Source organism: Bidens hawaiensis, unplaced genomic scaffold (genome assembly GCF_021521415.1).
Source record: "Bidens hawaiensis isolate Kalapana, Puna unplaced genomic scaffold, B.hawaiensis_p1.1 tig00056069_1, whole genome shotgun sequence".
Taxonomy (NCBI): Eukaryota; Viridiplantae; Streptophyta; class Magnoliopsida; order Asterales; family Asteraceae; genus Bidens; species Bidens hawaiensis.
The window spans coordinates 1-72,089 of NW_027500114.1; the positions used below are offsets into that span (position 1 = coordinate 1).

A 72,089-nucleotide genomic window follows, 5' to 3' on the forward strand; every position below is an offset into this window, starting at 1 on the left:
TTTTTCATGTGCGTCCGTACTAACGGGTTCATTTAACGACCCCGTCTTATAATTTGTCAGAATGTGAACAAAACCTTTTGATGTGCAATCGTTTCTTGTTCTAAACATCCTAGACCGAGTCAAGTCAACAAAATATTTTTGGTGTTTTTTTTAATAGCAAATAGTTTTTCTAAAACTGATTTAAATGCTTCAACTTTTTTATGTTGCCTACGACTATGATAGAATATTGTTGTTGTGGTTTCCGCCTAAGGGCGATTTTTGAGTCGGACCTGAAGCGTTAAATAATTGGAGACTGTTAAATCCCATCACTGGTAGACTCGGGATAAAAAACATTATTAAAAAATAAATTTCTTCAAAAGGTAACCATGAAGTGAGCATTAATATTCATCAAAAATGTTTTTTTAAGTTCAACCTACAAATCAACATAAACAACTCCATCAAATCAACTTAGAACACCATTAAACTCCTTCAAACACACTCTTAAACTACAACTTAGAACACCAAATAACATAAAAATAATCAAAACAAAACTTAAACTAAAAGAGTGTTAACTTGTTCGATTGAGCCCGTTACGCCACATGGGGTATCTCTACTTGTTCGTCAGTGATGATGCTACCATTTTCATCAGAAACTTTGACTTTGACTTTTTCATCGATACCAAATTTGACTTTACTGGCTTCAACTTTCACTCGATCATTTAAAATTGAAGCAATATATTTATTCTTACGGAAAGCTACAAGAAACGGGTTTGTAGCAGTATAAACTTTCCCTTGAAGCCTTGAGTCCAAATGTTTATTATCGTCGTCTTTCTTCATGGTCAACGTTACTTGACCTCTACCAATTCTCAAGACCCGAACTTTGACTTCTTGACCGACTACAAGCGATGACCCGTCACCCATTATACTTCCAAGCCCTTCATCGGCTTCTTCAGAAGCCGGTAAAAACCCTTCTTCACCTTCCGGAAGGTTTATAAACGCACCCAAACGTGTAAGATTTTTAACAGTCCCTTCAAGTTCTTGACCCGTAATAAATTTAGTACCTTTTCTCCCCTCGTCTCGGTCCCGCATCGGGTTTGACTTTTGACCTGGGTTTTTAACGGGCTCGTTTTCCCGCATGGTCAACGAGATCCGGCCCGTTTCGGTATTTACATCAACTAACTTCACCTTGACTTCTTGACCAACCGAAACAACATTTGAAACATCCTTAACGTAACCGTCACTTAACTGTAAGACGTGAACTAGCCCGCCTGTAAACGCACCAAAGTCAACAAACGCTCCAAAAGATTGGATTGACTTTACTTTACCCGTGAAAGTTGCACCGGGAACCAAGTCTTCATCTTTCAAGGGTGGCAATTTCACTCTTTCTAACGGGTCGTAATTTTTGTTTGAATTTGTCAACTGGTGATGTTGGTTTTGAAGTTTGACCAGAATCTTGACCCGACACAGCGGAGTCCAATTGGTCAACTTGGTCGACGGGTGCATCCACAACAACTTTCACCCCAGTGGCAAATGCTGCTCCAAATCTTGGTTTACTGTGGGACCCGAATGTCATAATATGCGGAAATAATCTAAGGGACGTTGATAGAGATATCAGTCTTTCGGTTGATCCTTTTGGACTAAAACATTTTATCAAACCGGTTTTGGTTTTTGCTGTACTAAAAGTGCACCCGCGGATAAGGGAGATACTGCTTGTTGACGATGGAATAACAGGTGTCATCTTGTTATTCGATTACGAACCAAACACACAGTGAACAGTTGGTGAACCATTTGGCTAAAAGTTCATTTACTTAAAAATAAAAAAAAAACAACGAAACATCCATGTTATAATAAATACTTTCTATAATATTAAACAACGTTTCCATCAAAGAAATACATTTTTTTGAACGACTAATATTTGACACCACATGAAGTCACAAATACCGTTAAACGATAATTTTTCTTCAATCTTTTTTTATTTTTATCCATCCATTTGTAAATAATAATTAAAAATAAAAAATTTGGATCCTAATTAACACTGGTTAGCACTAGCAGCAAATACTTTATAATAATAATATTATAATTTTCTTATGCTATGGACCTGGTTTGATCTAATACCATTAACAATAACAATTTCGTTTGATTTTGATTGAAAATTGAAACCCTAATTTTACCATTACTACGCATCATAATATTGGACAAAACTAATATTAATAAATTAATAATGAATTAACCCGAGAAGAGAAACTTACCCGTACCCGAACCCGAACCCGAACCCGAAACCCTCTGTCGCCGCTGGCAGTGTCTCCATGAATCAAAACCCTAAATTCGTTCGTTTCGTTTCGTTTCGTTTCGTTTATGGTCTGATGATGATTCTTTGGGAAAATAAAATAGGTAAAGAAACAAAAAGCCTATTTCGGTCATTTCACACTGCCTAAATAGAAAATACTAACGAAACTAAATGGAGCTTAATGTTATTTGTTAACAGGTATAAACAGGGTTTAATGTTATTTACAATGTTATAAAAACCGATATTTTACTCGTACCGGATTTGGTTTAAAAAATTGTATAACTAGTTGAACCGGGATGTACTGGAAGGTTCAACCGGTTAAATAGTTTACATTATAATTTTCTATAAATTCAACTTAAACTCCAAATATAACCCAAAAACAAATGATCTCATAACAAAAAATCATCCAAAAAGTTAATCTATATAAAAAAAGTAATACAGAAGCACTCAATTTAAAAAAAAATAGTCATAAAATTTACACATTTGATTGTTAATTGCAGGGTTAAAAGCAATTTTGGAAAAATATAGGCTACAAATATAAAAAATTTCCCGTACTTAAAACCGGTTTACCGGTAAAACCCGGTATTTTAGAAAAAAAAACCGTCGGTACGATTTTCTAGCAAATCAACCAAAAATTCCGGCATGCTGTGCGAAATCCGGTTTTTAAACACTGGTTTTTTTATTGAGTTTTGATATAAAAGAACATCGTTCTTGGAACCTATGGTTCAGTTTTATCGATCTTTGATTAACAAAAGTGTCATGAGCCATTTGAATGTTTTATGTTACTGCATCATTTGGTATTGGAGCTTTTAGTTCTCAAATGGCTCAACATGACGATGAATGCTTGCTTGATCGTAGATTCGCCGCCATAGGCAACGACAAGAGTATTTTCTATTCGCGTGCTCGTGGAGAAGATCGACGGATGATTCGCAGATTCGCCGCCCAAGGTAGCGATGGAGTCTATCCTGACCCACAGGATCTTGAAGAGAACAAACGACTCCAACAACGAGTCCGCGATCTTGAAGAGATCGAACGACTTCGACAACGAGTCCGGGATCTTAAAAAGATCGAACAACTACGAAAACGAATTCGCGATTTCGAGTTACTACGGGAGATGCGCAAGGCGGAAACCGAGTCGAACACTAACGTCGGGGACGAAGGTGGCGACGAAGAGCAGCAACCGTTTAGTTGTCAACCACCTTAGTTCGACGAACCAATCTATCACGAGTGTGTATTGGTTAACAAAAAACTCCAAAAACTAAATAGCAAAGTTTACAACGAAACTAAAAGCTGGGATTGCCACCTCTTATACCGGTTATTGTTAGTTAAAATTATTAATGGTCAATAGTTAATAGTTAGATTATTAGAATCCAATTTTTCTAAATCAAATCTTAAAAAGCACTCTTCCAAACATCATATTTGAGTATCATTTGAACCCGACAACCAATTTATTGTTACCAATAGTTTTTTTCTTCTTTTCATGTGCACGTCAATTTAACGACACCCATCTGATAATATATCATATTTAAGAATGTGAACAAAACCTTTTAAATCCAATTGTTTCTGATTCTAACAATGACAAAGCCACGTATCAAATAAATATATAAATATTACGTGGGACCTTTAGCAGTTAAACTGTCATATGAGAGGATTGAAATGATGCAATCATTGGTTGCACTATGTGCATTAGATATTGTAAATGAAAATGAACACTATCCTATCCTATGTGAGACAACACTCACAGCAGAAAGTTATTATACATAAATAATAATAATAATAATAATAATAATAATAATAATATGGGCCAAGGTGTTATGGGCCTAATATTCATGGGCTTTGGGTATATAAATACATTAAACCTCTCTAAAACCCTAACATTGTATTCTTGAGTTTTTTTATTTGAAGGATTAGAAAAAAAAAGATAAGAAAATTTTCCTTTTTTCATTCTTGAGTTTTTTCATTAAAAAGAAAAGAAAGAGAATGGAAGAAAAAATGAAGCTTTTTTTCCTTCAAAACATTCATGCCAAATATGGCCGGATTGTGAAGGAAAGTTTATATTCTATTACCAATTTACACTATCTTAATTCTCTTTTCCATATTGCTTTGAGGATATAATTGTAAAGTTATAAATTTTTTTCCTATCTTTTCCTTCCAATCTAACTCAAGAATGTAATAAACACTTTTTTTTCTTTTCTTTTATTTTAACTCGAGAATGTTTTTCAAGTATATAATTTCTTTTCCTTTCTTCCTTCATCCAATCTTATCATTTCTTTTCCTTGTATTTTAAACCCGAGAATGCAGTGTAAATCTCATACATTCCATTTTGGCAAACACATTCAAAAACACACATTTAAAAACACACAAACATACTGGTAAAAATTTTGATAAAGAATCCTACTCGTTTATGTTGTAAAACATCCAATGAAGAAGAAAACGTTCTAAATGTAGTTTGGTTCAAGGTACGTTTTAAGATATAATGACTCGTTCATTTACGTTCAGCTCGTTAAGGCTTTTTTAGATCTAGCTAAAACCGAGATAAAAGATTTAAACTTTAAACTAACCAAGTATAGATCTATGGTTTATAATAATAATCATAACATAAAAATAATTTCTTTAATGGGATAGTTAAGATTGTGTTTATGTTTAGTCTAATCTTTGTTCTTGTTTCTTGATTTTCAGGAGTAATATTATTAGACGCACACCACCCTGAGTTTCGTATCAACCAGTTAAAGAAATATAAGGTAGTATACTATTCTCCTCACAACAGTTTTTAATATGTATTTTAAAACTTATTATATATACTTTTAAAAATTATACATTTTTGTTAAAATAACCAAATGGAACGTGTATTAACGGAAAAATCGAACCGAAACAAAAACCGACGGTTCGGTCTTATGTTTTCATAAAAATCGAAATTATGGTTCGGTTTTCGTTTTGCACGTAAACGAAACCAAAAAACCGAACAGTCGGGTATCAGGCTTACCCGCGGGTATCGGGTACACCCGTTAGTCTGTTAAAAACTTCATGTTAGGATTCTCAAGATATTGTTTTAACATAATAATTATCATATGTATTTTTTATTTATATATGAATTATTATAAATTATATTATGACACATTATATACACATAAACGTTTTCAAAAATAAAAAATATCACTATAATTTTTATGTATAAACTTGATAACATATAAATATCAATAACATTTCTTAAATAAACGTGTTAAATAAATATAATATTTTTTTTATATAATGAACCTAAAAAAATGAAGTGCTATTAGGCAAAGGTTAAGGAAAAATAAATCTAATAATTAAAATTTTTCGGGTTATACTTCGGGTATATAGTTCGGGATGTGGTTTCGGGTAATCGGGTCGGGTATCACCAAATCCCATACCCGACCCGTACCTGTGAAAAAATTCAAAACTAATCCCATACCAGGCCGAATACCCATCGGGCTTCGGGTATACCCGCTGGTAGGGGTGTGCATAGTGCGGTTTTTGGTTGAACCGAACCGAACCGAAAACCAAAATTTCAGTTTTTGGAGTATTTGAAACCATTCGGTACGATTTTTGGTTGAAACCGAACCGAAAACCAAAATTTCGGTTTTTGGAGTATTTGAAACCATTCGGTACGGTTTTGGTTGAAACCGAACCGAAAACCAAAATTTTGGTTTTTGGAATATTTGAAACCGTTCGGTTTTGGTTTTTTTCGGTTTTTGCCATTTGATCTTGAAAATTTTAGGTCAACAAAAAGGTTTTCAAAAAATAATTAATTTAGGTATAAATAACTTTGTTAATTGTAAAATAATAGACTATTAAACACTTACCAAAAATATTTGAGTTAATATAAACTATAAAAATTTAGGATTTCGGTTTTTTCGGTTTTTATTATATGCAAAACCAAAACGGACCATTAGTTCGGTTTTTACAAACACAAAAAACCAAACCATCGGTTTTTGTTTCGGTTCGGTTTTTCCGGTTTGGATTTTTCGGTTCCGGATTGATTTTTTCGGTTTCTTGCACACCCCTATCCGATGGGCTCGGGTTATTTTGCCATCCCTACTCTTATCATCACATTACTTGTCTTCTTCTATTTTGTTTGATTTTGTAAACTGTTTAATTGATAGGTAATGCCATTTACTTATCAATTAATTCTATTTCAGGAAGGGAACAATGAGACCTCCATTGCCTAGACACAAAATTCTTAAAGAGATGGCCCGCATTCGTAAGGAACTTGCCTGATCGTCAAATGCCTCCCATGCGATGGTCATGGCACAAAACAAAGAACTTCTCGACACTGTTTCAAGGATGGAAACTAGCTTAAAGTTCCTAGAAGCGAAGGCTGATGACGAAGCAGTCCAAATTGCTCACCGAAATGCAGCAACAAACCATTGGGCGAGATTCGAAGACCATTCGGTAGCGGTTTGTAACACCCCGTAACCGCAGCGGAAACGTAAACGGGATGCAACAGACACCTCTGATATCAACCACATTGTTTATAAAGAAAACTGAATGCATTAATATACTTCAAAATTACATTATCTCGTATTTCATTACCGTCTAGGTGATACACACATCATACAATACGATACACAATTCTATTTGTTATAATGCATCCTAACATCCTGCACGCAAATCTTACACACATCAAGCACTTAGCACGTAAGCAATCGCTTCATCTTAATTGTACCTGAAAAGCATGTGAGAAAACGGGTCAACTACGAATAGTTGGTGAGTTTCACAATTTGAGTAAACCTTGATAAATCAATATCAGAATATAATATTATATAGGGACACTGTTAACCCAGTACTGTATCCATTCCGGGGGCAACGTTAACCCAGAAACACTTCTAGGGACATCTGGGGACACGGTTAACCCAGTACTGTACTCATTCCGGGGGCAAAGTTAACCCAGAAACACTGCTAGGGACATCTGGGGACACGGTTAACCCAGTACTGTACTCATTCCAGGGGCAAAGTTAACCCAGAAACACTGCTAGGGACATCTGGGGCCACTGTTAACCCAGTACTGTACCCATTCCATACGATTCCCGTACAATCAAATATATATAAATCCACGCAAATCCATGTGTTCAGTATGTACTTAAACATTTCAATAGTAACATGCTTCCGCCCCGGGAAAATATTTGAAAACAATTCAGAAAAAGGGGCTCGTGAAAACTCACCTTAGCACATGCAAGCAGGTAACAACTATCATTATCAGTTAACACGTCCAATCTGTAATATGATCCCTACGATCGTTACTATACACTCATTATTAATATAACTTTAACTAAGTTAACCGGTACATCTGGGGACACTGTTAACCCAGCACTGTACCCGTTCTGGGGGCAAGGTTAACCCAGAAACACTTCTCCGGACTCAGATTGTGATGTCGTTTAGAGTTCAACAGTCAAATTTTCTAATAGCTTGTTTTCCCCGTTTTGCGTGCCTAGCACGGTTACCCGTTTTTATGTTTCAAAAATGAGTTTGGTCACACACGACACGAAAATAGTCGTTGACTGATAGTTTAAGTAAAGTTGTGAAATTTGAGCTCGGTTTAGACGCCCCGATTGGCGGCGGGACCCGTTTCCGTCTTTAGCGTACCGGAAACTGTTAAATCAGACAAAAATTACTCAAATCATCCGAATTATTTTCGGATGATTTATTTTCACTTGTTTAACTCATTTATATGAAAATAGTTCATTTTTAAGGTTTTTATACACCAGTCAGCTCGCTTAAGCGAACTTCACCGGTTTACGCGTTTTAACTTTAAAAGTTTGCTAATTAGCACAAATAATTATCCGTTTAATCTCGGATCTTGAAATTTTGCACAAATCACTTTTTGACAGTGGGGAATTTTATAAAAATATTTCCAGAATTAATTTCTATATTTAAAATTTATTTATCTATTTTTAAACACCATTTAAACACTAAATATGTCGTAAATACCAAACGATCTTAGATAAATCCCAAATTTTTCCTGGATGTCCCCTGCCATCCACATAGTCCCCTGTAATTTTTTCAGAACCAAAATCCCCTTTTACATGCCATTTTCACTAAAACCGAGCTAGAAATCCCTAGAACTCGTTTAACCGAAAAGCCTACTTAGACTTCTCCAACGGACCTCAAATTTTTTTTGTGACTTATACATGATATAAAAAGCTTATCTAAAATTTTCCAGAATTTTTCATGATATTTAACTATTTTTCACCATTTTTGGCCAAAACCGAGCATTAAATTCACCAAATATTCATCCTTTATCCAAAAATTACCAAAAATTCACAGAACTCTTATTTTCATGTTTTTAACACCTCTGTAAAATTTCATGACCTAACTCCAAACGATCAACAATCTGTCCAAAAACTCCAAAACCGAACATAACCGAATATACCTTTCGTTTTCCGCCACTACAAGCTACAAACTCGTCTTTCCGCCTTATCTACCACTAAACACAGAACCTACAACCAACATACCACAATACCAAGCAAGTTACACTCACGATCAAGCCTCTTACACTATAGTTTCGGTTATGATTCAAAAACAAAAATTTAAACCGTAAAAATTCGTTTTTGGTCCGTTTAACTCCTTTCTTGGACCAAGATCCCTTGTATAACCCGTATACATCACTTGATCATGCAAGAATCGGTTTTCATCTTTGAAACCTCATTTTCTTGCAAATAAACTCAAAAAACGGAGATGGAAACGTGATTAACTCGATTCTTTACCTTGTTTTCTTGCTCTAAAATCTCGGTTTTGGATTATATGTGAAGGGGAGATGAAGGTTTGTTGATATGTTTGTTGTAAAAAAAGAAAATGAAGTGAGTTTGTGGGGGTGGTGGTCCGATCGGCTTCTTGGAGGGGTGGGGTGGGACCCACTTCTCCATTCCTAGCCACACAATTGGATTCCCTTAATCCGGATAATGTTTTGGATAATCTGGTTCAGTTCGTTTTTCGGTTAAATGTTTAATTCGGCTTAAAACGAGGCTAAAACGGTCGTTTTCCGGCTTAAAAATGAAATTTATATAAAACCGATTTAAAATATTTAAAAACTTAAACCATGACATTTATTAACTTAAAACATCATATCATTAATTATCGCGCATCTTTTTCGGCTTGATCGATCATCTCTTGCTCGGTTTGGTATTAAAGGTTTCGTTTAATGTACCGACGTACCATTAAATCGAAATTCTTTTTCTGTGCTTTAATTCACTTATCCCGAAGCTTTAATACTTCGTAAACATCACTAAATATCATATATCTCGTCTATAATTAAACCCTCGATTCGTTCGGGTTTCAATAACTATCGATCGATTAATCGCATATTCAATACGATGAATTATATATTCACGTACAATCAATACAGTGAACCATGTATTCACGTATAATTACTATGGTAACTCATGTACCCGACATTAAATATGACGTAACTATTGTCTACCGGTTAGGGTATACCGGGTTTCGTCGGAATCGTTACACGGTTGCAGCTCACTCTATGGCCCATGTCACACACATGCAAAACCAAGAAGCAACTTCAAATTCCATCTTGAACGAACTAAGATCTGGAGAGAAACGACACTCGAATGTTAACTCAAAAGATAACAATGATCTTGGGAGGTTGTGCAGCAGCGTTTTTAGGCATCATGGGGCAATGGGTGGCGACCCGATATGCACGTGGCGGGTCACAAGACTGCTATGTTTGGGTCGCGGCTGGGATGTTATTACTCACGTATTTGGTTATGGTGCGCATGGTCACATATTACCACATGGCAACAGGAGACCCATCGCGCTTGCCCTGGGTAAGGTGCGTGACAAACGCATGCTTTACCATGGCATCATGGTGTTAGTGTTGCTGTTTGTTCTTCTTTTAGCAGTGAGTGACATTGATGTTTAGTAGCGGATGTTTAGACTAATGATTCCGCATATATAATAATAGAAATGGTATCCGAATTTGTTAGGTTTTATAGGAAATGAATATTATATGTTAGTTTCTAGCAGACTGGAAATGTTATGACCAATTTATGGTGTTAAATTACAATGATTTTTGATCATTCGATTTTATTATTTAAAATTATTGCATTGATTATCAAAATATTCAACAATGATAGTTTTTAATGTTCTTAATGTAATAGATCATATATTGTATATAAAGTAAATATCATTTGTTAAAAAAAATCAATTTCATCCTATAAATTTTAAAATATCAAATCTATCTTAAAATGTTAAAAATCAATTGTAACTTAGCCGGTGAGTTTTAGCTAGAAGCTGGTAGTTGTAACCGGTAGCAGTTAGAAGTTTGGCAGAGTAGCTGGAGTTTTTAATAAAACTAGTTGGGCGCTCACGTAGTGCGGAGGAGTGGGCGCGCAACTTAACATCAACCGCATAATCAGTGTTGGTACATGATTCCCCTGATGACAGTGCACACATAACCCGAATGTAGACGTGTAATTCGTGCAAAGGTATTAAGCGTGAACTGATGGCGAAAATCAAGAAACAAAGCTGAAATATGCATTGATTTTAAATAGATAATTTTTGAAACCAACTTGTTTTGATCTGAATCCCTTTCCGACCCGACATTGTTTTAATCTGAAACATGTTTTGACGTGACCCCTTTCCACTTAAAATCGTACCGACACGAACCAAACTAATTTAACCCTAATTTGGTCTTACACAATCTCACATGACCCAAGCTGGCCTGCCTCAACTTGTTACCGATCTTAACCGATAATCACGTAGTATGTTAATTTTTTAAAGTTAAAGAAGTATAGCAATATCATACTTAAATTAAAGAGAATAAAAATGCTCGTTTTTATGATGTAATATTTAAAAAATATATATTAACGTGTGAAAAAGTTATGGCCTTTTAAAAAGTCGTGGGGGTAGTCAGTTTTGAATACGTGCTAAATATGTAACTAATATAAAAATTAGCAAAAGTTGATAGAAGTTCAAGCACCAAACTTGTAAATTCGAATGTAAAAATTTGTAGCTTTTTATCAAACGCTAGTAGTAGTAGTAGCGTTCAAATTTTGAGTTTTTTCTAATAACCTAAAAGTTTCAAGCTCATTCAACCAAACAAAGATTTTTATTGATTATGAGTTTTTTCTTAAAAGCTTGAAACTTCTAAAAACTTCTTGCCAAACATACCCCAAATCTTAAAAAACACTCTTTCACAAATTAGATTTAAAAAGTGTCATTTGCCCTCGACAACCAATTTACCGTAACGGGTTCATTTAACGACCCCGTCTTATAATTTGTCATGTTCAAGAATGTGAACAAACCTTTTGATGTGCAATCATTTCTTGTTCTAAACATCTTTGACCGAGCCAAGTCAACAAAATATTTTTGGTGTTTTTTTAATAGCTAATAATTTTTCTAAAACTGATTTACCTTTTTTATGTTGCCTACTACTACGATAAAATATTGTTGTTGTGGTTTCCGCCCAAGGGCAATTTTTGAGTCAAACCAGAAGCGTTCAATAATTGGGGACTGTTAAAATCCCATCACTAATAGGCTCAGAAAAAAAACGTTATTAAAAGATAAATTTTCTTCTCACAAACTATTTACAAAGGTCTTTTTAACATAAACAACTCCATTAAATCAACTTAGAACACCATTAAACTCCTTCAAACACACTCTTAAACTACAACTTAGTAAACTGAATACCATAAAAATAATTTCAACTAAAAGAGTGTTAACTTGTTCGATTGAGCCCGTTATGCCACATGGTGGGTATCTCTACTTGTTCTTCACTAATATTGCTATCATTTTCATCAGAAACAACTTTGACTTTGACTTTTTCATCGATAGCAAGTTTGACTTTATCGGCTTCAACTTTCACCTGATCATTTAAAATCGAAGCAATATATTTATTCTTACGAAAAGCTACAAGAAACGGCTTCAACTTTCCCTTGAAGCCTCGAGTCCAAATTTTTATTATCATCGTCTTTCTTCATGGTCAACGTTACTTGACCTCTACCAATTCTCAAGACCCGAACTTTGACTTCTTGACCGACTACAAGCGATGACCCATCACCCATTATACTTCCAAACCCTTCATCGGCTTCTTCAGAAGCCGGTAAAAACCCTTCATCACCTTCCGGAAGGTTTATAAACGCACCCGAACGTGTAAGATTTTTAACAGTCCCTTCAAGTTCTTGACCCGTAATAAATTTAGTACCTTTTCTCCCCTCGTCTCGGTCCCTCCTCACTCTTGACTTTTGACCCGGGTTTTTGACTTGGCCCGCCTCAGTAACGTGCTCGTTTTCCCGCATGGTCAACGAGATCCGGCCCGTTTCGGTATTTGCCTCCACTAACTTCACCTTGACTTCTTGGCCAACCGAAACAACATTTGAAACATCCTTAACGTAACCGTCACTTAACTGTGAGACGTGAACCAGCCCGTCTGTAAACGCACCAAAGTCAACAAACGCTCCAAACGATTGGATCATTTCCTTGTTGCTTGTCACGATTGGGTACGTTTGCTTTTCGTATATAGACATATATACTAGGAGTGTGCATGAAACTGAAATAACTGATCTATAAATGAAATAACCAACATAACCAAACTGACGGTTTGGTTTTATGTTTTTTTTCAAAAACTGAATTTCTGTTTCGGTTTTGCATGTACTGAAAATTGAACTGACTTATATAAAAATCAAAAAAGCCAACTTTTGTTATTGAGTTTTTGGATTATAAATTTATTTTTTTAAGATTTTGTAATTTATAAAAAAAATAAAATGGTGTAGCCCAAATAGTTTAAGCCCGAATGTGTAATACTCAGTTAACCATTAAATAACAAGGGATAAAAATTAGGCCCAAGTGCAATATTTTGGGCCATTTTTTCAGTCCAAAGTCTTCAAGCCCAAATGGCAACACCGAGAAAACCGAACGAATTTTAAAATCTAGAAGCCAAATTCTCGGTTTTTTGTCAGTTTAACTTTTAAGCCCAAAACCGACCCATGCACACCCCAAATGGCAAAGCTGATAACATCGTACGGTTTTCAAGACCGTTGATGATTTTTTTTGTAGGCAATGAAGTTAACAAGAGATCACATGGGAAATTGCATTCGATCTCTTTGCAACTCGAATCTCGCTACCGGGTTCAAAATAGGCAAAGACACAACTCTTCCCGCCACATACATCCGTAGCGCAGATAACCCGGTTCAAGATCTCGGTGGAAACCCGCCTTCAAAAAGACACATTTTTGCATTTTTTGCAGGCGGTATGCACGGGAACTTGAGACCGGTTTTACTTCAACATTGGCAAAATAAAGAGCCCGATATTAAAATACTCGGGCCAATGGCCCGTGACATTGAAAGTAAAGCTAAATACCGAATGTATATGAAGAGTAGTAAATATTGTATTTGTCCACGTGGGCATGAAGTATACAGCCCGAGAGTTGTGGAGTCGATATACTACGAATGTGATCCAGTTATAATTTCGGATAACTATGTCCCGCCTTTTTTTGAAGTTTTGAACTGGGAGGCGTTTTCGTTATGGAGAAAGATGTGGTGAATTTGGGGCGGATTCTTAGAGCGATACCGGACGAGAAGTATTTGGAAATGCGAAAGAGAGTGAAGATGGTGCAGAAGCATTTTGTTTGGAATAAAAAACCTGTGAAATTTGATTTGTTTCATATGATTCTTCATTCTGTTTGGAACAATAGAATTTTTATAAATTTTTAATTAAATATTTTTATAAGCCAAAAGTGACCAACATGTGATAAGATTCTCTGCACAAGCATTCTTTTTAGTTTAGTTTATTAACAGGTTCATATAATAATAATAATAATAATAATAATAATAATAATAATAATAATAATAATAATAATAATAATAATAATGCACATGTAATGTGAGATCAGATTAATATCAGTCAACTCAAGTAAGCTTACAGTTCCTGTTTGATCCATTTCTTTCGCGTCTCGTAATACAGTTGTTATATTAACTTCAGTAGTTATTAATTTGACAGTTTCTGATATCATGCTGAAAATATTATGTAGACTGCAAAGCTTGAAGCTTTTGGTGTTAATCATAAGTCTTGTAGTTGGTGTTCTCATATTTATATCTCAGTTAATAACTTTGAGCATACCACTTGTCACCAAGGGTATTTTGGTCAACGAAACGGTTATTTATGATAACAACAGTAACGGGCCCAGTCCGGTTCTGAAAGCATTGTCGGAAAATGTGTCAAAAGGAGAAGAAGGGTGTAAAGGGTATGATTGTAGTAATCGATCTTTAATGCCACAAATTGTAGTGAAACAAAATGATTCGGGTCAAACCGCAGCACGGCTTTCTTACATGGTTTCGGTTCTTGAGTCAACGGTTGCTGCTCGTTTCAGTGTAGGGATTTTATCATTGTTGTATTTTCTATTTTAGGGAATATTGGTTTTGAATTTGAACTTCTTTTTTTTTTGCATATGTTAGAAAAATAAGTTGTTATCTGCTCGAGAGCGGGAGCTTGAACATGCGCGGATGAAGATTGAAAACGGGCCAGTGTTAGGGAACACTGAAGGACTTCATGATTCTCTTTATCACAATCTTTCTCGGTTTTTAAGGTGAAAATTTTGTTTATGGGGCGCTTGCTTGTTTAACCCGTTAATAACCAGGTTGTGTTCGTTTAGTTAAACAGGCTGGCCCGTCAACCTGTTTGGTTAAACATGTCATTACACTAACTCGTTTATGGCCCGTTTTGTCCATTTTTTTACAACCCTCCAACCCGAATAACAAGTTTACGACATGATTATTAGTTTATTACCTGCCAACCCGTTTGATACATTTAGATAAAATGGGTTGAACAAGTCGTGTTCGGGTTGACCCGTTGTTCGACCCGCCAACCTGTTTAGCTAAGCATATCGATCCACTAACCCGTTTATAACCCTTATTTTTACATCCTGCCAACTCGATTAACAAGTTTACAACTTGGTTATTACAAACCAACCCGTTTGACACATTTAGATAAACGGGCTAAATGAGTTGTGTTCGGGTTACACAACTTTAAGTGTGTACAAATTAAAGTTGATGTCTTGACACAAAAAAATAATAATAATACAAGTTGCGTTCGTGTTAAACAATTCAACCCGTCAACCAGACACGACTGACACCCTGTGATATATTTTTCTTAACAGAAGTTACGAATTAATGGAAAAAACTTTAAAAGTTTACATCTACAAAGAAGGCGAAAGCCCGGTTTTTCATGATCCAAAACTAAGAGGAATATATGCTTCAGAAGGATGGTTCATGAAACTAATGGAGAAAAACATAAACTTTGTTGTAAAGGATCCTAGAAAGGCGCATTTGTTCTATCTACTGTTTAGTTCGGTAAAGCTAAGAATAACGTCTCAGGAGCGAACTCTCAAGTCGCGCAAAGATCTAGAAGTGCGTTTAAAGAATTACAAGAGTTTGATTGCTGCAAAATATCCTTTTTGAAACAGGACTAATGGGACTGATCATTTTCTTGTCGCTTGTCATGATTGGGTACGTTTGCTTTCATAAGTCTGTTACGTACATATAGGGTGTGCATGAAATCGAAATAACTGAATCCGAAAACTGTTATTGAATATATAGATTATAATTTTTTGTTTTGAGTGTTAAGTAATAATACAAGTTTAATGAATGGCAGCCCAAAAGTTTTAGCCTTTAGGCCAAAATGTGCAATAGTTAGTAAATCATTAAGAAAAATAAATTAGGCCCGAATTCAATATTTGCGCCATTTTCTCGGTCTAAAAATTTCAAGCCCAAATGACAAAACCGGAAAAACCAAACCGACTTTTATAACCGAAGCGCCGTAAAAACCGGAACCGACTTTTGTATTGAGTTAATGGATTATAATATGCTTTTTTGAATGTTAAAGTGATTAATATAAAATTAATAAATGGTGTGGCCTAAAAATTTTAACCCCAAATGTAGGGGTGTGCAAGAAACCAAAAAAAACGATACGAAACCGAAAAATCCAAACCGAATAAACCGAACCGAAACAAAAACCGATGTTTTGGTTTTATGTTTTAGTAAAAACCGAACTAACAGTTCGGTTTTGGTTTTGCATATAATAAAAACTGAAAAACCTGGACCGAACCTAATACCTAAAATTTTGTTTTTTTTATATTTTATATTAAGTAATTTATAAGAACTTAATAAATATGTAACTCAAATATTTTTGGTCATATATATAATAGTCTATTATTTTACAATTAACAAAATATTTATAGCAAAATTCATTATTTTTTGCCAACTTTTTTTTCGGCCTAAAATTTTCAAGCTCAAATTGCAAAAACCGAAAAAACCGAAACCGAACCGAAACCAAAACGAAAACCGAAAAACCGGAACCGAAAAAACCGAAACCGAACGGTTTCAAAAACTCCAAAAACTGAAGTTTTGGTTTTCGGTTTGGTTTTAGCTGAAAACCGCACCACGCGCACCCCTACCCAAATGTGTGATAATCAGTTAATCAGTAATTAGCATTAAAAAGGCCCGCTTTTTTGGCCCAAAAATTTCAAGCTTAAATAGCAACACCGAACGTTTTCAAAAAAACCCAAAAACTGAACTTTTGGTTTTTGGTTCGGTTTGATCTTAAAACCAGCCTATGCACACCCCTAATGTATACGCTATCTGATCATTCAAGATTGTTGATGAATCTTTTTGTTCTAGGCGATGAAGCTAACAAAAGATCATATGGGAAATTGCATTCGATCTCTTTGCAACTCGAACCTTGCTAAGGGGTTCAAAATAGGCAAAGACACCCCTCTTCCCCGCTACAAACATTCATAACGCAGATAACCCGGTTCAAGATCTCGGTGGAAACCTGCCTTCAAAAAGACACATTTTTGCATTTTTTGCAGGCGGGTTGCATGGAAAGTTGAGACCGATTTTACTACAAACGTGGCTAGATAAAGAGCCCGATATTAAAATACTCGGGCCAATGGCCCGTGATACTGAAAATGTAGCTAAATATAGAGATGTTCAACGAAACCGGTTCCTGGAACCGAACCGGTGGACCCGAACCGGTTCCTACCCGTTTTTTGTAGGAACCGGACCCTATCTGATTCAACCCGATGATCCGTGACCGGTTCTTGCATTTCTGAGTGGGGGCGGGTAGGAACCGGAACCGGTTCTGGAACCGAACCATCCGGAACCGGTTCCTAACCGGTTCTAGCCGTTGGATCGAATATAGCCGTTGGAAATCGTTTTTTTGGCCGTTTTTTGACCGTTGGGGTCAAAAATAGCCGTTTTTTGGCTCCCCCAAGCACCCCACTACTAGTATAAATAGGTATTTGGTGTCATGGGTTCATCACAACACTCAAAACGCAAACCCGAACGCAAAAAAATACAAAAAAAACGCTATTACAACGTTTTGAGTTCTCTAATCTCTTGTTTTCTCTTCTTCTATATTCATATTTGTTGTTATGGCTGCCTCACAATCATCGGTTGGTCAAGGTTCCAACGCCGAACCAAGTTTCGTTCGTATTGTACCTCATAATCGTAATCAAGAGATTTGGTGCAATTGGGATTTGGTTGAATTGAGTGACCATTCATTGAAGGCTCGGTGCAAGTTTTGTGGGATTTATTTAAACCCACTTTTCAAAATTGAAGAAACACATCGAAAAACAGTATTGCAAGGCGTTGAAAAAGAACGTCGATTCGCAACAAACGCAAATGGATAGTGAAGGCAGAATATTTACATACCAAATTGATCGAGTTCAAGATCGTATGGCGAAGTTTGTGATTCAAGAAGCTTTGCCGTTTAGCCACTTCGACAACTCTCGCTTAACCGCCACGATTCGAGATACGCTTCAACCACAATACACTCACGTAAGTCGTCATACTCTTAAACGTTATTGTTTAAAATTGTGGAAGAAGGCCAAAGAGGTACTAATTGCATATTTTGAAAATATAAATACGGGAATAAACTTAACTAGTGATGTTTGGTCGGCTTCACATGGTCTACCCGAATCTTATCTTTGTGTCACCGCTCATTGGGTAGACCCGTCATCGTGGGAAATGATGAAACGCACCATTGCTTTCGAACTCTTTGAGTATCCACATACGGGAGATAATTTGTTTGAAATTTTAGATTATGTTATAAAAACTTATAAACTAGAAAATAAAATATTTTCAATGGCATTTGATAACGCGTCGAATAATACATCGGCGGTTGATAAATTAAAATTAAAATATACGCCGATTTGCAATTGTGTATTTTTTCACTCAAGGTGTGTTGCACATATCATTAATTTAATCGTGCAAGACGGACTTGCTTCGGATGAGGTTACATCGGTTATAAACGATTTTAGACTAATGATACATGAAGTTTTTAAGAAAAGTAAAAAAAGACAAATGGAATATAGAAAATTTTGTAAAGATACGGGAAGAAAAGCTTTGGGAGCTAATTGGGATGTACCTCATCGATGGAATTCCACTTGCATAATGTTTCAAAGTGCTTTGAAACAAAGAGAAACTTTACAAATGTTTCATTCTAGTCTTGCCGAGAATGATTTGGCAATCCCCTTTTCAAATGAGAAATGGGAAATTATCAATGACTTATCGACTTTTCTTGAAGTTTTTAAAACATCAACTACAAAACTATCGGGAACGTATTATCCGACAAGTCCCTTGGTTCTTTCGGAGTTATTTTTAATCGTTAACAATCTTAAAGAATTTGAAAATAAAAGTCCAATGTTTTCAAACATCATATTACCAATGAAGTTTAAATTAAAAAAATATTTTCTTGAATTGCCACCGGTTTTTACTTGCGCCGCCGCTTTAAACCCAATGTTAAATGTTACGGGGGTTGAATGTGTGATAGACGAAATTTTTTCAGCCTTAGATATGCATGAAGTTGACCCAAACTTTTCAACAGAGGCAAAAAATGATTTTAACTTGAATTTTAAATTCATGTATGACTTTTATTTAAATAAATATGGGTCAAACATACACATGTCTATGCCGGGGGGGTCTTCATCAAGTTCAAGTGCTACTAGAGTACGAGATCCCATGATTAGCCTTATGAACACCGTTCGCAACGTAACGGCTAAAAAACAAAGGGGTAACACCCCTTCAAGCGAACTAGGAAGGTATAGTGCAAATGATTACTCTACCGGCTTATCCGAAGAGGAATATGGCACTTTTGATGTTTTGGCTTGGTGGAAGGTAAAGGAAGCCGAGTTTCTGATTCTTGCCACCATGGCCCGTGATTTACTAACCGTCCAAGCTTCTACGGTAGCTTCGGAATCCGCTTTTTCTCTTAGTGGCAGGGTAATATCGGTGAGAAGAACAAAACTAAATTCGGAGTCGGTGGAGATGTGCATTTGCTTAAAGGATCACTTGGACTCAATCGATCGTATTCAACACGTAACCACTCTCGAAGATGAAACACCACTTGATGTTCGAGTGCACGACGAACAAGAAGACATTTCTACAAGTAATTCCGAGGAAGAAGTCGCAACTGATGAATGTTTCCACTGATGAGTATTCCTCATCAGTGGCAACCTTCAGTAGTTGTCATCAGTGGCAGCTTTCCCACTGATTCAACTGATGACTGTTCCCACTGATGAGTATTCCTCATCAGTGGCAGCTTTCCCACTGATGAGTATTCCTCATCAGTGGCAGTCTTCAGTAGTTGTGATCAGTGGCAACCTTCAGTAGTTGTCATCAGTGGCAACCTTCAGTAGTTATCATCAGTGGCAACCTTCAGTAGTTGTCAACTTGTCATCAGTGGCAACCTTCAGTAGTTGTCTTCAGTGGCAACCTTCAGTAGTTGTCTTCAGTGGCAAACATCTTCAGTAGTTGTCTTCAGTGGCAACCTTCAGTAGTTGTCTTCAGTGGCAAACATCTTCAGTAGTTGTCTTTTCTTCATCAGTTAATTGTTTATTTTTATGTTAATTGTTTTTTTTATTTTTCATGTTATACAAATACGAATCGTAGTTTAGAATCCAAATCGCAAACGAAAAACGAAAAAAAAAAAATGTTTTAGTAAAAACCGAACTAACAGTTCGGTTTTGGTTTTGCATATAATAAAAACTGAAAAACCTGGACCGAACCTAATACCTAAAATTTTGTTTTTTTTATATTTTATATTAAGTAATTTATAAGAACTTAATAAATATGTAACTCAAATATTTTTGGTCATATATATAATAGTCTATTATTTTACAATTAACAAAATATTTATAGCAAAATTCATTATTTTTTGCCAACTTTTTTTTCGGCCTAAAATTTTCAAGCTCAAATTGCAAAAACCGAAAAAACCGAAACCGAACCGAAACCAAAACGAAAACCGAAAAACCGGAACCGAAAAAACCGAAACCGAACGGTTTCAAAAACTCCAAAAACTGAAGTTTTGGTTTTCGGTTTGGTTTTAGCTGAAAACCGCACCACGCGCACCCCTACCCAAATGTGTGATAATCAGTTAATCAGTAATTAGCATTAAAAAGGCCCGCTTTTTTGGCCCAAAAATTTCAAGCTTAAATAGCAACACCGAACGTTTTCAAAAAAACCCAAAAACTGAACTTTTGGTTTTTGGTTCGGTTTGATCTTAAAACCAGCCTATGCACACCCCTAATGTATACGCTATCTGATCATTCAAGATTGTTGATGAATCTTTTTGTTCTAGGCGATGAAGCTAACAAAAGATCATATGGGAAATTGCATTCGATCTCTTTGCAACTCGAACCTTGCTAAGGGGTTCAAAATAGGCAAAGACACCCCTCTTCCCCGCTACAAACATTCATAACGCAGATAACCCGGTTCAAGATCTCGGTGGAAACCTGCCTTCAAAAAGACACATTTTTGCATTTTTTGCAGGCGGGTTGCATGGAAAGTTGAGACCGATTTTACTACAAACGTGGCTAGATAAAGAGCCCGATATTAAAATACTCGGGCCAATGGCCCGTGATACTGAAAATGTAGCTAAATATAGAGATGTTCAACGAAACCGGTTCCTGGAACCGAACCGGTGGACCCGAACCGGTTCCTACCCGTTTTTTGTAGGAACCGGACCCTATCTGATTCAACCCGATGATCCGTGACCGGTTCTTGCATTTCTGAGTGGGGGCGGGTAGGAACCGGAACCGGTTCTGGAACCGAACCATCCGGAACCGGTTCCTAACCGGTTCTAGCCGTTGGATCGAATATAGCCGTTGGAAATCGTTTTTTTGGCCGTTTTTTGACCGTTGGGGTCAAAAATAGCCGTTTTTTGGCTCCCCCAAGCACCCCACTACTAGTATAAATAGGTATTTGGTGTCATGGGTTCATCACAACACTCAAAACGCAAACCCGAACGCAAAAAAATACAAAAAAAACGCTATTACAACGTTTTGAGTTCTCTAATCTCTTGTTTTCTCTTCTTCTATATTCATATTTGTTGTTATGGCTGCCTCACAATCATCGGTTGGTCAAGGTTCCAACGCCGAACCAAGTTTCGTTCGTATTGTACCTCATAATCGTAATCAAGAGATTTGGTGCAATTGGGATTTGGTTGAATTGAGTGACCATTCATTGAAGGCTCGGTGCAAGTTTTGTGGGATTTATTTAAACCCACTTTTCAAAATTGAAGAAACACATCGAAAAACAGTATTGCAAGGCGTTGAAAAAGAACGTCGATTCGCAACAAACGCAAATGGATAGTGAAGGCAGAATATTTACATACCAAATTGATCGAGTTCAAGATCGTATGGCGAAGTTTGTGATTCAAGAAGCTTTGCCGTTTAGCCACTTCGACAACTCTCGCTTAACCGCCACGATTCGAGATACGCTTCAACCACAATACACTCACGTAAGTCGTCATACTCTTAAACGTTATTGTTTAAAATTGTGGAAGAAGGCCAAAGAGGTACTAATTGCATATTTTGAAAATATAAATACGAGAATAAACTTAACTAGTGATGTTTGGTCGGCTTCACATGGTCTACCCGAATCTTATCTTTGTGTCACCGCTCATTGGGTAGACCCGTCATCGTGGGAAATGATGAAACGCACCATTGCTTTCGAACTCTTTGAGTATCCACATACGGGAGATAATTTGTTTGAAATTTTAGATTATGTTATAAAAACTTATAAACTAGAAAATAAAATATTTTCAATGGCATTTGATAACGCGTCGAATAATACATCGGCGGTTGATAAATTAAAATTAAAATATACGCCGATTTGCAATTGTGTATTTTTTCACTCAAGGTGTGTTGCACATATCATTAATTTAATCGTGCAAGACGGACTTGCTTCGGATGAGGTTACATCGGTTATAAACGATTTTAGACTAATGATACATGAAGTTTTTAAGAAAAGTAAAAAAAGACAAATGGAATATAGAAAATTTTGTAAAGATACGGGAAGAAAAGCTTTGGGAGCTAATTGGGATGTACCTCATCGATGGAATTCCACTTGCATAATGTTTCAAAGTGCTTTGAAACAAAGAGAAACTTTACAAATGTTTCATTCTAGTCTTGCCGAGAATGATTTGGCAATCCCCTTTTCAAATGAGAAATGGGAAATTATCAATGACTTATCGACTTTTCTTGAAGTTTTTAAAACATCAACTACAAAACTATCGGGAACGTATTATCCGACAAGTCCCTTGGTTCTTTCGGAGTTATTTTTAATCGTTAACAATCTTAAAGAATTTGAAAATAAAAGTCCAATGTTTTCAAACATCATATTACCAATGAAGTTTAAATTAAAAAAATATTTTCTTGAATTGCCACCGGTTTTTACTTGCGCCGCCGCTTTAAACCCAATGTTAAATGTTACGGGGGTTGAATGTGTGATAGACGAAATTTTTTCAGCCTTAGATATGCATGAAGTTGACCCAAACTTTTCAACAGAGGCAAAAAATGATTTTAACTTGAATTTTAAATTCATGTATGACTTTTATTTAAATAAATATGGGTCAAACATACACATGTCTATGCCGGGGGGGTCTTCATCAAGTTCAAGTGCTACTAGAGTACGAGATCCCATGATTAGCCTTATGAACACCGTTCGCAACGTAACGGCTAAAAAACAAAGGGGTAACACCCCTTCAAGCGAACTAGGAAGGTATAGTGCAAATGATTACTCTACCGGCTTATCCGAAGAGGAATATGGCACTTTTGATGTTTTGGCTTGGTGGAAGGTAAAGGAAGCCGAGTTTCTGATTCTTGCCACCATGGCCCGTGATTTACTAACCGTCCAAGCTTCTACGGTAGCTTCGGAATCCGCTTTTTCTCTTAGTGGCAGGGTAATATCGGTGAGAAGAACAAAACTAAATTCGGAGTCGGTGGAGATGTGCATTTGCTTAAAGGATCACTTGGACTCAATCGATCGTATTCAACACGTAACCACTCTCGAAGATGAAACACCACTTGATGTTCGAGTGCACGACGAACAAGAAGACATTTCTACAAGTAATTCCGAGGAAGAAGTCGCAACTGATGAATGTTTCCACTGATGAGTATTCCTCATCAGTGGCAACCTTCAGTAGTTGTCATCAGTGGCAGCTTTCCCACTGATTCAACTGATGACTGTTCCCACTGATGAGTATTCCTCATCAGTGGCAGCTTTCCCACTGATGAGTATTCCTCATCAGTGGCAGTCTTCAGTAGTTGTGATCAGTGGCAACCTTCAGTAGTTGTCATCAGTGGCAACCTTCAGTAGTTATCATCAGTGGCAACCTTCAGTAGTTGTCAACTTGTCATCAGTGGCAACCTTCAGTAGTTGTCTTCAGTGGCAACCTTCAGTAGTTGTCTTCAGTGGCAAACATCTTCAGTAGTTGTCTTCAGTGGCAACCTTCAGTAGTTGTCTTCAGTGGCAAACATCTTCAGTAGTTGTCTTTTCTTCATCAGTTAATTGTTTATTTTTATGTTAATTGTTTTTTTTATTTTTCATGTTATACAAATACGAATCGTAGTTTAGAATCCAAATCGCAAACGAAAAACGAAAAAAAAAAAATTTTTTTACACTGTAACCGGTTGGAACCGGTTACGGTACAGGAACCGGGTTAGGAACCGGTAAGAACCGGTTAGATAGGTTAGGGGTCCGAGGGGGGGAGAACCGGTTCGGTTCCCTAACTGGTTCGAGCCTAGTCCCAAACCGTTTTGAACATGCCTAGCTAAATACTGTACGTATATGAAAAGTAGTAAATACTGTATTTGTCCACGTGGGCATGAAGCATACAGCCCGAGAATTGTGGAGTCGATATACTACGAATGTGTTCCGGTTATTATTTCGGATAATTATGTCCCGCTTTTTTTTTGAAGTTTTGAACTGGGAGGCGTTTTCGGTTTCCGTGTTGGAGAAAGATGTGAATTTGGGGCGGATTCTTAGAGCGATACCGGACAAGAAGTATTTGGAAATGCAGAAGAGAGTGAAGATGGTGCAAAAGCATTTTGTTTGGAATAAAAAGCCTGTGAAATTTGATTTGTTTCATATGATTATTCATTCTGTTTGGAACAATAGAGTTTTTATGTAAATGTATGTAACATTTTGATAATTTTCAAAGTAAAAAAAAAATAATAATAATTGCAGACACAAAATAATGGACTGTAATATGGCAAACAATTAAGATGATCACAAAACTAACACATATTTGTAGGGTAAATAAAAGTCCAAGAACTAAAAACATTTTAAAATTTTAACTTAAAACACAAACAGTAATCATTCACTCATTCTTCCATGCGGTTTTCATCAGTGTCTTGTTCAACCTTAACTTTGTTCTTATATTTATCCATCGCACCGGGAGCAACAAGCATGTGAAGACTCTGATCAAGTTCCTTCAATTTTTCCTTCCGTTCCTTTTTAGCCTTACCCTTCAACCTGCATCGTCATAAACAACGCGTTACGAAAATAATTCAAACAAATATTAAAACAAATAATAATAATAATAATAATACCTGTCCCCTATGTGTTTCTTCGCTCTCTGATCCCTGACTTTAACAATAGTTTTGATAGCCTTCAATGTGTTCTCGGTCACGTTTCGGTCATACCTCTCGGGTCGGTTACGTTTCCTCTCAAACTCAAACGTTGAGTCCTTAAAAAAATAAATCATGAACAAGTTAACAACGCTTAATTATGGTTATAAAAATAAACTATTACTTACTTCTGTCATGTCTTTGCCATGTAACCGTCTATAAGCCTTTGTCCACTTCACCTTACGAGGGTTCCTCTTCATTTTGAAATTCTTGTGACATTTTGATCGACAAAATCTAAATATCTGGAATTGTGAATTTTAACAAAATAACATAAAACCAAATCAAGCCACAGTAAATAGGCTGTAAATGAACCAAACTCATGAACAAGGAAGGCCATTTTCGTTCAATTGTGTTCTTGAACGTTCAACTATGTGGTTAGTTAAGTCCGTTAATGTTTGTTTGTTCAATAAAGATTTTTAATACTTTTTAATGACTAGTCTAATCTTACCATATACACATTTAAGCAAAATTATTAACCATAAAATAAATTTATATATATGAATCTTAACATATGAATATAAATGTTAAAAAAAACACCAGCACAAACTTCGTAGCTGAACCTAGGGGTGCAAACAAGCCGAGCTGCTCACGAGCTACTCGAGATCAGCTCAAGAAAAAGCTCGATCAAGCCAAGTTTAAACGAGCCCGAGCCCGAACTTGAGCCTAAAAGTAAGCTCGTTTAATAAACGAGCCTAAGCTTGAACCTAAAAGTAAGCTTGCTTAATAAACAAGCCCGAGCTTGAGCGTAAAACTAAGCTCGCTTAATAAACAAGCCCGAGCTTGAGCGTAAAAGTAAGCTCTTTTAATAAACAAGCCCGAGCTTGAACCTAAAAGTAAGCTTGCTTAATAACAAGCTCAAGCTTGATCCTAAACGTAAGCTCATTTAATAAACAAGCCCGAGCTTGAGCCTAAAAGTAAGCTTGTTTAATAAACAAGCCCGAGCTTCACATATTGAGCTCGAACCGGCTCGCAAGCCTAAACAAGCCTTTCATTAGTATAACTTTTATTATACTTATTTTTATATATTTAATTTAACATGATGAGAAAATAACTAAATAATTGAAAAAATATATAAAAAGACATTATTATTAATATATAAAAGTTAATTAAGAAATAGTAAACGAGCCAAGCTCGAGCTTCACAAATAAAAATTGAATCAAGCCGAGCTCGAGCTCTGTGTAAATTAAACTCGGCTCAGCTCGTTTGCACTGCGAACCAAACAGTTGACACTGACCATTATCAGTTAACCAAATCAAACAAAACACCATTTTTGTTCATTTAATCATTTCCTTAACGAACAAACACAAAACTTATTTCAGTTCAGTTCATATACAGCCCTAATAGTAAATATACAATCCATATAACAATCTATAAATGACAAAAGAAATTAAAATAAAAAACTACCTTCGCATCGTTGCGTACGAACTGGATACCGTGTCCGGGATATACAGTCGACGAACAAAACCAGCACTTTTCCAACCTCATTCCTAAATCTTACAACAAGCCCTAATCTTTCTGCATAAGTAACAACAACATAATAAAATCATGTAAAAATGTGTGCTTTAACAGATTAAAAGCTAAAGGAACTGTATATAATTGTAATCTATCAATCAATTGAATCGAGATAATAATAAATATAATAATAATAACCCTAATTAGTAACCTAAAGTTAATCGCCATCAACAAAACAATCAGTCAATCAATTACATGAACAATTGATATGAATTGAATAGTTACTACATGAATCAAACTATAATAAACATTAGAAAGCATATACATAATATACATACATACCTTAGGGCAACGAGAAAGAAAGAGGCTGAGAGATTGTGGGTTTTGATATTGATATAAACCCTAACTAAGTAATAATATTATTATTGAGGGTCTTCTTTTATAAGAATATGGGCCAGGCCCAGTACCTACTAATTCATATATGTAATGTGTATGTTCAAGTTCCATCTCTACCAATCAAAACCGGAACCTGAATCGACCCAAAAACCGGTTAAATACCCGACTGTATCCGAAACCGGTTCTTATCCGACCCGGTTCTTGACTTTTGTTGACCATACCCGGAACCGGTTTTGGTTCGTGAAAGTACCCGATGTGTGCACCTCTATCAAGAGGTGTACAAATAAGATTTTTTTTTAAAACTAGTTTCAGGTTAGAACAACAAAGTCAGGAATCTTGTCGGATAGAAACTGGTTATGGTATAGTCGGGTTTAACTGGTTTGGCCATGGTTTATCGGTTTTTGTTCGGGTTGGGTCCGTGTTTTGGCTGGGTAGTGGCGAAACTGATTCCAAGTATGGACATGGTTTCTCTAAGAAACTAAAACATGGGTTGTACCCATAGGTAAGGTAAGATGGATCCAGTTTTGGGTCGGATCTGAAACGCGGTTATGTGCTCAGTTCTACTTTACTTTTTTGTATTATATTTATATGAAATTAATGATAACAAATTATATTTTATTCATCCATTACACTATTCTCATGTTGGTCTTTATTATGAGACGTCGAGAATGATAGACGAAGGAGAAATGGGTTATTTGTGAATTTATTGTTATCGGACTATTTTGGTGATCGGGATAATAATAAGGTGTGATAACATCTTGTTCTTCGATAACATCTTAAAATATCAGTATTTATTGAGTTTGCAACCAAATAAAGCTCCCGATATCAATGTAATTATGTAACAACAATAGTTACACTCTAAATGCTATAGTTGCTTATGAAATGATGCAATATGCCTTAAACAACCTTTGTGTCAGTTCAACGTCTAAATAAGAAAAATAACAACTTTATCTGATTATTGATTTCATGTATATGAAATACGAGGATACTAGTTTGAATACACAAAATCTACTTGGGTTTGCCAACCAACATGGCATAATAAAACAATAGTACCTATAATACATTTATTTGATGGAAAAGAAGACAAATGCATGTGACACCATCACAATCGTTCATGTCATACTTATTATGTATGCCCGTAGCATGCTCATAATATATATACGTATAAAATCAAAACTAATTGTGGTCTATATGTGATGCACGATAATACACATGTGTCATGCATTGTATTCAAATTTCAAAGTATTGAAAACAGTCTTCATGCACAAACTTGATGCAAAACAACACACGTGTCGTTGTATAACATTATATTGGTTCAATGAACAATATCACTAGTTCATGGTACATTAAATGATCAAGGTTTGATACATTGTGATTAAAAAAAAAAAGAAGAACCACCTTAAAGAGATGGTTTGATGCATGGTGAAGTTCTCAATAGATAAACTTTATAGTCATGAAGTTATTCGGCCATTCACTTATGCTGAAAAGTATCATCCGACCCATCAACACCATTGTTATCTCCAGAAACAAAACTCGTTTCCTTCATTCCATCGACATACAGTTCTTTTATATTATATAACTTAGTAGGTCTTAATTACTATAGAAAAGAATAAAAACGATTTAAAGGCTATCAATGGGACGGGAGTTAATTATCAATTTACCTTCGATGATACAAATAAATGATAGAATTCTAAACAAAATCACATTCATTTGTAATACTTTTTCAAGATTCTCAACATAAACTTGTATAGAACAAATCAACATGGTTACACACTTAAATAAGACAAGGAACATAATTGTCCTCTTTTGCCCATACTAATCCAGGAAATCTTATATATGGCATACAAATAGTCACTTTTAAAAACACAATTTGAAAAGGCTATGGCTATGAAACAAATGAACCCTACAACAACTAATACATAATGGTCACATATTGATTGAGCTTGCATTGTCAAATCCTTAATAATGGAAGTTGTCCTAATGCAAAGGACATGTTTACGAAACTACTATTAGTTTCATTCCCAAGTAGTTACTACTGATCACCAATTACTAGTTAGTGTTGACGAGTTTTGTGTTGAAAGTTTTCAACTGTTGTAACTGAATAACTATTAACAGTTATAACCGACAACCATCAACTAAAATGTTTCGATGATTCCTCAACTTATAATGATAGATTTGTTATTTTAATTAAAAAAATTGCATATTCTGTTTTATTTTATATATGGATTATTCGACTAAACTTTTGAAAATATCATCAAAATACTTTAATCCAAGAATGAGGTTACTATTCACAAGAATATACACACGTACCCTAGGTATATAATATTTTATGCTATAACGATTGTGTGCATAGTAATATTAAAGGAAAAAATAAAATATAGATTATAGAAGTTATTATTTGCACTAGATGCCCTTACTATATGATACAGGGGCGTAGCTTTAGTGGGGCCAGAGGTGGCCCCGGCCTCCTCCGTTTTTTCGCTTGTTAGTGTAAAGTGATTCTTTTTCGGTCGAAATTTTTTAGACATAGTGACCGAAATTTTGAGCCCGCCCCCCTCGGTTTTTTGCTCGGTAGTGTAAATTTATCCACTTTTTGCCCGAAAATTTTTATACATAGCGTAAATTTACTCGTTTCTGATGAAATTTTGAGTCCGGCGTCCTTTTTTTCGCTCGGCGGTGTAAATTATCTTTTTTCAGCCGAAAATTTTTATACATGTCATAAATTCACCCGTTTCCGACCGAAACTTTGAGCCCGTCCTCCTCTAGTCTATGAATTTTTTTTATACATATGAGTCCGGCCCCCTCGACATGTATGTCCAAGATTCGCCACTGATATGATATATCAACTAACTAACTGATTCGTTTAAAGTTAAAACTGTATACTGATGATGGTTTTTATTGAACACGTATTTAATTCATTAACACTATAATATTCAATTATATATATTCCTGAAATCTTTTATCATAGATTATACGGGGGTCACTTGAATAAATATAGGGTCGATAGTGCCACCTTTTTAATGAGTGACCCTTAATTAGTTGGTGTAGGGTTAATCATTTTAATAGTTATGGATGAACATTATTATCAAATCAAACTGTAATGTAAATGCTAGTCCGATCACATAAGACATGCGCGCATACAATAGTTACATTCAAGATGTGTTTGATGGTATAACAAGGTGAAAACGTTCTCGCTTGTCAGTGTAACCGTCTCTTTGTTTACTTTTAGTAGTGAACGTATTAAAAGATCTAGTAAAAAATCATCATCATCGTACTCAGTAAATTCCACATATAGAAAAACTATCGTTGGGTCTGAGGAGGGTAAGATGTCAACAACCTTACCTCTACCCCGTAGGATTAAAAATGCTGCTTTCGGTGAGACCCCCGGCTCGATAGTAGTTTTGCATCAAGCCTTGGACATAAGGCACATAACACTCAACCATGGGACACATGCTGATTGGTGCATGTACCCTTGTTTTTCGGCCATCAACGCCACCACATAATGCCTGATTAACCTTATGTCACTTTTAACGTTATTTTCACGAAAGATCTAGTAAAATCACATGTATAAAAGTCTGGCGACCCATATTATTAAATTTTTCAAAACATATTTTGTATGAGGTGGGCCCAATTGGCCAGCCCATTATGACACATGGCCCATTATATGCCTAGCAAGTATGCTGTTAGTTATACACTTTATAGTTTATACAAGTACATATATACATTGCTTTATTTATTTAGGTAGTTAGATTCAAATGATGGGAGAAATCCATTAATATGTTAAAGACTCCAAGAAGATGCATAATGAGCTCAATCATGTTATAACTACTCTTATATATAAATATACAAACACACATGACTCAAAGAAAAAGGTTAACACATAATTGCATGTTAATTTGATTGGTCAGGTTATTATTATTATTTTTTTTTTGTTTCCTTTTCTCTTTCAAACGCATCAACTAAATGACAACAGTGTCTCTTTCAAGTGATCAATTTTATTGTGCGGCAGTTTATTAAGGGTATTGTTGTGTGATTGTTATCCAAAACTCAAAAAATGTACACCATTATTAGAATTTGGGTAAGTTATGGTTAATCTCGAGCTATCAACCTGACTATTCAATTGTTTTTGAATATCCGGATATTAAAACATAACGACATCGATAAAATAAAGTTCATACTTGTAACTAAGAACCAATACAAGTGAACCAGAATGGCAGAATCCAATAAGATTCACATTCATATAAGCAAGGGTTTTATAACTAAATGAAATAGTTAAATGTATAAATTAGATTTTTTATTATAATTTATAGATGAATAGATACACTAGAAAAATATAAAGTGACAAACTATAATAAAGAAGTTATGAAAGTTATAAAAAATAATTAAACATACATAGCATATTGGTGTTCGTAAAAAGGATATAAAATTGGAATCCAAGATAATATATATAAGGGAAAATTTCCTAAATAACCCAAATAAAGAGAGAAAAAAAAATGATCCTATTTAAGTCAAGATTCCCAAAACAATCCACAAAATATGTACTGAGGTGACAACTTGAAAAAATAAACGACGAGATTTTTTAACCAATCAAAATCTGACACGTGTAAAGGTTCTGACACACCAGACGAGATTTTTAAAAATCTCGTCTGGTCCGACCATATTTTTAACTTAATTAACTTTTTAAAAAACCGTCTCTCCAGACGGTTTTTTTATGTTTCTCGTCTGGTCCGTTCAAATTATTATTATCCGATACCTTCTTCCACATCTTCATCTTCTTCATCTTCATCTTCATCTTCATCTGCAAATTAATTTATGAAGATGAAGATGAAGATGAAGAAGATGAAGATGTGGAAGAAGGTATGGGATAATAATAATTTGGACGGACCAGACGAGAAGCATAAAAAAACCGTCTGAAGAGACGTTTTTTTAAAAAGTTAATTAAGTTAAAAATATGGTCGGACAAGACGAGATTTTTAAAAATCTCGTCTGGTGTGTCAAAACCTTTACACGTGTCAGATTTTGATTGGTTAAAAAATCTCGTTGTTTATTTTTTCAAGTTGTCGTCTCAATACATATTTCTTGGATTGTTTTGTGAATTTTGACTTAAATATGATCACTTTTTTTCTCTCTCTTATTTAGGATCATTTAAGGAATTTTCCCAATATATAAATAGGCTCTTTAATGGAAACCTAGTAATAAATGGTAGTTCTATGTTGCAACGTGAATATTGTCAGATATTTAAGCAAAATAGAGACTATTTTTGAATTTTATTATCATCTTTTTTAATTAAGATATACTGGTCTAATAATTTTAAATTTAAAAATGTACCATTGGATAAAATGGGAATAGTTTATTGCAGAAAAAATCAGTAAACTATATTCATTTTTATTCCTTTTTAATGTTTAATCGTTTTAATTAACTAAAAGAATTACAATAAGAAACAAGTTCCAAATTCAGATAATTTGTACATTTTTAAACAATGTTTTTATAATGGTACTCTTCATCAAACCGGCCATCGGATATATCTAAAGTACATGATGAGTGATGACATTATGAATAACTTTAAATTGAAAAAATGTATACACAAATAACTAATGTAAAACATATATGAAGCTATTCTATTTTTCTTTAGTGTGAATTAGCATTCTAACAAATGTGAAAGCTTGTAATGAACATTATAAATGCCCTTTTGTGAGGAAATAAATTGAAAAAGAAAACATAATTTTTGAACTTTCAGCCTACTAATGTTCTGGTTTGCGATCTGATCCGGTTATTAGTACGGTTGTTTTCTAATTATTCAAACTTATAATAAAAAAAAGAAGTATGGTATTTTATAAGGATAAAATATAAATTATATAATAACTTAATTTGAAAGAAAGTCATGGAAAGGTCATAAATATTCAACATAGGAAACATATAAAAATGGGAAGTCACACATGCAAGCACATACAAATATATAAATGTAGCATTAATTCATCTATTTTATAATATTGAAGAGCATAACTCATAAATTTGGCACATATATAGAGCTAGTTTATATTATCTTTGGATAGTACTCTTGAAGGTTCCTTGTAGATGAATGGGGTATGCCAACCCCATTTTACATGCCAAGCATGGTCGGTGTTAACCCTAATTTTAATTCAGTGTACCATAATCACCATTCATTATGCCTTGAGATCCCAATCATCACCATATTATGAGGAACTTAACTTTTGTTTGAAAATTTCAGAGGGAAATTTAAATGTTTTCGAATTTAGCTTAATCTGCTTATTTAACGTAAAGATAAACGACATAAATCCTTGTTTAACTTGTGAAGATGTTAATCTTTATTAAAAGGAGTTAACGTTTGTTTTGGTTTATTTAGTTATATTTATCGGATTAGCTTGCACCAAGAGAAAATGTGTGTTAATGTTACATTCATAGACTTGGATTCACCTATGCTCATGATGAAGTTCTATTTGAACTTATATTAAAAAATGAAGTTTTAATATGTAAAATAAAATAAACAAAAATATGGCCTTAAAAGATGTAATCTTGTACTAAGGATCATATTTAACAAAATGTAAAAAATTGCAATTTTTATATAACATGACAAAACTAACATAGTGAAATATTTGTGTTAGGAACTCGATTGATTAAGCAACTAAAATACAAACCGATGTTAATCCCACAATGTGAGGAATGTTGCACATTGGCATATTGCATTCTTCTTCTTCTTTTTTTTTTGGAGTCTACAAAGTTATAAAAAGACTACAAAAGGTCCAACGTGTTTCATAAGAAAAAAGAATTTGTAACTTTCTATAAAAATCTAAATACATTGTTTTGTATATTTTTTTAATATTCGTATATAAAATTATTTAAGAGCCAAGTTCTTTCAGCATGATGTATTTTATTTTTTTGAATAATAAATAGGGATATTGATTTTTAACACTCCCAACTTTCCCTCATTGATAAATAACACTTCAAACTTTTGATTTGTAACCCACCACTCCTAACTTTCACCATATTTTCCTGTACCACTCCCCGTCTAAATGAACACTAACCTCGTAATGTTTTGGACTAAAATTATCATTCAAATTTGTTGAGGGGCTAAAACAGAAATTTTATTTTTAACACACTACCTTCATTTCCGGTGACCTCGTTTTTCCGGCGACCTCATTTTTTCCGGCGAATTTGAGTTTTCTGGCTTCTCGTCTTTCAGAAAATGGAGATGGTTCAGAGGTGTAAAAAGGTGATGGAGATCATGAACATTGTGCACCGGTGGAGATGTGATGAAGATGGTGCCCGCCGAAAACCTGCAACTTGATTTTCCGGCACGCAGGCGATCCCGGAAGGTGGCTGGGTGAGACACTAGTGGTGGCCGAGGGGGGGGGGTGAGGTTTTGGGGCGGTGGGCGGTGAAATGATGGATATGGCGTTCGCCGGAAACCTGCAACTCGCCGGAAAACTCAAATTCATATGTGAAGCTCGGTGAAATGATGGATATGGTGTTCTGAAAGACGAGATAGCCGGAAAACTCAAATTCGCCGGAAAAAACGAGATCGCCGGAAAAACGAGGTCACCGGAAATGGAGGTTGTGTGTTAAAAATAAAATTTCTGTTTTACCCCCTCAACTAATTTGAATGACATTTTTAGTCCAAAACATTAACGAGGTTAGTGTTCATTTAGACGGGGAGTGGTACAGGAAAATAGAGTGATAGTTGGGAGTGATGGGTAACAAATCGAAAATTGAGAGTGTTATCTACCAATAAGGAAAAGTTGAGAATATTAAAAACTAATATCCATAATAAATATACTAAGTTGTTAAATAAAAATCAAATTATTTGTTAGATAAATAAGAAAAAAAAGAAATATTTAAGCTTTAAATTTGTTTGTTTGACCAGTGGGCTTCACCAAAAGCAAACTAACCACAAATAAATAAAAACTGGTTGACCATCTATAAACAATTTCATTTTTTCTAAAGTACCAAACATAGAAAAATAATATATTAGAAAAAAGTCCAACGAAGCTCCAAATCTCCAATAAGAAGTCTAATGCTTGTAACAAAACTATGTTGTTTTCTCTCTTACACCACCATTAATAATCTGAGTTTGTTCAGTTATCTATCATTGTATTATAATCGTCCAACTTTAAGCAATATATTCTAGACTAGATACAAAAGAGTTAAATATACCATTTTGATTGATGGTAAGGTGGTTAAATTATTTGACCCTTCTAGCAATGTAATTAAAAAAAAAATAGATCATATATTATTAAGAGTCAAGACCACTTAATAGTTAATACAGTCTTGAATATATAGGATGTATAATATATGTATGAATAATATACATTATATAAGTCATCTAAAATGGCATACTATTAAATGATTTCAGTACTTGCAGGCAAATACCACCTACTTAAAAAAGTAGATACTACTTCTCTTTCCATTTTTTCTTTCGTTAAAATTCATTTTCACATGCCCTCTAATTTTATTATTATTATTATTATTATTATTATTATTATTATTATTATAATAATAATAATAAAGAAATATTAAAAAAAATTTATGGGTACCCTTCAAACCTTCTCTCTCTACATCTATACACACACATATATCTATCTTGCACTATATATAAACCCCCTCACACCACACACTTTTAAAGTTTGTGGTTGCATTTATATTTCACAACCCCTTCACACTTCTCTCTTTCTCTCTATAGCTTGTTTACAATTCGGTTCGAGTCAGGTCGGGTCACACATTTCAAGATTTATTGGTTACAAGTTAGTACCCGCGCAATGACGGAGTCAACCATCACTGCATTAGTCAAACAACCAGAGTTGATTGAAGAACAACAACAACCGTACCCAGTAAATTCTAAAAAGCAGAAAAAGAGGGTCAGAGAGGACACGGATAACGAGGAATGTAACAAAGCAAACAACAACTCTAAGCACCCGGTTTATAGAGGGGTTCGAATGCGGGCATGGGGCAAATGGGTATCCGAGATCCGAGAACCCAAAAAAAGGTCTCGGATCTGGCTCGGCACATTTTCTAACCCGGAAATGGCCGCACGTGCACACGACGTCGCGGCACTTTCCATTAAAGGAAAGTCCGCGATCCTTAATTTCCCCGAACTCGCCGATGTTTTACCTCGACCCGAAACATGTGCGCCACGTCACATTCAAGCTGCTGCCACTAAAGCAGCAGCAATGAAACATCTCAACCTGAACACCACCACCACAACATTAACAACACCACCATCAACACCCTCCACGTCATCATGTTCATCCACGTCCACGTCAGCATCCACATCATCATTTGAAAAATGTCACGAAATATTAAAATTGCCTAGTTTGGGACCGAGTTATGACTCGGCCGAGTCAAGTGAAGCTTTTGTGTTTGTTGACTCAGTTTGGGACTACTACTCATCTCCGCCGTGGCCGGAGTATTTCGGCGGTGAGCCACCGTGTACTTCCGGCGGGTTTTTATTTGATACCTTGTTATGGCAACATTAATAAATAGCATATGGTTGGTGTGTTTTAATATCATTTTCCCTTATAGTTTATGGGATTCTGTTTTATTTTGTTTTGTTTTCATATAATGCTTCTACATTAATTAGTCTCAACTTCCCATTTTTATATTTTAAACAGTTGTAAAGAAATAAAAATAATTAAAAAAATATGTAAAAGAAATAAATAAGTGACATATTTTTGAAAAATATTTGATGCAAAGGTGAGATTTGATGCTTCAATGGATTTTTATTTCTTTAGGATGAACATGGTCCATGATGCCATATTCCTAAATTTAGGAACATCAATATCCAACCTTTGTTTTATTCTTTTATTCTATTTATTTTTCACAAAGAAATAATTTCTTTTGGGAACCATCCACACAAAGACTGATTTTGTTCTCTTTTAGGAATAGGAAATAATCAAACCTTTTATTGGGACATAGCTGTGACAGACTCTTAACTTTTTTAACAGGGTTATATTTTGTTCACATTCATTGTATATTACATAAAAAAAAAGTAGTATCAGATACTATGTTAGGGATTATTGGAAAACTCTCTTAATAATTAAAAAAAAAAGCATCCTTTAATGGTCAAGTTTTAAAAAATACTGAATATTTTATAGGCTATCTTTTAATCAGTCAGACATATTAATGATTCAAAGCAAGATTGCCAAACAACCCTTTGTATATTTACAATTTATATACCTTTTTGTTTTGATATAATATTTGTGTATTTAATTTCTATTGATAAAAAGACAGTAAATAACCAATTCATAAATTCATTATTTATTGTCTTTGTCAACATGTGATATTATATTTCAACTACAGTTTGTATTTATATGAGAGAGAAAAATATCAAGAACGATAAACAAGGATCATACTTTGTATATTCTCTTGTATTAATAAAAATTTTAATACAATAAAATAAATAAATTTTTGACAAATCTTGAATTAACAGAGATTTAAAACTTTATTTATTATTTTTATCAAGAGTTAAACTTTCACTTTCATTTGCATAGTTGCATGACGTGATTTGACACGGGGATATTAATTAAAGTCCTTATATTTAATCACGTTGTTAACTTGTAAGTGTCATGTCACTCGAGCTATTAAATTGGATAAGTTTAACTGTATTAAACGTGTCATGCCGTGTAATTATACAAGCCGCTGACAAAACTTGTCTATATTAGCGTTGAGAAAAAATGACATACTTAAACATGTCGTGTTCGGGTTTAATGGTAGTGTTAATCATGTCATGACCAATATTAGTTATGGTTTTATTTTTTAAATAATTATCACATACTCATTTGTTGTTGTTATGAAACAGTTGTACTCAAGTTATAGCCACAGGTTGAGCCAGCTCAATAATTACAAAAAGATGATATTAATTCTCTAGTCAAACTAAACGCCAAACTCTATAACAACTTATATTTATTGCAATTAAATCATTTAATTTGTTAAACATATATGCTGCGATTTTAATGAGTGCGATATAATAATGCTAAAGTAGTCATATCATAAAAAAGTGCATTTTAAGCTTTTGTAATATTTATGTATTTTATATTTTTATAAACTTAATAGACTTTATAAAGTGAATTTATTAAACTTGTTAAAGAAAGTTATAGACAAAGGTTGGATGAATAATGGTTGGAGATGATAAAAAGTAATATTGACCAATACCCTAAAGTCAAAACTACATTAATATTTAGATAAATATACTTCCCCCCTTAAATAATTGACATAAAAAAATAAAAGTGATGTAGATACACTTTGGTTCATGGATGTCTATTTCCATATGATATGACACTTCTACCACTCATGTTGCCGACTCTATTGATATTATACCTATTGTATGTAGACTTCTAAATGTTTCATGCTTGTATAAAAAGTTAGTTACCATTGTTTTATTAACCTTTAAATTTGTTTTTATGATTTTATCAATACACCATTAATAGTACTGTATATTAGCTTTTGATCAGTTATGTGAATGATAAAAGAAAACAAGTACTATAATGATGAGTACGTGCGAGTCTTGTGAACGTGTTGATGGAAAACAACATGATGCTTAATCAAGTTCATGTTTAGGGTATACAATTAGGATGGCTAAAGTGAGAATGATGCTTAATCAAGTTCATGATGCGCAAGTTTACCGACCGACACCCCCCATTGACCCATCTCTATTTTTGTGTATATATATATATATATATATATATATATATATATATATATATATATATATATTTCATTTCATAGCTTTTGTACCATAACGAAGTTGACCAGTTACATGTGCACACAAATTCATCAACACAAATAAAGTTACATGTATGAATTACTTCTAAGCTACATACAATAACTCTTATTTTCTAGTTAAATCAAACCGAGAACACAAAAAATGCAGCAAATCTCTACTTTTATAAACATTAAGGAACACCTAATGTTTCAGTCCACTCCAAGAAATAAACATCTACAAAAAATAAGAACCCTAATCTCTAATTTTAATCCACTCTAGTTTCAGTCGGCTAACTACAAAATTCTGGCTGGAATCACAACCATATAAAAACAAAAACGAATAGTATTTCATCGAACAGTTGGCGTGCACCAAGAAAAAGATATCTAAAACCCCAATCCCAACAACTTAAATTTAACCAATTTACAACCTAAAATCTAAATTAGACAAACAATAAAATGAAAGAAATCAGTAAAGTCAATACTCACCATAAATCACTAGAAAATCAGAAGCACATGTTCACATGACGAAAGCTCTAGCTCTCCGACCAACTGCCCGACTAATCACCCACACGAGAGGAGAGTAAAAGAAAACACGAGTGTGCTGAAAATGAACCCTAGCGTGAAGAGTCGTGGTGTTCAACTTGTAAAGGTGGGACTGATGGAGAAGAGAGGCCGGCTAAATTGTGAAGAATGAACCCTAACATCGTGGTGCTTGAGAGTAGTACAGAGGGTGTTAAATTATTTATATTTGGAATTTAAGATGACACGCATACATGACATGCATCTTCTTATTTGGTTACTTTTTTAAGTTATGACATTATCATCGATGACGTGCAAATATAAGTGTCATAAATCTTAAAAAATTTAAAAATTATGACATTTTTAATGACGAGCCCATTTGTGTGTCATAGTGTTAATGTCATTAAAGGCTTTTTTTCTAGTAGTGTTATTATTTAAACCTTATAAATCAAACATTTCTCATTTACACATCGCTTTGACGAAATAGTCACACCCATCTTATCATTTACATTTAGTAGTTACCTAGTTTGTCCGTCTTTGTTTTACATTCACTACAAGTTAATTTCATGTAACTAACCTTTTTTTATTTAATGTAATACTAGTTGTAATAGTTTGATTTCCGAAATAGTATTGGCTGGTTTATTTTGATTTTTTTTAACTAGTTGTAATAGTTAAATTTCCGAAATAGTGTTGGCTCGTTTATTTTGATTTTTTTTAACTAGTTGTAATAGTTTGATTTCCGAAACAGTATTGGCGGGTTTATTTTATTCTTTTTTTAAAGCTAACCTTTTAATTTAAATAGTGAATTTATGTTTAGTAAGTTAAAATTTATATTTGAAACAACACTAGTAAATAACACATTTATATTTAGTAAGTTATAATGATTAAGATAGTTATCATTTTTTTAACAACGTTTCGAACTACACCAATACCCGATTGAGCCTTCTGAAATTGGATGTCATAGTATATATCTATCTACAAATTTTGACTCACCAAGAGCATCAAGGAGGAAACCTACAATTTTGGGAAAAGCTTATTGAGTCAAATTTTGAATTTCAGACCTAATTAAGACGCTAAGCCTTGGCCATTACCTCCATACCATTGTATCGAAAAACCAATTGCATATATTTATATTATAGAACTAGAAAAAGAAGAAGTTTACAAAACTATGTTCAAAACATCGTTTTTTTTCAACTCTATCATTACCACTAACATTCTCAACCGTCACTGTCCGTAGTCCCGACATCTTCCATACGTAACTATCCTTACTTTAATCAACAATAGTATGATTATTATTATTTTAAACAAAAAGGAATTTGACTTTATTAATTTAAAATGTATTTAAAAAGGTATTGTTTATAAATTATAATGGGTATGAAGACTATTTGGCCACTTTTAGCACGTTCATGTGTGTGGCAATAGGCAAAGGTTGGATGAATAATGGTTGGAGATGATAAAAAGTAATATTGACCAATACCCTAAAGTCAAAACTACATTAATATTTAGATAAATATACTTCCCCCCGTAAATAATTGACATAAAAAAATAAAAGTGATGTAGATACACTTTGGTTCATGGATGTCTATTTCCATATGATATGACACTTCTACCACTCATGTTGCCGACTCTGTTGATATTATACCTATTGTATGTAGACTTCTAAATGTTTCATGCTTGTATAAAAAGTTAGTTACCATTGTTTTATTAACCTTTAAATTTGTTTTTATGATTTTATCAATACACCATTAATAGTACTGTATATTAGCTTTTGATCAGTTATGTGAATGATAAAAGAAAACAAGTACTATAATGATGAGTACGTGCGAGTCTTGTGAACGTGTTGATGGAAAACAACATGATGCTTAATCAAGTTCATGTTTAGGGTATACAATTAGGATGGCTAAAGTGAGAATGTCTCACGAGTCACGAATCTAGAGAGAGAAATTTGTTGATATTGGTGATTTACCCATTTTCACTAATTAGATTTATTCACTAAACGAGAAACCTTAACTGTGCCATTACTGTTAATTATGTTCATTAAATAATTACCAATTATAGGATATTTTATTTAAATCAATGACCTTTTATAAATACGTAATTATCATGTTCATATTAATAAATATTAATTTCACATAGACAAGTTGCACAATAATGCTTCTACATAGCAAGAAATATCTCTGTTTGTCCCTGATTACGTGTCATCTACTCGGAACTATATTGGCAAATTGGATTTTGTTAAAGTTGGACGTAATGAGGGATTGTAGCGACGATGAAACACATTATCTGTATCTTTTTTTCTTCGGTATATAAATTTCACCATATAGTACAACTTTATATTATGCATGAAACAATGATGGGACATTGAACCTAGGATGTCTAAACTAGACTTTAACATCTAATCCGATGATTTTATTGTAATAAAACCACAACTAATATGTTTTCCACATGCTAATATTAGATTAAAAGAACATGCACACGTAAATATGTGTTAGGTGAATGATTATTAAGAAAGTTTCCATGTACACACCAATGATGTGATGCAAAAAGGTTAAAGGTAAAGCAAAATAAAAGTTTACGGATTTCATTTATTTAAATGTCTTTAGACGTCCAATCCAACCTATACGAATTGTGTATGAGGGTCAGTCTTTTGTTAGTGATTGTTAACGGTCCTATGCGACCATAATCCATTCAACATTTACTCATGCAACACATACTATATGTTTATACGACGTATTTACTACTAGCTAGTGTGAAGCAATACGAGATAAAAATCAAAGTTTCAAATGACACGACATTCTTTATACGCTAGTCGTAACCATATGAGATAAAATTTAATTTTCAAACTAGAGAATAACGGCTAGTTAGTGTTACATAATATAAACATAATTTGTTAAAAACTATCCTATAAATTAACAGTAGAATAATGGCTAGTTAGGTTGTGTTTGTTTTTGCTTATAAGGTCTTCAAGGAGCATATGTCTGCGGGCGCGCAGACATAAGCTCTTGAAAACTGTTTGTTTTTAAATTAAAAAAAGATCAGAAAACTGTTTTTATAGTCTTAAAAAATAAGCTTTTTTCATAATCTTCACACATCTTTACATTTCTTAACATCATACCAGGTACCAACACCCAATGTCCAACACCACCACCACCCACCGTCTGCCACCACCACCACCATCCACCGCCGCCGCCGCCACTACTCACCGCCACCGTCCGCCGCCGCCGCCACTACTCACCGCCACCGTCCGCCGCCGCCGCCACCACCACCGTCCGCCGCCGCCGCCACCCACCGCCACCGTCCGCCGCAACCACCACCCACCACCACCGTCCCCCACCACCACCACCACCCACCGTCTTCGGCCACCACCACCCACCGTCTTTTTGGCCACCACCACCACCACCCAACACCACTGTCAACCACTCACAACCACCACCGTTAACCACCCGCCACCACCACCCCGTCGGCCACAACCACCGTCCGCTACCACCACCACCCACCGTCTGTCGCCACCACCACCCGCCACCGCCACCACCCACCGTCCGCCGCCACCACCATCCACCACCCCGCCACCACCACCCGCCACAACCATCCACCACCCACCACCACCGTTCATCACCACCACCACCCATTGTCGGCCACCATCACGGTCCACCACCCACCGTTCACCGCCTACCACAATTGTCTACCACCACCCACTTCCATAGTTCATACACCACGGCCAATTATTTTAGCAGTCTACAAAGGTTAAATAACTTTTATCTACTGTAATATATATGATATTGATGTGTTGTAAAACACACTTACTTTCCTTATCGTTTATCATGATTTAATTGCTTTTTAGTTTAATTATTAAGAGGTATAGCTTGTTTTTGCTTAATTTTACAAAGTTGGATGTTTACTTGTAGGTTATGAGTTTTAATGAATAAAAGTGGCAATTTTGAAGACTCTAGGGGCTTATTTGAGCAACTTTGAAGACTACAACTCAAGGCCCGACCCAAGCCTACAAGTTAGAAGCCTTACATGCATAATATATTAATTAAACAAAAGAAAAAACAACCCTAACAGCCCCTAAATCCCGAAATCAGCATCAACCAGCCATAAAACTTCTGTTTGGCAGCATCTAGGGTTTCAAAGAAAGTCGTTTTTGTATCTTGTGTGACCAAGTGAAGAAGAATGAGGCTTAGGATAACTTGGTACAGCAGCTAGGGACCATATTCATCAAGAAACTCAGCCATATATCTTAAGTATTCATCCATAAACTTTATGTTCTTGTTCAAGATTCATAACTAGTTAATTTTGATCTTTAACTTGAATTGTTTTGCAAGTAACTTGAAAATTGACTTGTGCTTGATTGAGATTGATTCTTGAATGATTTTAATTATGTTTATGTTGAGTTATATGATGTTTACTTTGATGTATAGCTGCTGTCCAAATATCATGTTCGGCTAAACTTGTTAGTTCTACCTAGGTTAGATGAATATTGTTATGTTTTAATGAGTAATATGGATTGTTGATTATTATGGCTTGAATTTTTAATGAAAAGTTTGGTTTAATATTGAATTAGGTTGTGTTTAGTGGCTGTGAATTTATTAATTACACTCATATACCTCTTGCTTTGATTAATTGAATACGTTTTGATTGATTGTTGCTTGTTAGAACTCTTTACTTGGTGTTTAGGGTTTGTTTGCGGGGTGATCAACCGTAGGGTTTAAGTGAGTGTTTTAATTGAATATAATCAGCGGGTGAACACCTTCTTAGAGACCGAGAGGTGATAGGAAGTAAGGTCGTCTCTTAGCTTTTACTTGTTAGGATTAAGATCGCGCGAGAGCGGGTTTGGTTCTTGTCGGGTTTGGGTTTTGAGCGATTAGTTGATCTAGTTTAAGTTAAACTAAATTGTTCCTCTATCCTTGGTTGCGTAGTATTCGTCTCCATTAGGGTAGTGTGTCGGTGAGACCGAGAGGAGAGTCGACATTAGAGCACTTTAACAATTCGTTTCTCGGTTTGTTCTTAAAATCAACTAAGTGTAAGTTAGAGTTTGTTAGTGAGACTGAGAGGTGATCTAGCTTTCTTGAGTGAACCTTAGTTGTGTCATCCTTAGGAATCGGTGTCGTGAGAATCCTCAATCCATTATCTTATTATTCCTTCAATATGATTCTTACCTAGGTAGATTTTTTCTCCGATTGCAGTTAAGTTTCCAAGTTTTGTTAAGAGTTTAGTTAAGTTAAATTAAGTCTTTTAAGTTAATTAAATTAAGTTAGGTTAAGTATTTAATAATATAAAAATCAATTTAAAATATATTATTCTTAGGTGAGTCTTATTTAGGGTTAAGTATTAGATACGTGTTCACGTGTCCTTGTGTTCGACACTCGGACTTCCTTAGTGCTATACTATTAGTGATCGGTACACTTGCCGGTTTTGTGTGGCTTCTTTAGAAATTTCGTTTAATAAATTTAAAGCTTAGTTGTGAGAGCATCGTTAGACACACATCAGATATCTAATTACTTTTCAGCTTATGCAGACGATATCCAGTTTATAAAACAAACAGTATTATATTTTCAGATTGCAGACCTTCAGACCACATTTTCAGTTGCAGACATTAAATCAGATGAAATCAGACTGCAGACAGTTTTTGTCTTAAAAAACAAACAGCACCTTAGTGTGTTACATAATATAAACATAATTTGTTAAAAACTATCCGCCTATAAATAACTTTTGAAATACTATTTCATGTCGGATAATTTTATCATGTAGGCTTGTTCAAAAAACTCGCGGCTCGTTGCTCGCCCAATAAAAACTTGAAAAAATTTAGCTAAAAAACTTGATTTCCAATTACCCTCAGCCTCGTTTAATTTCGAGGTTGAGCTTGAACTCACACCGACTCGACTTGTTTACAACCCTAATATCATAATAACCCATGAGAATCTTGGTACGTCTCGAATAGTTATCCTATCTATACATACGAGTATTGTCAACGACAAATCTAAGATATAATGTCAAGTCCATAAATCTTATACGACTCGTATGGACTATACGTGCGGACGTATTAATATCATGACCCGACCCAACCCAACCCAACCCGACCCAACCCACCACACACATACACATTTATAATTGTTAATAATCATATTAATTTGGATGTATTAGTTTGAACGGTATAGATTTGATCTTGATAGTTGTTACACTAATTTCCATAAAATAACTTTTGGAACAAATTTGACCTAAAAGTCAAAAGACATTATGATGAAGGGACTGTGGCAGGCGGTGGTTGTCGGTAGGGAACAGTGTCGGGTCCTCCATATCTTGGCTTTTTACGGCGAACCTTCACCGCTTATTATGTACCACACATTCATGTTTATATATTCAAAGGACAACATCCACGTGCGGCCGGAGTTTTTTAAGACAACACCGGTGGCCGGAGGATGATCTCGTGGGATTTTTGTCTAATGGTGTAATGTTGAAAAATATTGAATATCAGTCAAAAACCAATATCTAAGATATCGGTCATCGAGGTGGGATATCGGTGGACGGTAGTTTTTATATTATGTAAAATTCATATATATAACGATTTAACATTAATATTTCAGATTAATCTGCTATCATTAACAAATTAACCTTTTACAAATATCAAAATAATAACAATCATAGTAAGTAGGAACTGATTAAGACTTAAAACATTAACATTAAACAGTAAATAATGATAATTAAGACTTAAAATGTTGATATCGGGAATATCGATGATATATCGATTAATATTGGAAAAATACTATTGGTACTGATATTCTGACCGATATGTTTCCAAGTGACCGATAACCGTTATATCAGCGATATCGTTTACATAACTAATAAGTAGAGTCGATGATATTAAGTTATGATCGATAAACTATTTTTAGCTTTCGGATTTTATGATTTTTTATTCCATTTTATTGCAGATGACCGCAATTAAGTGGCAGATAAATATTCAAGTTGTGTGCAAACCTCTTTTAGATAGTGAAAGTTCAAAACTGATCATATTAAAAGGAAAGCTCTAGGTCTTAGGATGCGAAAAATTACTCTACACGTCTAGATGAACATTATTAAGAAAATCCACAGCATCCGGGGCTAGGAAACCAAACGTGTCAAAAGTAAAGAGCCAAATATAATAATATCAGCATCTCATAGAGTATATCTCCATACAAATGGATTCATATTTAAACCCAGGTTATTCATTGCAATGGACCGCATGCTTGGTAAAATCTAAACACAATGGCTCGAACATGGTTAGTTTGTTCGTGAGTGAGTTGTGCTCGAGCCAAGATTTGTTTGTTTAAATTAAGCTAAACTTTTAATATATTATGATCAAGTAAAGAAGTGTACATTGTTTTAAGTTCAGTTATTTGTCATCATCACCTGATCCGCTTCGTTTATGATCTTTACCATTCAAACTTATAACATCCCAATCGATCCGAAATCAAGCCAAACAAAACAACTGTTTTCAAAACCATGTCAAGTCAAATTAGACTGAACTCTAACTCAAATTTTCAGCGAAATCTAAACCTTATGTTGAACTTGAGTTTCTGACTCAAGTTGTAAACAACCCAAACCTATCAATGGTCATAATGTTATTGATAAAATTGGTTAGAATTAATATTAGAAAAAAATACACAATGTGTAGAAACATAAGAAAGACTCCAATGCCTTGCATTTGCATAACATGTACTAGACCAACACTTAAATCTACGGGCACCATTTATTTTGAACAAAAACAAATTATGCGATCGTTGCAATATGATGTCTATGCTCAACTGCCCCACAATCGCAAGCGTTGCCTTACATAGCACTATTATTGTCGTCGTTGTGGCAAGTTAACATCATAGCTGACATAAAAACACTGCACAATAGGGACCATTACTGTCTACACTATAATATCATTGCCGAACCGTTGTAACCTTGTTGGAAAATTTGTTACGTGTGCATTAGTAGGTTGTTATGACACAACAAATGCACACTAATAGACATTGATGAATGAGATATCGATGTGTGATTGTGTGTATTTGAAAGAAAATACTATAGTGGTGTATCCCACATTGGTGGGATGGAGAACTTATGCCTTGTTTTTCCTCTATAAATAGAGAGGTAAACTAAGTTGCAACACACACCAAAACTTACACACAACACAAGCATTGTTGCAAGGTTTTTCCAACTTTTTATTCTTCTACATTTCTGGTTTCTTTTATTCGAACCTTTTTTCAGGTTTACGGTTAACTCCGGCAGTACTACTGCTCCGGCTGTTGTACCCTGGGAAACAACGAGTTCTCTTGGGAGACTCGAAATATTGTTTTAAGGGCCCCGTGTTCAACACGATCCTCAGCCAAACCGTTTACATTTTTTTTGTATCGTATTTGGTTTATTTCTTTGATTCTGTATTGTATTTCAGATTCTTGTATTGTATTGTATGAGTAATAAAACTGTTTGTTAATTTTCTGTTTATTTACTCAATTCACGAATTCGGTTCCTACAATCTTAAAACAATATTTTTAAAACCGTTATCGTGAAAACTTTGTTTCAATTTTCAGAAACTATTCTATTTTGATCCAAACCATTTTTGTTTCAAAATAGTATATGTTTTAAAAATAGTTTTTTCTTTTATGTTTTGGTCTCAGAATCAAGAATTGGATCTTCAAAGTTGGACTTAGACAGATTCGTTCTTGGTTTAGCATTATGAAATCAGAAAAGCCTCCTTTTTGGGCTGTTTTTGGCTATCTAGCACGAGATAGCTTATCGTGAAAACTTTGTTTAAATTTTCAGAAACTATTCTATTTTGATCAAAACCAGTTTTGTTTCAAAATAGTATATGTTTTAAAAACAGTTTTTTCTTTTCTGTTTTGGTCTCAGAATCAAGAATTGGATCTTCAAAGTTGGACTTAGACAGATTCGTTCTTGGTTTAGCATTCTGAAATCAGAAAAGGCTCCTTTTTTGGGCTGTTTTTGGCTATCTAGCACGAGATAGCTTATCGTGAAAACTTTGTTTAAATTTTCAAAAATTATTCTATTTTGATCCAAACCAGTTTTGTTTCAAAATAGTATATGTTTTAAAAACAGTTTTTTCTTTTCTGTTTTGGTCTCAGAATCAAGAATTGGATCTTCAAAGTTGGACTTAGACAGATTCGTTCTTGGTTTAACATTCTGAAATCAGAAAAGGCTCCTTTTTTGGGTTGTTTTCGGCTGTCTCGCACGAGATAAAGCTATCTCGCACGGGATAAATTTATCTCGCAAATTTCAGAATTTTCTGAATTTTTTTCTAAGTTACTAACTTGGTCTGTTTTTTGTGTTTAAGAATGATAGGACCAACCCCAAACACTTCTAATGCTACCCCTGTTGTCCATTTGACCCCAGCCAATGTGGAGCGACCACAATGGCTAACCATGCTGAAAAACCCGAAAAGTTCACGGGTGTCCACTTTAAGAGGTGGCAGCAGAAAATGTTTTTCTACTTGACAACCTTGAACTTAGCACAGTTCTTGGAGAAAACATCCCCCATACCCACTGCCCAAGATGATGCCCAAAGTGTGAGTGCTTTGGACGGTTGGAAACATTCTGAATTTCTATGTCGCAATTACGTGCTCAATGGTTTGGCGGATCCATTGTATAACGTCTATTGTGGGATAAAGACTGCCAAAGAACTGTGGGAGTCTTTAGACAAGAAGTATAAAACCGAAGATCCGGGAACAAAGAAATTTGTTGTGGCCCGTTTTTTGGACTTTAAAATGGTTGACTCCAAGACTCTGATCACCCAAGTCCAAGAACTACAAGTTATACTTCATGAAATTCATGCCGAGGGTATGACACTTAGTGAAACGTTCCAATTTGCAGCCATAATTGAAAAGTTACCTCATAGTTGGGTTGAGTTTAAGAATTATCTTAAGCACAAACGAAAGGAGATGACTATTGATGAATTAATTGTTCGTCTTTGAATTGAGGAAGACAATAAAACGGCTCAAAAATCAGCTCGTGTGGAGCCAAGGGCTAAGGCCAACATGGTTGAACTTGGACAATCTTCTAAGGGGGGGGGGGCATAAGGGTAAGGGTAAAATGGATAAGGGAAAGGGAAAGGTGAACCTTGGACCAAAGAAGGAGGTTGTGAAAAAGAAACCTCAATCTTCAAACCTCCAAGGTGTTTGTTACAATTGTAATGAGAATGGACATCGTGCGAACCAATGCAAGAAGCCTAAGCGTGAGCGTGCGCATATGGTGGATGAAAATGGTGAACCGTTGGTGGCAATGATCACCGAGCTCTCGGCAATGATTGAAGAAATCAATCTTGTGGGGGACAAACCGCAAGGATGGTTCATTGATACGGGTGCGACCCGTCATGTGTGTGGTGACAAGACCCTCTTTAGCACCTTTAAGGAGGCTGCTAGTGATGCTAAGTTGTTTATGGGGAATCAAGCAACGGCCGACATCAAGGGTGAAGGGAATGTGATCTTGAAGATGACTTCGGGAAAAGAGCTTACTTTGAGCAACACTTTGTATGTGCCCGAAATTCGTAAGAATTTGGTTTCGGGTTGGTTGCTTAATAAGTTTGGTTTTCGTTTAGTGTTTGAGTCGGACAAGTTTGTCTTGACTAAGCGTGGAATGTATGTTGGTAAGGGCTATGCCCTCAATGGTATGTTTAAACTTGATGTAACCGTGATTGGAAATGAAATGAATAAGGCATCTACTTCTGCTTATATTATTAAGTCTTTAAATTCAAATGTTTGGCATGGTAGATTAGGACATGTAAATTTCAATTCACTTCGTTGTTTAATTATATTAAAAAGCATACTAACATTCCACATTGATACAAACTCGAAATGCGAAACATGTGTTGAATCCAAACTTACAAGATCATCCTTCAAATCGGTTGAAAGAATAACCGAAACACTTGATTTAATTCACACCGATGTGTGTGATTTAAAAATGTGCCCAACAAGAGGGGGAAACAAATATTTCATCACGTTTATTGATGATTGCTCAAAATATTGCTATGTATATTTACTTAAAAGTAAAGATGAAGCAATAGAAAATTTTATCTTGTTTAAAAATGAAGTTGAGTTACAACTTAACAAAAAAATTAAACGTGTGAGAAGCGATCGAGGAGGTGAATATGTTTCACCATTTGCAGATTTATGCGCAAAAAGTGGCATAATACATGAATTAACCGCTCCTTATTCTCCACAATCAAATGGCATGGCGGAACGAAAGAACCGTACATTAAAAGAGATGATGAATGCCATGTTGGTTAGTTCTGGGGTGAGCCATAACATGTGGGGGAATGCCATTTTAACGGCAAATTATCTTTTAAATAAGATACCTCTCAAGAATAGGGACGAGACTCCTTATAAGTTATGGAAGGGAAGAGAACATTCGTACAAATACATGAAAGTGTGGGGGTGCCTAGCTAAAGTCACCGTACCACTTCCTAAGGCTCTTAGGATTGGTCCCAAAACTGTTGATTGCATTTTCATTGGATATGCTCACAATAGTAGTGCACATCGGTTTTTGGTACATGAATTCAAAAATCCAAATGTACACGTAAACACTTTCATGGAGGCGAGCCCCAATACTGTCTCGTATTTTGAGCACGTGTTTCCTAAGTTAGGACACACACATGAGGCCTCATCATCACGAGCGAATGATGTAGGTGCAAGCTCGTCAACACAAAATGACGACTTGGTTCATGAAGGAACACATGAACGGCCAGAGACTGAGGATGGTGATTTAAGACGAAGCAAAACACAAAAGGTTGCAAAATCCTTTGGTCCTGACTTCGTAAGCTTTATGGTTGAAGGTGAACCTAATACCTACCATGAAGCGGTGACCTCACCTGAAGGACCTCAATGGAAAGAAGCAATCAAGAATGAAATTGATTCGATCTTACAAAATCATACTTGGGAATTGGTAGATCTTCCAATTGGTTGCAAACCACTTGGATACCGTTGGATATTCAAAAAGAAGATGAAAGCCGATGGAAGTATTGATAAATACAAGGCGAGGCTAGTGATCAAAGGTTTTAGACAAAAGGAAGGTCTAGACTATTTTGATACTTACTCACCTGTAACACGTATAACCTCAATAAGGTTGGTGCTTGCAATCGCGTCTTTACGAAGTTTGGAAGTGCACCAAATGAATGTAAAAACGGCTTTTCTAAATGGTGATTTGGAAGAAGAGATATACATGGAGCAACCTGAGGGTTTCTCCGCCCCTGGTCAAAAGGGTAAAGTATACAAACTCATCAAGTCTTTGTATGGCTTGAAGTAAGCTCCAAAACAATGGCACCAAAAGTTTGACCAAGTCATGATTGGCAATGGTTTCAAAATTAATGAGTGTGATAAATGTATTTATGTTAAAAACACAAATGGAGGTTATGTTATTTTATGTCTTTATGTGGATGACATGCTTATCATTGGGAGTAATGATAAAATGGTTCAATCTATAAAAGACATGTTAAAGGTACGATTTGACATGAAAGACATGGGTTTAGTTGATACTATTCTTGGAATAAAAATCATTAAAACCAAAGAAGGTCTTACTTTGAGTCAAGCACACTATGTCGACAAGATTCTTGAAAAATTCAACAAGGAAGACAAGCGAGTGGCCCGTTCTCCTGTTGACACTACTCTACATCTATGTAAAAATAGAGCTGAGCCGGTTGCTCAATTAGAGTATTCAAGAATCATTGGAAGTCTAATGTATCTCATGACATGTACGAGACCCGATTTAGCATACGCGGTGAGTAGGCTAAGTAGATATACTAGCAATCCAAGTGTTCAACATTGGAAAGCTATTATAAGGGTGCTTAGGTACATAAGATACACAAGAGACTATTGTTTGCATTATACCAACCATCCAGCTGTGATCGAAGGGTATACTGATGCGAACTGGATTTCGGATATGAAAGATTCCAAATCAACAAGTGGGTACGTGTTCCTACTTGGTGGGGCAACAATATCTTGGAAATCATCCAAACAAACTGTAATTGCTAGATCCACAATGGAGTTTGAATTCATTGCCTTATACAAATCTGGGGAAGAGGCAGAATGGATACGTCAATTCGTGGAAGACATTCCACAATGGCCAAAGCCGTTGTCGGCAATTTGCATACATTGTGACAGTGAGTCTGCAATTGGTAGATCTCAACGTTCAATGTATAATGGCAAATCAAGGCATATGAGACGTAAACATAACACGATACGACAACTACTGTCAACGGGTGTTATCACGATTGACCATGTGAGGTCAGAAGATAACATTGCAGACCCGTTAACAAAAGGCTTAAGCACGGATAAATTTTATAAGTTGTCAAGAGGAATGGGACTAAAGCCCGCGATAAAGGAAGTATGAGGGAAACCTAATTTAGCAGACTGGAGATCCCAAGAGCTAAGTTCAATAGACAAACTTAATCATATGACCAGAGGCAGTCACTGTGGGAGAGTACCCCAAAACCAAAAGGGAGTCTTGAACTTCCTAATCCTTTCTCCTAGGGGAGTACCCTAAAACCAGTGACATTTGGAAGAGGTTAAGCATATTAAGGTTAAGTGAAATAACCATGATGCTTTTAATGATTCATGGGAATCACCTATGTTAGAGAGATGTGTGGTCGCTTCGAATGGAATTGTGGGGAGGCGCAATTTCCTAGAGCTCTCGCAGAACCAGGACCCTGATCCATGACCATAACGGACACAAGAATGAGGGGTTGACCAAACCAGGGAGAGTGTTGTGTGAAGGCATATTGTCGTCTACACAAATGGGGGTCTGTTTAAAGTCATTGCGACTACAAACCGCTAGGAGGCTATGTAAGGCCCCGTTCCCGGTAGCCCTACTTTAGCGTCGGATTTACTCATAAACACAGTTCTACAAATCAGAGTTAATTAAAACTTTCGCGTAATATAAAACTTTAACCGTTTATTACAAACATTTAATCTTTTCTTTAAAACCATAATATATATTTAACACATCGTTTCTTCCATCTTCAGATGCCATCCGTTCAATCCATGCCATGTGCCATCCTCATGCTGGCTTTTTAGTTCGCTCACCTGCGTGCATACTAAAAGTCAGCTACGCCGAGTGAGTTCTAGTTAATCAAGCAACTTACCATACAACCACTTCATACAATATGTATGTATCCGAAGACACATAATCCACTGTCTAACCTGTCCACCTTACCACTTAACTGCCCCTAACCACTTAGCCACTTGTTTACGGAAACACATAGAGGCTTGCCCTCTCACGTGTTCACGTTATGCCACTTAATAACAGGGGAACGTATAGGCTTTCCCTATCACGCACTCACGTTATGCCACTTAATAACGAAGGCAAGTATAGGCTTTCCCTATCACGCACTCACGTTATGCCACTTAATAACGAAGGCACGTATAGGCTTTCCCTATCACGCACTCATGTTATGCCACTAACACCCTTACTAGACTCTTGCCACTTCTAACACACTCTACCTCTACCTGCCTATATCACACTTCATATCATAGCATTCATACACACTAACAACCACTTGGAATTTACTATCCTTGGCGATACGTGCAATATCCGAAGATCGTTCACGTACCGACAAGCATTATAAAATAGCTACCTCGTATAACATCTATAGCATACACTTACCACTTAAGGTAAGTGTATTCACACTTCACATCGAGTATGCACACAGCCCCGAAAACATAACAAGGAAATGGGGCTAGAAACTCACCTGAATGCGGTTCCTTTCTCCGTTTATCGTGGTTCCTCTCTTTAACTGTGCTCTGCTAACTGTATATAGGTTACACGTATCAATACTCGTCCTATCGTATCAGATTATTTCAACTTAGTGCTAAGTTAAACTCAGGTGAAGTTAAGCTTAGGTGAAGTTAACCTCAGGCGAAGTTAACCTTAGGTGAAGTTAACCTTAGAGAAGTTAACCTTAGGCGAAGTTAACCTCAGGCGAAGTTAACCTTAGGTGAAGTTATCAACAGGTGGCGGCGGTTTTGATTTTAACTTCATTAACACCCATGATAAGTCTTGCCTAAGTCCTAGACTTGAATGAAGCAGCCTGGCTGAAAGTCGTATTTGCTTTTGCTTTTCTTCTCTTGTTCTCTTTTCTTAGTTAGGCCCAAGAAAGTACAAGATATATTTGATTAATATACTAAGATGATAGCTAGTTCAAACCGTAACCCTTAATGATGATGTTAATCAGTCTCGCGAACATCCCCATGGCCGTTTTTAAACAAGGTTCGGCCCGAAAACGCGTAAAGGTTGGACCTTTAAGTTAAAACGTTCAATACTAGTTTAAGGTCCTCTTTTAATCGAGCCGTACATGATTATGGTTTCATTAGTTTCGTTTTGGTATCAAGTTTACAGCTTTTCGTTCTATTTACACCCGATCTAATCTTGTTCTAAGTTTCACGATTAAACGTTATTAAAAACATAAACTTTAAAGGCGAACGGCTTACCTCGATGCGTTCTTCGGTCTCGGTTAGCTTGCTTAAGGGCTCTAGATCTTGTGTCTATCTTGAATCGCGTGTGCTTGCTCGGATCTCACCTCTCTTTCTCTCGGTCGAAGGTTTATGGTGTAGGTGTGTGTGGTTTTTTGAGTGTGTAGAGATTTGGGTGAAAGAAAATGAGGATTTAGGGTTTTAGGGTGGGTATTTATACTACTAAGGCCCATGGACTCTAAGCCCATCCCACTATCTTGATCCTTTTTAATTACCCAAGTCCATAATTCTTTTCTTTATTTAGTATTATTATTATTCCACTAACTCATTTAATTCACCTAACGAAAATATTATATTAAATATTAATCTAGAAATTTCGGGATGTTACAGGCTAAGTATGCTTCACAACGGAAGGTTTAAAGGGTAACACCTACCTATCCGGCAATACTCAACTGCTGAAACTTACTTCGAAGAATCGATTTCTATTCATGTGGGGGATTGTTGGAAAATTTGTTACGTGTGCATTAGTAGGTTGTTATGACACAACAAATGCACACTAATAGACATTGATGAATGAGATATCGATGTGTGATTGTGTGTATTTGAAAGAAAATACTATAGTGGTGTATCCCACATTGGTGGGATGGAGAACTTGTGCCTTGTTTTTCCTCTATAAATAAAGAGGTAAACTAAGTTGCAACACACACCAAACTTTACACACAACACAAACATTGTTGCAAGGTTTTTCCAACTTTTTATTCTTCTACATTTCTGGTTTCTTTTATTCGAACATTTTTCAGGTTTACGGTTAACTACGGCAGTACTACTGCTTCGGCTGTTGTACCTTGGGAAACAACGAGTTCTCTTGGGAGACTCGAAATATTGTTTTAAGGGCCCCGTGTTCAACACGATCCTTAGCCAAACCGTTTACATTTTTTTTGTATCGTATTTGGTTTATTTCTTTGATTTTGTATTGTATTTCAGATTCTTGTATTTTATTGTATGAGTAATAAAACTATTTGTTAATTTTCTGTTTATTTACTCAATTCACGAATTCGGTTCCTACAAACCTAACATATCTTATTCTCTATTCTAGTGAGTAAACCGTTGTTGTAATCTAACCATATCCTAAGATATTGTTGTTGTCTTCGTGTCCGAACTCTTATCCCCATACAAAAACTAGCCCTGGCCTAAACCTTACCTGAAAAGTTGAAGCTATTGGTGGAGTTTTAGAAGAATCATAAATTGGAATTTTGAGTATAATTATGATTTAGTCATCGTTATTTGATTAGAACAAGTTGTTGTAAGTCAAAATTACTCAAATCGCATAGTGAATTGGTAAGACTAATTGGCAAATAACTAACTATTTGTACTCACTTAAATATGCATAATGCTTTCAGAAGTATAAACTTGAATTTGTAAGTTTTGTATATAATACGTCAGTTTAGGTATGAATAGCACTGTATTAAGAGCATTCACAGAAGAATGTCTTTAATTAGTTGAATAAGCTTAGTTTCCCAAGTGTTTTAAATCGTGTTTTAAGTTATACAAACGTGTTATATTATCGTATACTTGCGGGTAAAAACCTCAAGTGGACAAACTAATAATTTCCAAACGTATAAGTTATTTTAAAGTGTAAAATGTCTCATATGATATTAATTCACTACGTGTTACGATTTACAAGTGGAAATCAAGAACTACAAGCGAACACACCCAAACAAAATACGAACTCACGTTATGTGCTCAAGGAGCTTTTTCTGGTTTTATTACTTAAACTCACGAAAACCAAGATACATTTATGACACCTAAAAGGAAACTGTTTTGGTTGGTACCTTGATTCCTTGTCTCGGTTCTCTTCGTCCGATGAATCTTCTTCAGAGTTGTCATCTCGACCCTTTCGGTTCCATTCTCTCTTATTGGGTCGGTCACGTTTCTCGTTCTCCCGATATTTACTCTTATCTTTCTCGCCATAACGGTTATGATTATTACTAAACCGATGCTTTTCCTTTCGTCCGACATACAAGGCTTCGCTCTCGGTTTTAGTCGACATACTGGCTAACTGTTTTGCCAAGGCTTCTTGTCCAGCAAGAATATTCTCGAACTCGGTTATACTCGGTTGGGTCGTCCACCCTTGAATAGCGGTAACAAAGCTACGGTACTCCGGCCTTAAACTGTGGATGAGTATCCGCTTCATACGAGCATCGCTAACCCGAGATTGTGGATCGAGTTCTCGTATCTCGCGACACAAATTCTTTACCTTGCGAAAATATTGTGCGATAGGAAGATCACCTTGAGAAATCGTCATCAACTCACCTTCGACTAGTTGCAATCGAGCATCGTTCTTCTTCGTAAATAAGGTCTCCAGCGTATCCCACGCTTGCTTTGGGTATTCGAGATCTTGAATGTGATCAAGAACATCATCATCCACCGTTGTCTTGATAATAAACATTGCCCGACCCGCTTTTACCTGCTACTTCCCGATACTACCGTTAATATCGTTCGCAGGTTGTCTCGTCTCGGTACCGTTCCTTACCTGCCAAAGATCCTGACCTTGAAGATACGATTTGATACATGTCGACCGTTGTTTGTAGTTACTCTGTTCTACTTCTTGATTCCTCCTACAACTTGTAAATCTGCCATTGTTTCGGTTACACGGTACCGAATTACTTCTTGATATGATCGGTTCCTGGACAGGAGTTTATATTTTCTTTCTCGATAGACTTGAATAACAAAAAAATAGATATATTTGCGCTGCTGCTTTGTTTATTAATTGGGGTACAATTAATTCCTCAACGTGATATCTTTAAGGTGCTGTTTGTTTTTCAGAGGTAAAATGTCAGAAGACTGCGAAACCACATCTGCCAACATCTGTAGCAGAAGAGGTGGACCAAAACTCTGCAGTCTGTAACAAGAAGATTGTTTGTTTTTTAACATCTGCATACTGCTAAAATAAGCTGATAATAATAATTTCTCTTTTGTTAGCAAATTAGCAATGGCATGAGTGAAACATACATATTAATTGATCAACAACATTATTAAACAACTTCAATCTGAATCAAAAGAATAACAAATCAATACATAAACTATAAATCAATTAATAAGCATTCAATCTCCATCAGGTACTGTGTTCCGGTAAGTCAACGAAGAAGAAGATGATGTTGACTTCTTTCAATTCAGCACTGGAAGAAACAATTATTATTATTATTATTATTATTATTATTATTATTATTATTATTATATGTTTCTATTTGGTCCTTACTGTATGAATACAGTCGGAATGCACCAGAGGAGGTAGAAAGGCGGCGGCAGGGTTGCAGCGGTGGGGCGGCGGCGCTGAAGCAGTGGAGCGACGGGGTTGCAGTGGTGGGGGAGTAGGGCGGCAGTGGAGCGACGGGGTTCGGTGGGGGAGTTGGGCGGCAGTGGAGAGAGCAGGGGATTAGGGTTTGGGAGTTCTTATGGAATAAGAAGAATGATGGAAAGAAATTGGGTTAGAAGAGGTGAGAAGTAGCAATACCAACACTTCTGGGAGAAGAGGGCGCGCAGACGTTTTTTAATGAAACGTCTTCGAAAAAACAAACAAACTGCAGAGCCCAACGTCTGCGCGCCCTCTTCTCAGTGCGGACAAAAGAGGTGGAGAAGTGCTTCTGAGGAAAAACAAACAGCACCTAAATTCTCTAATCACAAATATGTGTGGCAAGTGTCCATTCACATATGACAAAAAGGAACTTGATTCTTTTCTTTTGCTCCACGGAAATAAAACCCAATTTTTTTTCTTTTCTTTCCACTTAATCGATTGAACGGAACCGGTGTCGGCTTGCCGGTTAATCCAAAAATCGATGATGTAACCACGAATCTTTCCTATTTTCTTGCGGATGGCTCTCAATCTATCTTCAACTAGCCTCCGGGCTTCTTCACGTTGTGATCTTGAATCGTTTCTTGACCACAATCGATTTCTTGGCCTCTTATGCCTTTGATTGGAACTACAATCACAATCAAGACTCGCCGTGATCGAAAACACGAGCCTGGATCGTTAGGCTCTGATACCACTCGTTAAACCTTAGACAAGTGAATCAAGAACACCAAACACGATATTGCATAAAACGTTTATGCGACTCTTTTCATCCCGTCCAATGTCAGCTTGTCTACAGCTGAATACCCATTTAATGAAAAAGTACAATTTGTTAAATATCGTTATATTGATACGACAATTTTTTAAAATTCTTTTGCGTATTTATTTAGCTAGAAAATAAGAAAAAAAGAAATGTATCAAGTTTTAGGTGAAAGAACAAGCAAATTTCATCTTCAAACCCGTTATATTTAAATCATATTTACTCCACAAATATAACAGTAATATCAAATATATCATAGCCGTCCTCAAGAATCGTTAAGAATTTCTAAGACCAGGCGAGTAAAAATATAATCACTATGGTTAAACCTTTTTTTTGGATTTAAACTATTAAATAGCCTTAAATTGGGTAAATTACTTATGACGTGGACTTATGTGTGCAAAATTCTTTTTTCTTTTTGAAATCAACTTAAATTGGGTTGTGACCATCGCCCGCCCTGCCTTTCCCTAGGGCCAGTCCTGAAATATATTCGTTTTAAACAATTGAATTTCATATTTGTGTAGTTTTTATTTTGATACAGTTATAACACTCTTCAAACTATTTCTTCACAATAAATATAAGCTCGTTTACAATTTTAAGCAATGTAAATTCGGTTTCAATGTAATAGTCCGATCGATGGGTTTGAACTTGAAACCAGTCATGAAAATCAAGCCATCTATTTAACCCTATATATTTACTTTTGACAGTATATGATTACATATATTACATTCATAAACCATCTTCATAATTTAAAAGCTTCAATACAACTAATAAAAAAAAAGTTGGTATATATTACCTAACTGTCAAAACTGATCAGTCAAACTAAAAATTAAGCAACCTAACCAGCTTGAAACCGTGGTTAACAGTTTGCCAAATTATTTAGTTTTAACTTTTAACTTTAACTGTTTGCTTGTATTTTATGTACGGGTAGTAATGGGCCCCTTGAGGGACACTAAAGTAAGATAACATGTCCAGGAGGATTCAACCAGTAAAAGTTAGTATAGGTCATTATCAGGGGTCTATATAGCCCGAGCTTTAAATACATGAATATAAAAATTAGCACATTATTTATCAAGATTGAGTAAACTTTTATTTATACAACTTTTATTTCATATATTAAATACATGAATATAAAATTAGCTTCAAAACGACGAAACAATCCTTCAATTTGAGTGTATGAACTTCCAATTAAGAAAAATCAAGCCACTTGAATTATCTTTTTAGCTAAGTTTTACATCAATCAACTTGTATTATCATTCGTAAAAATATATAGCAACGTTAATTACTTTTTAACAAGTGATCATTGAGGGCCAATTTTTTAAAATTTGAGACCATCAGAGGCGATAACCTGACTTGGGATTATTATTATCCAATACCGTTTAATAGGGATAATTAAAACTCAATAAACCAAATATTTATAAATGCATACAAACGAATTAACAGTTTTTAAGCGAGGAGAGTTGGAGCTTAAGAAACCACTCACGGGTAAGCTTAAGCTATAGAAATAAAGCTCAAAACAAGACGAGCTAGAGCTATTGTGTGTTAAACAAACTGAGCTCGAGTTAAACAAACACTGGCCTAGCTCGGCTCATTCACACTGTAAATGGCTTCAACCATATACATAAATCATCAAACAACGCCAACTATTTATGTAATGATGAACCTTGAATCCATATTAAAGACTTCTTACCACTTACCATATTATATAGATGTACAAATTAACACGTTTGGGACCGATTCACTACAACCCGAACCGAATCAATTCGACCAAAAAACCGGTTTCAACCAAATCGGTTCCCAAACTGACCCAGCTTGCCGGTTCTTGTACCAGTTACCCTTTTGAAACTACCAAACCGGTTTTAAACCGGACCAATTTGAAAAAAAATGGGTTTTGACCAGTTCGAACATTCATGCTCTTAAACCAATTTGGGTCAAACCGGTTTTGACCAGGCTTTGACCAAACCAGTTTTGTACACCTCTATACTAGATTAATAGATTTGAGTGGGCTTCATAGCCCAGTTGAGAGGTGGGCAAATAAACAGGTTAACCGAACCGAGTTGAAAATCGAACCGAAACTGAACCGGTTTTGTAATTTTCTCCACTAAAACCAGTTAACCGAACCAAAACCGACCTAAGCCCAAATCGAAACTGATCGTAACCTAGACAAGAAACCGGTTTCAACCCGAACCGAAACCGATCATAAACTGATTTTGACTTTTCTTTACCAAACCGAGCCGGTTTTGAGTTTTAAACCGGTTTGTGCACCTCTAGCCCAGTTACATAAAACAATGCAGGCCCAGTTGAATCGAACAGCCCACCTAAGTTTAACAGCCCATAAAAAGGCAGGATATTATATACACACAACTCCTAAAATCTTTCAAATTATTATTTTTGTAATTGCTCTGCTAGTCTGCTACTAGTCGATTCAAGAATTATGCCTACAGGTATCAACCTAAAACCCGAATGTATAATATCGGTCGGGTTTACGAAGGCTTTCGGATTGAGCTGGCCGGCTTTAAGCTCATATTTTTTTGTTTCTTGCTCGTTAAGTTATTAAACCTAACTAGCCTTTGTATATACCCGCTATTGTAGTTGCAATATTTTAATAAAAAACTTTATGTCACCTTGACCAGACCACGTTATTTCTTGTGTGTCGTATATTTTCGTTTGTTTGCATTGGTTATATTCTTGTTATAAACGCTAATTTCATCACATTGTGTTAGATGAAGATGACGTGCGGGCTATTTTCGAGGCGTGGATGATTTAATATAATAAAACGTACAAGAGCGTTGAAGAGAAGGAGAACAGGTTTCAGATTTTTAAAAATCGTCATAGGGAGAGAGAAAAGAACAACAAAAGTTTTTAATTAATCAGATGCATTATACACCTTTTGATATGTTTTAGGCCTACTAGAATTTTAGGATGTAATTAGACCAGTGTGATATATGGTGGCTTTTGGTTAAATTGGTCACTCTAGTTTGGTTAGTAACATTAGCAGCTCTGATTAACTCTGAAACAAAATCTGATGATTTGGTTTTATATATTTCTAGAAACCGAGTAGATGGTAATATAAACCAAACCGAACCGAACTTATTGATTTTCATTTTTAATTCTTTTTTAAGTAATTTATGAGAACTTAATATGTATTTCATTCAAATATTTTATCCCAATTTCCAAATATATAATAATCAACTAGTTGTTAATTACTAAATCATTTAGGCCAAAATGATAGTTTTGTTTTTTTCCCCTCAAATGACAATATCGGTAAAACCGAAACCAAAACCGAACCAAATCCAAACTGAAAACCGAAAAAAAAACAAGCATTTTTCGAGAATTCAATTCTTGGTTCGATTTTAGCTTAAAACCGGCACAAACCGAGCCTTACACACCCTAGTAAAAATAAAAGAGGAGAGAAAAAGAAGATTAAAAAATCTATGGTTGTGCTTGGTGTGGTGCCGTAAGGTTTTGTGCTAAAACCGAACCAAAGTCCTAAAATTAGACTTTTGGATTTTTGAAACCGTTTGGTTTTCGGTTTTTTCAGCTTTTGTCATATAAGCTTGAAATTCTTAGGCCGAAAAACAAGTTAGACCAAAAATAATGAATTTACGTATAAATAATTTTTTGATTATTAACTAAGTGACTATTATACATTTGACCAAAAATATTTAAGTTACATATTTGTTAAATTCTTTTATATTACTTAATATAAAAAAAAATCTAGAAATTCAGTTTGGTTCGTTTTTTCGGTTTTTATTACATGTAAAACCAGCCGAACCATAAATTTCGCTTTTATAAAAACATAAAACCAAATCGTTGATCGTTGTTTTGAATCTGTTTTTTTGTTAGGATATTTCCGTTTATGCATTCTGGATCAGTTTTTCGGTTTCTTCCGCACCCTTAAAAAAATCTAACTATTTACTTAAAAAATAAAATATAAACAAAATATCCAAAAACATATTAAACACATAGCCGCCTCCCCAAAACTAGATATAAACAAATAAATCGCATCATCCCCAATTCCTTCCAACCCAAACCCTAGAATTGCATACGGATCCCAAATCCACTCAAATCATAACCCATACTCAATTCAATACCCATCGATTATTAATCATTCATCACTTTCTCGATCTACACCGTATAAACCCCAGGTTCGCCGACTATTTTCTCCATCTAATCGTTATTATATGCTGCATCTGATCTATTATATGTTTGTGTATGTATATGTTTAGTAAAATAAAACCCTTGATTGTTTGATGATAAAGGTTGTTAATTGTTAGTAAATCTATTCAGTTTCATTGTTATATGTTTAATAAAACCCTTGCTTGTTTGATGATAAAGGTTTATTGAGTGTTTGTGATCTAGTTAGCTTAGTAAAGCCCTAGCTTTAGAATTAAAGGTTAGTTAATTATATTTGATAGAGGTTGATATATTGAATTGAACCCTAATTGATGTTTAATACGTCTTAAAAATTGCTTTTTTTGTTTTTATTTTTTCCATAGAATGGTGAGTATTGAAACAATCAGTATAGCTACAGATATAATAATGCTCTTGAGTTGAAAACATAATTTTATAAGTAGGATGCATTGCATGTATATTACAGTAATCTTAAGCTGCAAATATAATACTCTGGTTTTTTATTTAAGTGTTTCAATTGTTGTATGCACTTGAATACATTATAAGTGGCAAGTTGAATACAAGTTACTGAATTTGTTTTATTGTTGCTTCTGTTTTTAGTGTTTCGCTTGATTTATTGTTTGCTTCATTTCAAAACAAAATCGAAAATTTTTTCTAGGAAAGGGCCATTTTACTTCGAGTAAGGCCTCAAAAACAGTTGAGCCAGACCTGATTTAGTGAGTATATTGCATAGAGTTGATTATGTGAATAAAATTGATAAAGTCGATTTGGTTATTTAATTGTTCCATGTTTCTATCTGGTTTAGCTGGTTTAAGTTGCCTGTTTGTTATAAGTTTATTTTTTGAATTGCTTCTGTAGTTTGTTATCTATAGATGATGATATTATCCTTGAAAATCTTTTGATTATATTTATGCATGCTATATCATTTTTTTAGTTGTTTGAGCTGCTGTTCGGGTTGTTATGAGTCTAGGTAGTTAAAAGATTCAAGGCGCATGCCTGGTGCCCTGGTCCAAGTTTTTTTTGGCTATTTCAGACTTGTTTTCGGCTGGTTCAGGCGTTTGAAACTAGTTTTGGTAGGTTTGTTTTCGGTTCAGGCGCTATTTGCACCTTGTTGCACTAAAAGCGCCTAGGCATGCACATCTTGAGCTTTTAATAAATAGGTGTGAGTTAGGTGGTGTTGTTCTGTTGATACATTGAACCTTTGTTTAAGCTGTTCATATCAATCATATATAGTTTTGAATCGTTTGACTTCTATAAACTCACTAGCACATATATTCCAAAGATCTGTTTTGACTTATTTGTTTTTTGTTTTTTTTTGCAGGTGCTTGTAACAATGGCAGCACTGAAGGAGATATTGCCACCAGCCAAATCATCCGCTGCTACATTCTACGATCATTCAAGTGATCCGTGGTTCAAGCAACGATACTCCGCCTCAACAGAAGAAGAAACCGCCACTGTTGTCAAAACCAACCCTATCCCAATATATAACACACCCGAAAGATTGAAATATCGTCCGTCAAAACCACAAGATTTTGGTGACGGTGGAGCGTTTCCCGAGATTCACTATGCACAATATCCACTTGATATGGGTAGGAAAAGAGAGAGTAACTCCGGCCCAAAAACATTGCCCGTTACTGTTGACGACAAGGGTAATTTGACGTTTGATGCTATCGTGAAGCAAAATGAAAATTCTAGAAAGATTGTGTACTCGCAACACCGAGATATTATTCCCAAGATTCTGAAAGACGATGAAGGACATGAAGAAGATGACGAGAAACAACAAGAGATCGAAAAGGTTACATTACAAACTAAAGAAGCTCTCGAGAAGATCGTGAACGTGCGGTTAAGCGCAGCGCAACCGAAAAACGTTCAAACGCAGTTGCAAGATTCGAAATTTATCAAGTACAAACCGTCGCAGCAATCGGCTGCTTTTAACTCGGGTGCAAAGGAAAGAGTCATTAGGATGGTGGAAATGCCAGTTGACCCGTTAGATCCACCAAAGTTTAAACACAAGCGGGTCCCAAAAGCTAACGGGTCACCCCCAGTTCCCGTCATGCACTCTCCACCACGACCCGTGACGGTTAAAGACCAGCAAGATTGGAAAATCCCACCGTGTATTTCTAACTGGAAAAACCCGAAAGGGTACACGATCCCGCTTGATAAGCGTTTAGCAGCCGATGGTAGAGGACTTCAAGAGGTTCAGATTAATGATAACTTTGCAAAGCTTTCAGAAGCTTTATATGTAGCGGAACAACAGGCCCGTGAAGCGGTTTCAATGAGGTCCAAAGTCCAGAAAGAAATGATGATGAAAGAAAAAGAACGAAAAGAGCAAGAGCTACGTGCGTTGGCCCAAAAAGCCCGGTCCGAAAGAACCGGTACCGGGGCCCCTATCACTGGTCCGGGCTCGTTTGCACCTGATATGAATATGATGGATACTGATGAGCCGATGAGACCCGAACACGAACATAAACATAAACGTGGGCTTGAACGTGAAAGAGACCGAGACCGAGACCAGCCGAGAGAGACGAAAGAGCAGAGAGAAGAACGGATCCAAAGAGAGAAAATCCGTGAAGAAAGACGTAGAGAACGTGAGAGGGAAAGACGGTTGGAAGCTAAAGATGCAGCCATGGGGAAAAAGAGTAAGATCACACGAGACCGTGACCGTGACATTAGCGAAAAAGTGGCTCTCGGTATGGCTTCAGCCGGGTCGGGCCGTGGTGGTGAGGTCATGTATGACCAGCGGTTGTTCAACCAAGAAAAGGGAATGGACTCGGGTTTCGTCACCGATGATCAATACAATATATACGATAAAGGCTTGTTCACTGCACAACCGACGTTATCTACTCTATACAGACCAAAGAAAGATGCTGACGATGAGATGTACGGTGGGGCCGACGAGCAGCTCGACAAGATCAGGAAGACTGACCGGTTCAAGCCCGATAAGGGTTTCTCGGGTGCGGGTGAGAAGAGCGGGCCGAGAGGTGGGCCGGTTGAGTTTGAGAAGGATGCGGCTGAAGATGCAGATCCGTTTGGTCTGGACCAGTTTTTGACCGAGGTTAAGGGCGGGAAGAAACCACTTGATAAGATTGGGAGTGGTGGGACCATGAGGGCTAGTGGCGGTGGATCGCGAGAAGGATATGATGGGTCGGGTAGGTCTCGTATTGGGTTCGAAAAGGGACGTTGATCGAGTTGTAACGTCGCTGGCTCGGTTTCTATGGGAGTTGCTTACATTATTAAATGTTTGTTTTAAGTATTTTGAGTTTGTACTAAAACTGAATGTTTGTTTTATTACTCAAAAAACTATGGATGCTACTATCTTGTTATCTTTAAGATATAAGATGTCATGTGAGCTTGTTTTATTTAAATTTTAACTTTTATTAATCTTCTAAATCTTCTAACAGTAAATAACTGAACGAGACATGAGACATGAGACATGAGACATGAGACATGAGACATGTGTTTATGTTTTTTTATTTGATTAAATAAACAAAAAGTTGTTTATTTTCGCTCTTTATTAAATAAACTAACATACATAAACTTACTGCTGAACGGTTTATATGTGTTTATGTTTGTTTATTTGATTAAATAAACAAAAAGTTGTTTATTTTCGCTCTTTATTAAATAAACTAACATACATGAACTTACTGCTGAACGGTTTATTGAACGTTTAGGTCGTTTACATGCTTACATAGTTACATGTACGAGCATATGTGTATGGCAGTCTTTTATCACATACTCCAACTTTATAATGTAAAAAAAACAATAAAAAAGAATTAGAAATTAATACTTTTCTAGTTTTCTATGTAAAGGCATTAATTGTTTCAATAAAATTTTGCTACATGTAACGGTATAAAAGCTGGTTGCTATTTAATAGTCTGAGCTCCTTTAAGTTATATATTAATAATTAAAAAGTCTTAAATGATCTAAGCTTGGTTCAAGCTCATGTAGTACCTAATATAAACGAGTCCAGCTTCGGTTTAAGCTCGGTTGTGCAATGCGAGGTAAAACTTAAAACACACAAGGCTCGTTAGTTTTTTAAGCTCGACGAGCCTAAATGTGCTTCCCGTAAAAGGTTCGAAGTCAGACTCAATAACTAGACGAGCTTTATTTGAGGCTTGATTGGAGCTCGAATAAGACGGGTTTGTTTCAGCTTTCTGTCGATTCAATCTTGAGCAGCTAGCGAACGATTCAACTCGTTACGGTATTTTAAATTATGTTAAAAAGGAATTCAAAGAAATAATAATAATAATAATAATAATAATAATAATAATAATAATAATAATAATAATAATAATAATAATAATAAAAGATACTTCACGTCTGCACGTCATATATATTGTACCTCTCATTCCTTTAATTATTTTGTGGCTATTAAACATGACAATTGCCCACTATTTAATTACGAAATCGACTACTAGCATTTAATCTTAAGGTTTGACTAACACGACAACCATGATTACTCTAGTGTCTATTTCATCGTATTATTATTAAGATTAAATTACACTTCATCGTATTTGCTCAAAATTTAATAAAAAAGTTCAATACAATAAAAATAACCAACAAAAAAAAAAATCAAACACAAAAACTTTAGTACAAAATTTAATACAACATAGAAATACTACACAATTAAAAATATGGTAGTTAACTACTTAAGTTTTCATTTGTAATATAACAATATGATACTTAAAGTATAAATAATAATAATAAAATGCTCGATTTTTTAATGAAGGTAAAAAAATAATATAATATTATAATATAGTATAAAAAGTATTGAACGTTTAAAAAAGGTGAACGGAAACAAAAATAGCTATTTCAAAAATAGTTTCCATTTCTTTTTTATTTTTCAACACTTAGATCTTAAGCATCGAATAACAATGACTAGATTACCTATGCACCATGCTCTGATCTAAACCATTCCAACCTCCAACGTGTACTAGGCTTCCTTCCTATCCAGTACGCAACATCTTTTTTAAACTCAGTTGAAATTACCGCTGAAACATATAATAAGCCAAAGTAGCCGTCCAGTCCTCACCCACTACTCATTCCAAAATTTGATTGCATCTTTATCATGGAGCCAATCAATAGATTAACGTGTTTTGCTCTAAACACTCGTGGAATTGTCAATGCGATATATAAACCTATTTTATTCATAAAATACACGAATCTAGAACCACAACGAAAGTCAATAACGGGCAACATTTATTACTACATTTTTAGCATGACAAGTGTCTTATAAACCATAGGACGATACATCAATATAAATCAACCCATAAATTTTAAAAAAAATACAACAAAAGAAACAACTACACAAAAATATTTACAATAATTCATTTGCACTTTATATGAATCACTTACGTCTCTCATTGAGACTCGTAGACGGGGATTACCAATGATGGATTATCCATAAACGAGTTTCCTTGTTGTTGAAGTATATTCGCACTTTTATTTCACATTATATAAAAAATGGCCAATCCTCTCACTTTGATGTATAGCAATTAACATATAGAATATATATGTATAGTTTTGATTTAATACTAATAGAAAAGAGAAAACAATTGAATTGTGCGATTAAATAACCAGTTAAAATCATATATGTCCACGTTGATTTGGTTTGATTTTAATCATATAGAAGGGGCCCCAAGTTATTAATAATATAAGTTGTGTGAATAGACCGTACTCATATCTTCACAAATCCAACATTATAACATAGCTGGAGTATCTTCAGGGAAATCATCATGAACCAACCAATAACATAGAAATTTAATAATGCAATAGTAACCTTTTTATTTGTTTTCCTACCAAAAAGTAACAGATTTAGCAACTATTAATAATGGTAAATTGAAAATAAATAATCTCATTTTTTTATTAACTGGTAATAATTTCATCTTTAAAAATCTCCGACAATGGTCTAATCTTTCGACTATTTTTCTCTCAATGGACTTCCGTTAAAAAACACTTAACTTCACTAATTTTTTTTCTCGAATTTCAAACTGATGCTGTAAGGTTTTTGATCGGAAAAAGGATATGAGTCGACTGTGCAAAACTTATCTCGAAACGATGATCCGAACGAAGAAACAGTGTTTCAATTCGGGTGTTTGAATTTCCAATTAACAAAAATCAAACCCTTTGAATCACCGTTTCGAGATAAGTTTTACATCAGTCAACTTGTATTCTTCTTCCGATCAAAAGCCGCCCTAAAACATCGGTTTGTTTACGGATGTCCATTGAGAGAAAAATAGTCGAAATGTTTGACCGGCGACGTGAATTTTTAAAGATGAGATTATTATCAACCAATACAAAAAAATAGATTATTTATTATCAATTTGCCTTTAATTTTTAATGATATATTAGTTTTTTTTCTTCAGAGCTGACTGGATTGCTACTTCTTTTTGGAGATCAAATGATGATTTTATTTGATATCTTGAAATTGAATTTTGTAAAAGAAAGTGGGCCAGATTGCCAGATATTGTATTTTTATAAAGAGACATATCACAAAAATGAAAAGTATTGTTATTAAGGTTAAGGCACACTCTTAGGAAAATAACTCCTTAAGTTGTTGATCGTGTAAAGAGTTATTTCTTTCCGTAATTAGTGGAATTTTATTAAAATCATAGATTGTTTTATTCATTTAAAATCTAATCTATATGCAATGTATGGTGATGTTTAAGTTTTGACTTATAATATTCTATGCATTTGAAAGTTACCAATATGTTAATTTCTTTACTATTAATGTTCTGGATATAATTAAAACATAGTAAGTATTGTAATTTGTAAAGAATGGTTTAACAAGATTAAATAGTTAGTTACAAAAAGAAAATACAAAGATTATAACTTCTTTCAAGTTTCAATGTAACAATAACATATAGTAATCTTATAAAAAAGACCACAATTATAAGTAATTATTTACTTTATTTAATCTTATCAAACAGACCATAAAAATAAGTAATTAAAAGTATAAGATTTACTCTATTATTAGATGAGATGTGGTACATCTAGAATATACGTTAATGTGCAGTAAAAACACTTTAAAGCTAATTTTTTAGAAGTGTTCACTAGTGTTTATGGTAGTTTTTAAACTTAGAATTGATTTAACAATGATTATCATCATGATGGTTTTAGGAAATAGCTTCCTAGCTACCTTTTGACAACTATAACTATATAACTACCATGGAAAACAATGGTTATCATCATGGTTTTAAGAAAATAGTGAACATCAACATGTAGAAGATTCAAAAAGAAACATACACACATAGGATTACAAGCATACACAATTTTTTTTAACATGCAAAATTTATGAACCTACTAAGATATAAATAATTTAGTTCGCTCTTTCATTTTTACCCTATATGCATCATATAACTATCGTTTTTATTCTAGTCGATTGAGATCGGTAATTACTTTTTTTCATTTGAGGTCACCAATATAATGAAAACAATCATGATAGTAGTATAGGAAAACTTATGATAACGTCTATAATTTCAGCAGGTGTTTACGCTTAGAGCATCTCCAATAGGGAGTTTGTACCCCTCGTCTAGATTGCGTGGCAAGGAACACACTATGAGAAAGCAGGCGCGTAGCCCATGGGCCCCACTCTAACATACACATATATGCATAATTTTAATATTTTTAAAAATATTTTTAATAGAGTTTTTGTTGTTAAAGAAATTGGATGTACATTTTGAAAGAGTTTGAATTCTGATCAATATTGTTGATGTGAGCTTTATGGAATGTAACATTGGAGATCCTCTTAAATATGTAAATGATTCATATTAATAAACTTTAACAACCATGACCTACACAACAATTTAACCCAAAAACAAAACCAAAACTTCATAACATAAACTCAAAAACTTATAAAAAAAAAAAAAAAACATAATAGAGATATTAAACTACAATCAAAACATCTTTTGCTGCTTCAACTCCTTATAAAAATTCTTAATAAACTCCTCAGCCTTCATATCCACTTGCAAACTCTTCTCCTCCATGTAATTCTCCGGGAAAGGCGAATCCGATACTCGCAACTGCCTTACATTCATCCCACTCTCCCCAAACCCTAATACCGTCAACGGAGACTTCTCCGGCTCCATATCATACTCATAACTATTCAAAACATCAAACACTTTCCTAACCTCATGAACACTCAACTCATAGCCTTTATGTGACCTCAAACGGTTGTTTTTTCTTTTCAAGTTAAAAACCAGAGTGTTACTACAACTAAATTGGTACTCTAGTGGCGCAATGAAGCTCGTGTTGGTGGCGTTGGGGCGACAAGTGAGTGTTTGGTGGTCGAAAAGAAGGGTTCCGAGGGCTTTTCCCGCGAGTTTGGTGGATCTTTTGAGCATCATGTGTAGTGCAAACCATGGGATGTTTTTTGATAATCTTTTTTTGAGTATGTAGAGAATTGCTCTTATGATACCACAAAGCTTCTTGGTTGTCAATGATGTTTGTTGTTGTTGTCGTCCTATGATCTCCATATTATTATTATTATTATTATTATTATTATTATAGAGAGAGAGAGAGAGATGTTTGGTAGGAAATGAGAGATATAGGTGTATCATGTATGTGTATATATATAGGGAATATGAGGTGAAAAGAAACGGGTGGAAATAGTTAATATAGTTGATATGGGTTATAAATGCTAACATTATTTTGGACAAGTTTAAAAAACGTAGCCTAATCGCCTCTTAAAATCTATAAACAACTTAATATTAATAATACATTAATACTTAATAAGATATCGATTTTGGGTTTAGGTGTGCGTGATTCGGTTCGGTTAATAACCAATATCAAAATTGAGTTTAAATTTTGCTTAAAAATACATGAAATGAAGGTTTACATTAAATGAATGTATAAATATATGAAATTAAAATATTAGTACATGAAATGAAGATGTAAATACATGAAAATGATAGTATTAAACAATTAAGACATATAATACATGAAATAGTGGGAAAAAAAGCTTGAAAATATGAAAAAAATTTTGAAGAATTCGGTGCGGTTCAGTTAATTTGGTTTCGTTTTTTTCAGTTCGATTTTATGAGTGTTTGGTTTGGTTTCAGTTAATGATTCGGTTATTGATTACCCCTAAATTTTTTGGGTATTTGGAGTGGGTTGAAATGGTTATTCGGAT

At 35.1% G+C, this 72,089-nt stretch overlaps 2 protein-coding genes and 5 pseudogenes across 4 annotated transcripts; 4 read left to right on the plus strand and 3 right to left on the minus strand.

The window, feature by feature from the left end:
* Positions 1-569: 569 nt before the first annotated feature.
* On the minus strand, positions 570-1,716 carry LOC143601332 (polyprotein of EF-Ts, chloroplastic pseudogene; annotated as a pseudogene).
* Positions 1,717-13,284: 11,568 nt separating this feature from the next.
* On the plus strand, positions 13,285-14,014 carry LOC143601323 (putative glycosyltransferase At5g03795 pseudogene; annotated as a pseudogene).
* A 165-nt stretch (positions 14,015-14,179) lies between these two features.
* LOC143601330 (putative glycosyltransferase At5g03795) lies at positions 14,180-24,718 on the plus strand (annotated as a pseudogene). The gene is made up of 5 exons (XR_013147628.1): positions 14,180-14,603; positions 14,688-14,818; positions 15,389-15,737; positions 16,908-17,214; positions 24,354-24,718. The product of XR_013147628.1 is annotated as a putative glycosyltransferase At5g03795 (transcript).
* Positions 24,719-24,807: 89 nt separating this feature from the next.
* On the minus strand, positions 24,808-26,737 carry LOC143601329 (putative ribosome biogenesis protein RLP24). The gene is made up of 4 exons (XM_077078770.1): positions 26,606-26,737; positions 25,330-25,443; positions 25,124-25,260; positions 24,808-25,046 (listed from the first exon to the last, which is right to left on the minus strand). Exons 1-4 carry the CDS (start codon positions 26,684-26,686, stop codon positions 24,896-24,898), a joined length of 483 nt encoding a protein of 160 aa, XP_076934885.1. The 5' UTR covers positions 26,687-26,737; the 3' UTR covers positions 24,808-24,895.
* Positions 26,738-35,739: 9,002 nt separating this feature from the next.
* On the plus strand, positions 35,740-36,540 carry LOC143601324 (ethylene-responsive transcription factor TINY pseudogene; annotated as a pseudogene).
* A 26,275-nt stretch (positions 36,541-62,815) lies between these two features.
* On the plus strand, positions 62,816-66,180 carry LOC143601331 (SNW/SKI-interacting protein A pseudogene; annotated as a pseudogene). The gene is made up of 2 exons (XR_013147629.1): positions 62,816-62,973; positions 64,281-66,180. The product of XR_013147629.1 is annotated as an SNW/SKI-interacting protein A pseudogene (transcript).
* A 4,674-nt stretch (positions 66,181-70,854) lies between these two features.
* LOC143601327 (uncharacterized) lies at positions 70,855-71,433 on the minus strand. The gene has a single exon (XM_077078767.1). The coding sequence runs from the start codon at positions 71,431-71,433 to the stop codon at positions 70,855-70,857; it is 579 nt and encodes a 192-aa protein (XP_076934882.1).
* Between the last annotated feature and the right edge of the window lie 656 nt (positions 71,434-72,089).

Coding starts and splice junctions, on each gene's coding strand:
- LOC143601327 (XM_077078767.1), bottom strand. CDS start 71,433: ATGGAGATCATAGGACGACAACAACAACAAACATCATTGACAACCAAG.
- LOC143601329 (XM_077078770.1), bottom strand. CDS start 26,686: ATGAGGTTGGAAAAGTGCTGGTTTTGTTCGTCGACTGTATATCCCGGA. Junction 25,444..26,605: donor TCGTACGCAACGATGCGAAG/GTAGTTTTTTAT, acceptor TCACAATTCCAG/ATATTTAGATTTTGTCGATC. Junction 25,261..25,329: donor ATGGCAAAGACATGACAGAA/GTAAGTAATAGT, acceptor TATTTTTTTAAG/GACTCAACGTTTGAGTTTGA.